The 70,440-nt window shown below is 42.8% G+C and overlaps 9 protein-coding genes across 9 annotated transcripts; 6 read left to right on the top strand and 3 right to left on the bottom strand.

The window, feature by feature from the left end:
- The first annotated feature begins 20,650 nt into the window (after positions 1–20,650).
- On the top strand, positions 20,651–21,837 carry K441DRAFT_669837 (putative aspergillopepsin-2 precursor). Its single transcript, XM_067650187.1, has one exon. The coding sequence runs from the start codon at positions 20,822–20,824 to the stop codon at positions 21,644–21,646; it is 825 nt and encodes a 274-aa protein (XP_067497417.1). The 5' UTR covers positions 20,651–20,821; the 3' UTR covers positions 21,647–21,837.
- K441DRAFT_621982 (chromate ion transporter) lies at positions 21,825–24,136 on the bottom strand (the record flags this gene model as incomplete). Its single annotated transcript, XM_067645988.1, has 5 exons — positions 21,825–22,674; positions 22,733–22,877; positions 23,126–23,419; positions 23,461–23,736; positions 23,909–24,136. The coding sequence occupies 5 exons, from the start codon at positions 24,134–24,136 to the stop codon at positions 22,046–22,048; spliced, it is 1,572 nt and encodes a 523-aa protein (XP_067497416.1). The 3' UTR covers positions 21,825–22,045.
- A 1,780-nt stretch (positions 24,137–25,916) lies between these two features.
- Positions 25,917–26,619, top strand: K441DRAFT_591740 (n-acetyltransferase-like protein; the record flags this gene model as incomplete). The annotated part of the gene is made up of 3 exons (XM_067644848.1): positions 25,917–26,085; positions 26,155–26,413; positions 26,472–26,619. The coding sequence occupies 3 exons, from the start codon at positions 25,917–25,919 to the stop codon at positions 26,617–26,619; spliced, it is 576 nt and encodes a 191-aa protein (XP_067497415.1).
- Positions 26,620–27,370: 751 nt separating this feature from the next.
- On the bottom strand, positions 27,371–31,049 carry K441DRAFT_669833 (uncharacterized protein). Its single transcript, XM_067650186.1, has 6 exons — positions 30,470–31,049; positions 29,956–30,311; positions 29,144–29,895; positions 28,941–29,091; positions 28,455–28,887; positions 27,371–28,388 (listed from the first exon to the last, which is right to left on the bottom strand). The coding sequence occupies exons 1-6, from the start codon at positions 30,590–30,592 to the stop codon at positions 27,774–27,776; spliced, it is 2,430 nt and encodes an 809-aa protein (XP_067497414.1). The 5' UTR covers positions 30,593–31,049; the 3' UTR covers positions 27,371–27,773.
- A 1,155-nt stretch (positions 31,050–32,204) lies between these two features.
- On the bottom strand, positions 32,205–33,219 carry K441DRAFT_690824 (L-cystine transporter-like protein; the record flags this gene model as incomplete). Its single annotated transcript, XM_067652424.1, has 3 exons — positions 32,205–32,543; positions 32,655–33,081; positions 33,146–33,219. The coding sequence occupies 3 exons, from the start codon at positions 33,217–33,219 to the stop codon at positions 32,205–32,207; spliced, it is 840 nt and encodes a 279-aa protein (XP_067497413.1).
- A 372-nt stretch (positions 33,220–33,591) lies between these two features.
- K441DRAFT_647451 (uncharacterized protein) lies at positions 33,592–37,860 on the top strand. The gene is made up of 5 exons (XM_067646858.1): positions 33,592–35,006; positions 35,062–35,345; positions 35,394–35,561; positions 35,614–36,464; positions 36,517–37,860. Exons 1-5 carry the CDS (start codon positions 33,812–33,814, stop codon positions 37,583–37,585), a joined length of 3,567 nt encoding a protein of 1,188 aa, XP_067497412.1. The 5' UTR covers positions 33,592–33,811; the 3' UTR covers positions 37,586–37,860.
- A 398-nt stretch (positions 37,861–38,258) lies between these two features.
- On the top strand, positions 38,259–39,553 carry K441DRAFT_331198 (RNA-binding domain-containing protein). Its single transcript, XM_067641218.1, has 5 exons — positions 38,259–38,332; positions 38,405–38,522; positions 38,577–38,923; positions 38,983–39,345; positions 39,395–39,553. The coding sequence occupies exons 1-5, from the start codon at positions 38,290–38,292 to the stop codon at positions 39,409–39,411; spliced, it is 888 nt and encodes a 295-aa protein (XP_067497411.1). The 5' UTR covers positions 38,259–38,289; the 3' UTR covers positions 39,412–39,553.
- Positions 39,554–41,688: 2,135 nt separating this feature from the next.
- On the top strand, positions 41,689–43,600 carry K441DRAFT_331165 (uncharacterized protein). Its single transcript, XM_067641217.1, has one exon. It carries the CDS (start codon positions 41,895–41,897, stop codon positions 43,152–43,154), a length of 1,260 nt encoding a protein of 419 aa, XP_067497410.1. The 5' UTR covers positions 41,689–41,894; the 3' UTR covers positions 43,155–43,600.
- An 80-nt stretch (positions 43,601–43,680) lies between these two features.
- On the top strand, positions 43,681–46,335 carry K441DRAFT_621962 (uncharacterized protein). Its single transcript, XM_067645987.1, has 3 exons — positions 43,681–43,789; positions 43,846–45,184; positions 45,282–46,335. Exons 2-3 carry the CDS (start codon positions 43,994–43,996, stop codon positions 46,032–46,034), a joined length of 1,944 nt encoding a protein of 647 aa, XP_067497409.1. The 5' UTR covers positions 43,681–43,789; positions 43,846–43,993; the 3' UTR covers positions 46,035–46,335.
- Positions 46,336–70,440: the final 24,105 nt, after the last annotated feature.

Here is a 70,440-nt window from a genome sequence, read left to right as displayed (position 1 = left end):
TAGTAGTTCGGAAAATTAAGAATATTAAAGTAAATATAAATTATAATTATAATTTCGTTTAATAATATCTTTAACTACTTTAAAATTATTCTTTACACTTATACCTATTAACCGTCTTCAATTAAAGCTTTTAAAATGTCTCCTCTTACTCTTTAGGTGTGTGCGTACCCCCCTAATATCCTCCTTAATAAGGAGAGAATACTACAGGCTACGGCCCTCCTTTATTATCGCCAGCTTTGGTTTAGTAGAATTTAGGTTAAGACGTGGTTAGTATTAGAACTTTAACTATTAACTATAAGATATAACTAACTGGTTTTAATAGGCGCCCTTGCCCTTGCCGCCGCCCTCCCCTCCTAATAGTAGCAGTAATAGCAACAGCAACAGTAACAGCAGCACCGCCGCTAGTGCCGCCGCCGCCGCTAACGACAACGATGACGACGACGATGGGGATGAATGGTTTGGCGGTGGGGAGTTAGGAGAGGAGCTGTAAGTATTAATAACTGCATAGTATGTACTTAGCTCACATATATTTATAGACTACTACTACTATTACTATCACTAGCCCCGGCCCCGGCTCCTGCTCCTGCTCCTGCTCCCGCCCCAGCCCTTACTCCCACCCCAGCCCTCCCCCTATTACCAACCCTCCCGCTACCGGCCCTTACTGCCGCCGGGTTTGCCCTCGCCCAGCGCGCCAACCCCGTCCGCCTGCTATAGGATTGGGCCCCCTACGGCAAGGCAACTACCGCGTATGCCCCTACCGCCTAAGGTAAATAGTGGTTGTAGTCGGCGGCAGGGTTGGTGGCTATAGGGCCGAATAAGTAGAGAGACTGGGGTTATATTGGCCGGATAATGGAGACGGAGTTAGGGGTAGAGTTGGTAGGTAGTAAGCAATACACTGCCTGCTAAGCCTTAGGTGAGGAGTATTAGGTGTACTCTAAAAAGGGTGTATAGTAGGTAAGCAGGCCTAGGGACACCTGCGCTTACTGTTAAGTGGCGGCCTATTTCGGTGGGTGCAGCCTCTTAAAGCGTAGGTGTAAGGACCCTAAGGATCCCTTACCCCCACCTTCTGGGCCAAGGTCTTTAGCGGCGTATAAGCCGTCTAGTGGTCCACCACTAGGTCCTGGCGGTAGTGGCATTGCGGTGTAAGGGGGAAAGGGGGGGGAGGGGTTGGCGTTGCTTTTTGGCACTTTGGTGCGCTAAAGTAGCGGCTTTTATAGTATATTCTTTATAGGTAAGCTTTAATCCAATAGTATTAATTTAAGGGGTAAAACCTAGATAATAATACTGTCCGGTGCAGGCCGAACCGTAAGGCATCCTTTATAGGTAAGCTTTAATCCGGCTATGTTAATCCGAGGGGTAATCCTAAATAATGGCATTATCTAGTACAGGCCTAACTGTAAGGCGCTATAGAAGCCCCGGAGTTGCCTAGTAGGTAGTATAGGTAGATAGTGGTTAAATATAGTTACCTTATATGCAAAAGTTCGTATAAAAGTTCGTGTAAAAGTTCGTATATATTAGTTAGCCTAGTTAAACAGAAATATAGGCATCTAATTGGCCTAGGAGTTTGTAGGAGTTTATAGAAGTTTATAGGAGTTTATAGATTAGTTACCTACTCTAATTCCTATAAGGTTAATTATATCAATTATTAAGAGGTTAATTATTAGATTAATAACCCTATTTAACCCCTTCCTAACCTAGTTAGTATAATCTTCTATATTGGTAAATCTATTAAGATTATCTAGGGTATTAGAAGGGTATAACTCCTTAACCGTATCTAATTATTAGACGTGCTGCTAGTTAAACTAATTAACCTTATCCGCTAGCACCTTAATGCCTTCTTATAAGATATTATAAGAATTAAAAAACTTCCTACTAGCTAATTACTTAGCACTCCGCGGTTTAGCTAGATCTAAAGTAAAGAGGGTACGAGCGAGTAAAAATATATCCGGTAGTGTAGCAGTAGTAGTATAAGTCCTAGATATATACTCGCTAAATATAGCCTTTACTCTTTTACGCAACGCCCTAACCTAAGTATTAGATAAATATACTCGGTTAAATGTAATATCTATATTATAGGTTAAGTTCTTATAACACTTTATCTTAATCTTATAGCTACCGTTTAGATGCTTAAGTCTAAGGTTAATTGCTTTATATATAGTTGCCCTACTAAGCCAGTTTATAAGCCTAGAGGATAGTATTACATGCTATAATTTAGGAGTATTTACTAAGGAAAGGTTCCATTAATAGAATAACATTTTGCGGCTATAGTTAAGCTAGGACGCGCCAAAAAAGTAGATAATAAGAGGGTTAATAAAGTGCCTTAGCATGCCTATATTAGCATGTTTAACAGTATACTAAATAGTTAGAAATAGCTTAACCTCCTAAAGTATATAATATATTGTCTAGAATTTAATATCATTATACAGTTGCTTATTAGAGCTATTACTATTCTATATATCTAATATAAAGGCGGCTAGATAGATGTCTTTAATAAGTTCTAAAAATTAATCTAGTGTAAGAGAACCAATAGCGTCGGTAACGTGGTCTATTTGCTTAAAGAAGTTTCTACTAGAGGTAATAAGGTAGCCCTTATGTCGCATTACTGTATAAAATAATGCAACTACGTGTGCCGTAAAGCCCTGCGCAACAATTGGTTCTATTAGGTAATATTTAGCGTTCTCCCAACTATACTAACTACGACCCTATATAGTAGTATTAGCTTATAAGTAATAATAAGCCTCCTTTTTAGAAATAATAGGTGCCCAATACGTACGGATAATAGTATTTAGTAGGTTTATTTGGATATAGAACTACGTAGGTATACCAAGAAGCTAATCCTATTAGTCGTATGGTTGGTAAGCCTAGGTTTACTTGTTTTTAACAGCCCTAATATAGATTGCCGTAAGCTGGTCTTTATAGATAAGCTAGAGTTAATTATAGAAGTTGTTATAGATAGGTCCAGCCTTAGTAGGGTTATCCGGTGCCTATAGACTAAGCTAGTCTAGAAATATACTTTTATGGACGCCGTAAGTACCTTTAATAGTACCCTTATCCTTAAATATAGCCCCAAATTGCTAGAACTTAGTCTGATTTATATTAAGATAATGCATACTTAGTATTTTAGGATAGTAATCACTATCTCTAAATATAGAGTTAATGCCAGCTATATAAAGTCTCTTAATTATATCTAATATAAGGCTTCGCGTAATATTTAACCCAATCCCACCATCTTTACTAGATATACTAGGGGCAGCTAATATATCTTTAAGCCTAAGTGGTATTATTAGATTATATATAGATTAACAAAGACCTAAAAGCGGTAGTCCAGGGCAAAGAATAATAGCCACCGTTATTATTAACCGCATAGTATTTGTATGGCCTATAACCTAGTTACGCTTCTTATCCTTAAAGTTAATGTTATTATAGACAATTACTGCCTACTTATTTAACGCTTAAAGCTTAAGCTGCCTCTAAAGACGTTAGCTAATTAGCCTAGGAGTTTAGATTTAGATACTATACCTCTACCTCCTTAGCGATCTTACCTATTAACTAATTAGCCTAATAATAACCATAACATACCCTAAACCCTAACAGAGTCTTAATTACTCGCCGCTTTATGCTAGAGCCTATTAAATAGACATCTAGTATTAAAGAGAGGAAGCTAGATCGCTTTTTAGCCTAAGAATAATATACTATACTAGTAATAGCAAACAATCGCCTAGATAACATATTAGACTAAGGCGTAGCGTTATAACTGTCTTAGTAGGCGCGCTAATTACTTATAAGTCTTAAAAGAACAGCATGCTATGTTAGGGCAACCTCCTTAATAGTTTTAAAGGCTAGCTTAAAGTCTAGTGTCTCTAAATCTATAGTATAATTAAATTAAGCGAAGTAGGGCTAATAGATAAGATTATTAAGCTTTATAGTAAAAGAATCTGCTAAAGAAGGACGCTAGCAGATACTCCTTATGCGTAGATCGTCCATAGTACGTATTAGTACACACCGTCGCTGTTATAGATAGGCATATCGGCGGTTCTAAATTATAACCTCTCTACCCTTTTCTGCCCCAGCCTAAGTAAGTATAAAGGTTCGAAAACTCTATCAAACGCGGCGTAGTGTATTAGCCACCTACTATAGCTTAAATTACGTAGACTGCCGTTCCCTAGAGCTCTGTCACGGAACCCCACCGCAGGGGCCTCCATAGGAGAGCCCCGTGCTCTCGCGTACACCTCGCGTACAGCTTATGTCAGCTACGCGTAGGTATATCACCTCCTTACGCCCTCGACCCTTACGATCGATCGCGCAACGTCTTGTAGACTCCTCGAATACATACGTCTTATAGCCACTGCCCCGTCCCGTGACATTACGTTGCGCCTTTTTACCACTAATACCCAGCCTACGACCAATTCTACGTCTCTATAATACTATAGGCGCTGCCAAAAGCAGCGTGCCTATAAGTTACCTCACTTTATACTTTTAAGGAACCTATAATAGTAAGACGATATTCCTTACTAGCTACTATATTAAACCCAAAGAACAATTCAATACCTACACTTAACCTACAACGCCAATCAATCCCAGGAGAATTTAATTTATCAGCCCTAGCCTTAACCCCTAAGGAGATAGACACCAATAATATCTTATCTTTTATTAACTATATAACTACAGATAAGCAAGCGGGAGGGCTATTATATATTAAAATTAAAATACGAGACGCCGAGATGTTTATAAAAATGGTAGCATAAGAACCTAATAAATACTACCGCCTTCTATAGAACTACCACCTAAAGCTTATATAAGCCGAGATGCGTACTACCTAAGATCGCAATATCATCTAAGACCTATAAGCTCGCGAGGCGCTCGTTAATAACACGCGTTAAGAAACTAAAGACAACCTCCGCGTGTCTAAACGCGACGTCCAATAGTTAAAGAAGGCTAAGATCGCACTTATTACTACGGTCACTAAAAGAGAAGGCATGATTAAATACCTACAATCTTAGCTTAATAAGCATATTTGTAATAACGCTAGACACCTCTCTACTATATATAACGCCACTTAAGTCTTTACGCCCCCGGCAACTTTACCTACTTAACGCTTAATAGAGGGTTAGTGCTAAACAGCCTTACCTAATAGGAACCCCTACTAAAGTAATAACGAAAGCTATAATAACTAAACCTAAGCTGCCACTATAGGGTCTAATATATATTACCCTAATCCCCTAGTTTTCTAGGGAGACCGTAAAGAATATAGCTACTAAAAGATATAAATCCGCGAGAAACTAACTTAGAGCGCCTACCTTTTTCCTACGGAAAATACTAAGATTGGCTATATCATCGGGCGAATAAAGGGTATACTATTTAATAGACTCTTCGCCTAATAGGAGACTAATAGCCCTTAGAAGTGGTAGTCCTACTAAAAAGTCCTTAACGATCTTAACCTAATATACCGCAACTACAACCTACTAGCCACCAACCGAGCTAAACTACGTGCCCTAAAGATAAGCCCTACTAAATTATTTAATAAGTTCTATATCAAATTCTAGGAATATACTAAAGCTCTTACCTGAGACAATACTAAAAACTAGGAAGATCTCCTTAAAAAAGTTACTTATCGCCTTAGTCACGCAGCCACTAGCCACAACTATAATAATATTTATAATATAGTAGCAGCCATACGGAAGATTAAACGACGACTAAATTAGATCGCTACTATAAACCCCTACCTAAAGACCTCCCTATAGAAGCCCTCCGGACCTACTAAACCACTAACGCCTACTACCCTAAGCAACACTACTAGTCCTAATATTAACCTTTCTATACCAACCTTCCTATAGAAGCTACTAGACAGAGAACGCAAGCTACTCCGAAAGCTAAAGTGTTGCTATAAATATTGTTAAGAAGGCTATTATAGCTATAGCCCAAACTACCTAATGGCTAGGTTTAGCAGCTGCCGCCTAACACCTAACCTAGTACCTTAAATACTAAATACGTTGCTACGTGCCACTACCGTACAAGATAAAGACGTAGTAATAGTAGTAGAGTTAGATACGGAAACGAAAAACGCTAAGTCCTAGCCCTAAGTTGCAGGTTAGGACGCCCTAATAATAAGGGGATCTATATATCGGCCTACTTAATAGATAACTTAATAAAGATAAATAGACGGAAATAGATAGTTTTACCTATAATAGGAACTACTACCAAAAAATAATATAAAAGCCGTTCTATAATTAATTGCGGAGCTACTAATAAATTTATAGATACCTAATTTGTGCGTACTTATAACCTACTTACCTTACCCCTTACTAAAGCCCGCGCCCTATAACTCGCCAACAGTAGTTATACTGTATAGAAGATTACCTATATAGTACAACTCCACCTAGATATAAATAGGCACCAGGAAGAACTCTAGGCCTATATTATACTACTTACTAACTACCCTATTATCCTTAGAATAAACTGGCTTAAATAACATAACCCCGCTATTAACTAGAAAAAGAGAGAAGTAACCTTTAACTCTAAATACTGTAGAGAGACCTGCCTAGGATATAGCCTAGCCACCTCTATCTACTCCCTAGGATACTAACCTAAGGAACCCCTTATTACCCTACCTATAACCAACTACTACTATATAAGTGCCGCGGCCTTCTACCGCATAGTACGTAGGAAAGGCTAAACCGTTACCACAGCCTCCTAATCATAACTATATAAGCTTAATAAAGAATAGGACTATATCCTCTATAGTAACAGGATAGATATAGTCAACCTCTTAAAAAATAATGCCCCCGTAAAACTCTACGGACTTTTACCTTCAGACTTTAAGAAGTTTATAAAGCTTAAAAAAGGACTTACTAACAAGGAACTCCGCAAGCTCCTCCCTAAAAGGTACTATAACTTTATTAATATATGCTTATAAAAGAGCGTAGATATACTCCCCCCATATTAACCTAATAACTATACCATTAATATTAAATAAGGAAAAACGCCACCCTATAAGAGACCCTATTTAATATTAAAAGATAAACTTCTAGTTGTTAAAAAATATATCAACGAGCACCTTAACAAAGGGTTTATTCGCCCCAGCATATTCCTAGCAGCCACCCCTATCCTCCTTACTAAGAAGCTAAAAGGAGGTATTTAATTCTACGTTAACTATAGAGGACTTAACGCTATTATAATTAAGAACTAATACCCCGTACTACTTATATATAAGACTCTTAAGCGGCTTAGCTAAGCCAAAATCTATACCAAGCTTAATATTATCGCCGCCTTTAACCGCCTTTAAATATAAGAAGGTAATAAATAGAAAACCGCATTCGCATTACGCTTTAACCAATTTAAATATACTATTATGCCCTTTAGCGTATATAACGGCCCAAGCAGCTTCTAAAGCTATATTAATAACGCCTTACGGGACTACCTTAACGACTTCTACTCTGCGTACCTAGACGATATACTTATTTATAGTAATAACCCTTCTAAGTATACCAAGCACGTTTAAAAGGTCCTATAGCGCCTTAGGGATATAGGACTTTATATTAATTTAAAAAAGTGCAAATTCTTAGTTATAAAAGTAAAATACCTTAGACTAATTGTTACTACTAAGGGTGTCCGTATAGACCCTAAGAAGGTACGCATAATTACTAAATAGTAAACCCTTAACTATATTAAAGACATATAAGCTTTCCTCAGTTTCGCTAACTTCTATTAAAAATTTATATATAACTTCTTGGGTATTATAGCACTACTTATAGCAATAATATAAATAAAGGGCCTTTCCGCGAAAGGAAGAAAAATATATCTACGTTTTATCTAGACGCCTAAATACAAGAAGGCGTTCTAAGACCTTAAAGATGCTTTTACTAAAGCACCTATTTTAGCTTACTTTATACTAGGACAACAACTCTATCTTAAGACTAACTCCTTAGACCACATTAACGTAGGCGTCCTTTCCTAGATAGGTAATAACGGTCTCCTCTACCTAGTCGCATTCTATTTATCTAAGCTTATACTATAAGAATATAACTATAAGATCTATAATAAGGAACTTCTTATAATTATATAAGCGTTTAAGGAATTCTAACCGGAACTCTCCTTAGTAAAACCTAACTAGCCAACTAAAGTCCTTACAAATTATTATAACCTTAAGTACTTTATAACTATAAAATAGCTAAACTAACGCTAAGCACACTAGAACGAGTTCCTCTCTAGTTTTAACTTCAAAATTATATATAGGCTAGGAGTACAAGGTACTAAGCCTAATAGCCTAACACGCCGCTTATAAGACCTTCCTTAGTCTAAAGATAACCCCTATAACCAGTTCCAATAATAGACAATCCTAAAAGCACGGAATTTAGCCCTAGGTATACTACCTATAATAAAGCTAACTATACCTTAGCTCTATACTATAGAACTAGAATTACCTCCTAAAATTAATAAGCTTATTACTACGGCATATAACACCTCTATTAACCCATTATTATATTAACTTATTACCGCAAAGACCGCTAGCGCCTATACGCTGCTAACTAAACTCTAAAGCTTAGGCTAGATTAATATAGCAGCCTTAGAAGTAAAAGAGAACAGGCTCTATTATAGAGGCCGTCTATTTATCCCCAACTCAGAAAATCTATAACAGCAACTAATCTAAATAGCCTATAACCTCCAATTAAGCGGCCACTTAGGCAAAGGAGGAACCTATAAGCTTCTTAGCCGATACTACTTCTAGCCTAAAATAATAGACTTAGTTAAACGCTTTATAGGCGCCTNCTANNGTTNTAAGCGCGCTAAGGCCTTTAATATAAAGNACNAAGGACTANTATACCCTCTACTAGTACCTATACGACAATAGGCAGATATCGCTATAGATTTTATTATTAACCTACCACCCTGTAAGCAATATAGCCATACCTATAAGAACATCCTTATAATAATATGCCAACTCATAAAAGAGCGCCACTACGTCCTAACTGAAGGCGTAGCCATCAGCAACGTTATTAATACCTTTCTCTACAAAATCTACCAATTACATAGGTTACCTAACTTAATTACGTCTGACTAAGGCATATAGTTCGGCTCTAATATATAGAGACGAATCTGCTAACGCCTTAGCATCTCCGTTAAGATGTTTATATCCTTTTACTATAAAACTACTAGGTAACCGGAAAACGCTAATACTAGCATAAAAGCGTACCTACGACAGGTAGTCGCCTATAGTTAAAATAACTAGGTAGATTACCTCCTACTAGGTAAATTCGCAGTAAATAACTACGTCTTAACTACTATAGGACTTACCCCGTTCTTCGCGAATAAGGGATATTACCCCCAATCCGGCATAGAACCACTAGAACCTATTAATAAGAAACTGCCATATAAAAAACGCCTTAAGATGCTACTTGCCGACTAGTATACAGACCGTATAAAAAATCTACTTAACTACTATAAGGGAGAAATAGCCTAGGCTTAAGTAAAGCAGGCCTACTTTGCCGACGTCAGGAAAACGGGAGGTGGCGCACGAAATTTGGTTTCGCTAAAAGTGATTTTGGGGCCCGGGGCCAGCTTTCCGCCATATTAGCTGACCCCCCAGAGCTATACGCCAGCTTTCTGCCATATTAGCTAACCCCCCAGAGCTATACGCTAGCTTTTAGCCATATTAGCTGACCCCCTAGAGCTATACGCTAGCTTATAGCTATAAAATAAATATTGTTACTATTATTATATTTATTGCTATTAGGGTATTAAAATCCTAAAGGCCTCCTGGTAGGCTTTAAGCAGGCTCTAAGCAGGCTCTGGTAGGACTTTNATTTTCCTAATTATCTAAATTATCCTAAGTACCATTGGGTCCCCACTATATTCCCAATAGCCTCTACACGTGTCTTTGCATACCCCTTATACACCTAAATGCCACCTTATTTTTTTACCCTTTCTTATATCCTCCCTACCTAGGGAGGCACTAGAACGATAGCTAGCAGACTGTGACTAGAACTAGACGACCGTCGCCAGAACCAGACGACAACGACCAGCCAGCGAACACCACGAACAATTCAATTGATCGATCGATCGAATCGAACTAGAGCCTTGATACAGCCTGTTACCGAATTAAATCGGATCAAGGCCTCCTAGGGAGGCACCCTAGATGACCACTGTTTGAACCAACTCCTCCCCTAAATTAAATTAGATACTAACATAGGCAGGTCCTAGGCCTAGTTAGGAAATCGGTACACAACCGGCAGATTATCGGGAACACCGCAATCGACTATTTGGAGCCTCTACGTAAGGTTCCCCCCTACTCCTCAATCAATCGCTCGAAGCCTGAGCGGTAGTCTCCCTAAAAAGACGTAGAGCTCCTATAACAGACACAGGCAGGCAGGCAGGTAGGTAGGTAGGTACGCAGGTACGTAGGTACGCAGGTACGCAGGCAGGTATGTAGGTACGCAGGCAGGTACGTAGGCAGGTACGCAGGTAGCAGGCAGGTACGCAGGCAGGACCTACGCAGGGCAGGTACGCAGGCAGGGTACGCAGGCAAGGTACGCAGGCAGGTACGCAGGCAGGTACGCAGGCAGGTACGCAGGCAGGTACGCAGGCAGGTACGCAGGCAGATACGCAGGGCAGGTACGCAGGCAGGTACGCAGGCAGGTACGCAGGCAGGTACGCAGGCAGGTACGCAGGTAGGTACGTAGGCAGGTAGCAGGTATCGCAGATACGCAGGGCAGGTAGACCGGTAGGAAATAGGCATTGGACCTAGTTAGGAATCAGTATACGGGTAGCGAGGATTATCTAGACTACTATTTACCGATTTAGAGCCTCTGCGAAAGGCTCCCCCCTTTTAACTGCTTTATTTAATTTTAAAAATTTTAATTTTATAAATATTATGGCTATAAGAATATTATAAATATTGTAGTTATAGAAATATTATAAATATTATAACTATTAGATACAAAGTGGCTAAAGTAGCTAAAGTGGTAAAGTGCGCCCTAGGCTAGCGTAAAGAAGTGTAATGACAGGATTAGCGGATCCAGCTAAAATGACCCCGGGCCAGCCCCGGCTAGTCCTAGCTAGCCCTACTACTCTCTCGTTTTCCTAACGACCATTTATAGACACGCCACCACTAAAGATTCGATTAGGTCGACTAGATATGGCTAATAATATAAATCCATACGTCAGAGAGCCTATAAAGCACTTTAATTATAAGAACCTTTAGCTCTCACACCTAATTAAATAAGTCATTAATAGGGGAGCCGTAATACGAACTATGAGCTCCCGCCCTACCTTCAGCCATCCGCGGGATAGACCTGTATTTCACCTATAGCTACTATACCTTTACTAGCCTAACCCCTACCAGGCAGATATAGCCCTAAACCCTACTAGTACTAATCTAAGACAAGAATAAAATAATAAGACTAAAGGAGTGGACCGTTAAACAAATTATTAATCTAAATACTTTAGGTAAAAGGTAGGAGGATAACCGCTCTACTATAGAGCTATATACATAGGATTTATATAGATTAGCCAGAATAGTAACTATAGGAGACTTTAAAAATGCAAAGGATCTAATTAGCAACTTTTACTACGCGAAACCTATAGAAACCGGGCCTAAGTAGAGTTTTGATACCTAATCCTCTTATAGGAGCCTTATAAAGTTAAAACTATTATATAACTCTACGCACGTAGAAGGTTATAATTCCATTAATGATTACCGTTAGATGGCGGTAAAGTGCGATTACGTAACCGGAATACTGTTAAGATATCCAGGAACTTTAACAGCGTTGTAAAGTTATCTAATTAGTTAGATTCTTAGATGCCAAGCCTTATTATAAAAATAGTTTTAAGCCGTTTAGCAATACCCCCCTTTCTTTTTTATAACCTAAGTGATCCCTTTATATAAAAAGTAAACCACAGCGTCGCGGAGCTCCGCTCTATAGGAGGGGGGTAGTATACGGAACCCTACCGCAGGGGCCTCCATAGGAGAGCCCCGTGTTACGGCACTTAAGCAGAACTTGGAAGAACTACGGCACGCGGCAAGTTGCCATAGATTGCCGCATATAGCGGTCACGTGACGCGAAGATCGTATATAGCTTCGAGCGGCGCTCCCCTTCTTCTCCTTCCCTTTCTTTAGCTTTAGATTCTTGTTTATAGACAATCCAATTGTACAGGCTTACGCGACCATTTTGCCGTACTTATGTCTCGATTGACTGAGTCGCTAATATTATCTAAAGCTTACTCTACTCTTTCTTCCTAAGAAGGAACTTAAATATATCTATAAGAACACAGAATAGGACCCCAAGGATATCACTAGGACTATAAGGACAGGACCTAAAAGAAAAGAACAGAACCCTAAGGAAAGGACCTATAAGACACGCACAGACTAGAACCCCTAAAGAAATTACCTGGAATTACCTAATACCCCTACCACTATGCCACGAACTATAGTAGTAGGTAAAGCAGCTGCAGGACCCTTAAATACTTTAGATAAAGAAACAATTAACGTTTTAACCCCCTAGGCGGAGCTTGCGGCTGCCAATGCCGAAATTAAATAATTGCGAGAGCTGCTTAAAGCTAGAGATACCCCTATATCTAATAATGAGTTATTATTAGACAACTAAAGACTTACTATAGTCCTTTAGGCCCTATCCTAGCGCCTTAGTGGATCTACTGAGGCCCATATAGCACCAAAGCGGTTAGTAAAGGTCGCGGACCCCCTACTACTTACAGACGGAACCGACCCTATATTTAATAATTAGAAGCTCCAATTACGGGATAAGCTTAAAGTTAATGTAGACTACTTCCCTAACGCCCGAGCCAGAATGGCCTACGTCTTTGGCCGTACTAGCGGAGACGCCTAGACGCATTTACGCCCGCGATATACTAAAGACTTAGCAAACCCCTTTATCTCTAAAGAAGAAATGATTAAATACTTATCTTCTATTTATAAGGACCCTTTTAAAGTATAAAACGCCTACCTTAGCTATAAAAGCCTAAATATGAAAACAATAAAGACCTTTTTAGCCTTCTAAACCCGCTTTCTATACCTAGCCGGACAGGCCTAGATCCCCTAAGAAGACCTACTGCTAGACCTCTTTAACAAGCTTACCCTAGACCTATAGCGGGCCGTATTACTAGCTTATACTATAGCATAGACGTTAAAGGAACTTATAGACTATTACCTAGCTATTAACCAAGGCCTCCGTTAAATTAAGGCACGCGCTAACTGGCTAAAAACTAGAAACCTTGTAAACCAGGCCACAAGTACTGCGAGTACGGCTTATAGTGCCCTGGCATAATCGGCAACTCCTACAGCTAACCTAGTAGCTAGCCGCGCAGCTACCCCTACTGCGGGCCCGGTATACACCCGGCCTATATATAGCGACCCCTATATATAGGCCCTCAGCGATTAAGGAGCTTGCTTCTCGTGCGGTTAAATAGGCCACCCTATAAGGAACTGCCTAATAAAGGCAAGGATAAATAAGGTCCTATTAATTCAGGAGGATAGTACAGAGCCGGAAAAAGAGAAACCCTAGAAGAAGACTCCTCTTTAGGGTTAAAAGGGATCGATATATTACATATTAATCTAGGTCGACTAGTTAGTAGAAAAAGCTACACTATCCCTTATACTTTATTTTGTAATAGATATCAAGTTTTAACCTCTACTTTAGCTAACTTAGGAGTAAATGCCTTTACCTTAATTAACATAAAGTGCGCTGCAAAACTGGCTAACTTTTTAAATGTACCCCTTAAAGAACTACCTAAACTAATCCCTATTCGCGGTTATAACGGACGGATAGGGCTACCTATTATAACTATCTTGCGGATTTACCTCTGTGTTAACGGACGAAGGCAATATAATATCCCCTTTCTTATTACGGACTTAGGAAGCCATAATATAATCTTAGGAAGAAAATAGCTAGCCTATTTAGGCTTACAGCTTAAAGTATGGAGTAGACGGCTTATCTAGCCCAAAACTCTACCCCTAACCCCTTCCTTTATAAAAGAAATTAGTATTATAATAGAAAACCTTATACGGCCCTAGATTAATACCATTTACTAGGCTAATACTATGCGCAAAGACCAGGCCTTTAAGAAGGACGTATAGCTTAACCCGCAACGGATCTGTATACTACGCCGCCCCTAGACTACCTATATCATGCCACCCGCACTAAAGACCTAGGAAGTTAGTAGTAACCTAGCTAAGTTCCCTATAGAGAACCCTATAAAGCTATAAAGGAAAGCTAGGGATATTAGACGCTATACTAAACTAATAAATAGGAAGGATAACTTACGGAAAATGGAACGTAAGCTAAGGAAGACCATAAACCCTATACCGCAAACCACAGCCTAATAGACGCTAAAGAAACCTACGGACCTCCTACCAGTTAATATCTGCTATATTAGCGCTATAGGATTCTACTAGAACCTAGTTTAGCCTAATACCGTTACCTTTACAACTAGCCTATACGAAATTAACTAAATAATTAAGGAAAAGGAAAGTAAGCTTAGCGGATAGGAAAGTGGGCTTACGGATAAAGAACTAGTAGAGCAAAAACTGCCTAATTAACACCGGAAATTCAAGGACGTATTCTCTAAGGCAGCGTCTAATATACTTCTACCCCACCAACCATATAACTATAAGATTGAGATTAAGCAAGATAAGGGAAGCACCCTTAGCTTTAGCCCTCTCTACCCATAGTCTATTGCCAAATTATAGGCCATAAAATAGTACCTTATCAATAACCTAAATAAGGGCTTTATTAAGCCTAGCTAAGCCCCTTTTAACTTACCTATTCTCTTTATTAAAAAGCTAAATAGAGGACTGCGCTTTTATATTAACTACTATAAGCTAAATAATATAACCCGCAAGGACCGCTACCCGCTGCCCTTACTTAATAAAACTCTTACCCGAATAAGTAGAGCTAAGGTTTTTACAAAGCTTAATATCCACTAGGCCTTTTACTAAATTAGGATAGACCCCGGGTCTAAGAATCTTATTATATTCCGGACCTATTACGGGACGTATAAATATAAGGTACTTCCTTTTAGACTAACTAACGGACCAGCTACGTACCAGCGGTATATAAACGATGTACTCTTTAACTACCTTAACAACTTCTATACGGCCTATTTAGATAATATTATAATCTATTTAGAGAATAAACTGGAATATAAGGAGCACGTCCATAAAGTCCTATAACGGCTCCGCGAAGCTGGCCTCTAGGCCAATATTAAGAAGTCAGAATTCAGTATTAAGCGTATAAAGTACCTAGGTTTTATTATTAGCACGGACGGAATTAAGGCCAACCTAAAAAAAACAACCGTAATTAACTAGTAGACGCCCCCTCGGACCGTAAAGGGGGTATAATTGTTTTTAGGTTTCTATAACTTCTACCGACGCTTTATTAAGAACTACAGCAGAATTACCCGGCCTCTTAACCGCCTTACTAGGAAAGACTAGCCCTTTTACTTTAACGCCATATATATGCAGGCCTTTAATAAGCTTAAAAAACGGCTAGTATCGGCCCCCCTATTTACCTACTTTAACCTAAAACGGCCCTTAATGCTAAAAACTGATGCCTTAGACGGCGTAATAGCCGGTGTTTTTTCCTAGAAGTAACCGGACGGAGAATAGCACCCTATTGTATACTATTTAAAGACTATAATAGATGCTAAACTAAACTACCACATCCATAATAAAGAAATGCTGGCTATTATCTCTAGCTTTTAGCACTGGCGTATATAGCTAGAGGGGACCCCTAAACCTATTAAAGTAGTATTAGATTATAAGGCCCTAGAATACTTTATAACAACTAAGGCCTTTACGGCCCGGTAGGCATACTAGGCGGACGTCCTATCTTAGTTTAACTTCTTAATTATATATAGACTAGGCGCTGCGAACTGTACAAATACTTTTACTAGGCGCGAATAAGACCTAGGTAACTATACGGCTACGAAGATCTTATTATAAACCTAGACGCTACTATAACTAGAGTACCTTAACCCCTAAATATAGGCAGAACTAAGTACAGACCCCTTAGGCGCCGAGATATATCCTATTAACCCTTTAGGACTTAACTTAATCGACGAATTGCTATAGATAAACTATACGGCCCCTTCTCTACAGGAGTACCGTAAAAAGGCAAAGAACGTTACCAGCCCATAGTCCCTTAAAAATGGATTACTTAAGCATTAGGAACGGCTAGTAGTGGCAAAGGAACAGAACTTACGGACTTAGCTTATTACTAAAGCATATACCTAGGTCTCTACGGCCTACCCTAAAAAGAATAAGACCCGCAGGATTATTAGCGACCGCTACTACTAGCCTAGAATGGTTATAGATATTAACCGCTATATACGGAACTATAACGACTGCCGTAGGTCTATAATCCCACAAGATAAAACCCTAGGACTATTAAAACCCCTCCTAATACCTAACCGCCTTTAGTAACATATCTCTATAGACTTTTATAAGCTACCTCTAGACCGTGACGGATATAATATAGTTATAATCCTAGTTAACCGCTTCGGCAAGCGCCCGTTCTTAATTCCCTATCACAAAAATATTAATGCTAAAGAGGCAGCCCAACTATATATTCACTACGTTTACCAAATTTATGGACTACCAGACACTATTATATCTAACCGCGGGCCGTAGTTTATATTAGCCTTTTGGAATAAGTTCACCTGGATCCTAGGCATTAAGCTAAAGCTTTCTATAGTATATTACCCCTAGACAGACGGTTAAACGGAGATTGTAAACCAATACTTGGACCAAAGACTCCGGCCTTTTATTAACTACTTCTAGAATAACTAGGCCGAACTATTGCCCTTAATAGACTACGCCTAAGCGACCCTACCCTATAACTCTACTAGATTTGCCCCTATTTAACTAGAAATAGGTTACCTACCCTATATAAGCTTTAACTGGGAAAGACCAGAAGGGCCCTAGACTATACGCGAAAAACTATCTTATAAGGAAGCCCAGCAGTACGCTAAGCGCTTAGAAGAAGCCTAAAAAGTAGCCTATATAAACCTAAAAAAGGCCTAAAAATCAATAGAATAGTAGGTAAATAAGTATAGGCGCGAGCCTAACTTTACTATAGGCGATATAGTCTAGGTTATAATAAAGAACTAGAAGACAGAACGGCCTAGCCATAAGCTAGACTATAAGATAGCAGGACCGTATAAGATTCTTAATAAAGTAGGCAACTTATATAAGGTTAAGCTCCTAGACTTAATTAAAGTCCACCCTATTTTCTCACCAGATAAGCTATAGAAAGCTATAAATAACCCACTGCCTAGATAAAAGAATAAACCTCCCCTACCAATTTAAGTTAACGACGATAATAAATAGGAAATTAAAGAAATACTAGCCTATAAACTTATAAAGGGAACGTTAAAGTATTGGGTTAGTTAGAAAGGATATAACCTAAACCCCACTTAGTACCCTGCATAGAACTTTATAGGTAGCCCCTATAAGCTTTAGGAGTTCCACAGCTATTACCCTAACAAACCCAAACTGCTAAAGTACCTAGATGAGTGGATAGAGTGCTAGTATAATAAAGATAATAAGCTACTAGAAGAACATAAGGACAAAAACGCCCTAGAAATTTCTTAGTCACGTAAGGTGTTAAGATATCTAGGAACTTTAACCGGTAGTCGAAGTTGTCTAATTGGTTAGATTCTCTTACTAAGACTTTTAGCGGCAAAGCCTAAGGGCAGGCTTTTTTGGAGGGGGGGGTAATATTACGGCACTGGCAGAACTTGGCAGAACTACGCACCGGCAAGTTGCCATAGATTGCCGCATATTGCGGTCACGTGACGCGAAGATCGTATATAGCTTCGAGCGGCGCTCCCCTTCTTCTCCTTCCCTTTCTTTAGCTTTAGATTCTTGTTTATAGACAATCCAATCGTACAGGCTTGCGCGACCATTTTGCCGTACTTATGTCTCGATTGACTGAGTCGCTAACACCCCGTGCTCTCGCATATACCTCACGTACAGCTTATATCAGCTACGCGTAGGTATATCACCTCCTTACGCCCTCAACCCTTACGATCAATCGCGCAACGTCTTATAGACTCCTCGAATACATACGTCTTATAGCCACTACCCCGTCCCATAATAAGCTCATATTATATTAACCGCGGGTAAAAGAGGAAGGTTTGTTAAAGGAAGGCTAAAGAGCCTTAATAGCGTCGCTATTAAGCTTATTATTGAGGTAGTCTATATCGTTGTTAAAATACTCATTAGGGTATCCATTAAGGTATCTATTAGGGGGTAGAAGAGGGCTAAAAGGGGCGCTAAATAAGGGACTTTACAAATTATCGGATAGGGGCATATATATTAGGCCAGCAGTGTCTATTATTTCTTAATTAGATAAAGAAAGTAAATGGCTTTTAATTAAAACCGATTATAAGTATTTTAGAGTTAATTTAGGGTATAAGATACAGCATTATAATAGAAGAGTTATCGCCTAATAAGAAACAATAAGTTTACATACAAAGGGCTCCCATAAGCTCTCAGACCCTTGGGGAGAAATTCCTCTTAGTATAATTTAATTGGTCTAGGAGTTTGCAGGAGTCTATAGGACTAGGGTAAAGTAATCCGATTGGCCTAGGAGTTCGCAGGACTTCACAAGCGTGACGCTAGCCCTTAGCGCCACGCCGTGGCGCAATTTCTCCCCGGGGGTCTGATTTATGAGATAACCTGCGCACTACGTACTCCATTTACTGCGTGGCCAGTACACTAGGTGGGCAGAGGTGCTGCAAAGCCTTTGGTAGTAGAGCTTTTACGGAGCTTCGTGCAGAGCTTTTGTAGAGCTTTGGTAGAGCTTCGTGCAGAGCTCCATGCACTTCCCCCTGAGGAAGCTCTCGCAAAGCTTCAGGCCTCTATACAGCTGCAGAGCTTATAATCGCTACTCCTCTGCCCAATACAGCCCGCAAGAGGCTGCAAAGTAGATATATTAGACGCATGTAAAGTCCTCTATAATTCTACATATTAATATTCATAATATTAATAAGACAACTTATTAAGATGCAATACTAAGATATTTTAACGTTCATAATATTTTGATGTTCGTCACGTGTATTCTGCCATAACTTACCGCGCGCAGTTTTGGTTTTAACCAATGAGAAACTGGCTTGGCAACCAATGAGAAGCTGGCTTGGCGGAAGTTTGAATTCCAGGACCCCCAACCCGAATATATAGACCACTCGTACCTCGGGTCAATGAACTCTATCTACTAGGGATTCCCTCGCAACAGCGCGCACAGTATCTGTTTTCAAAGGGGTCCTTCTTTTCCAGAACTCGTGATACTGCGTTCTGGCTACCTCCGTCGATTCATCGTGACGGGTAGTCGTGATTGAGCATGTCGCTTAGGCCAGCCGGCGCATATCGAGCCATTCCAGGATAGTCTCTAGTCATTGGCAGGTCATTTGGTTAGCTTTTGATCCCAAATTGCGAATGCTACCAACCTGCCTAATCTGGTCTAGTCTCATGGATTTTCCATAGCCACAAACTCCAAGCCTCTATCACCAACTCTCCGATAACGTAAGAATGCCACCGCTGATCTCCCGTCCGGTGGTTTCCAGACCATCCAGGATTCTGATGCTACCTTCTTTACAAAGCCCCACCGTTTAATTTAAATGTCTTGATCAATAGTGCGTTGCTTGTCATATCATGCGTACCGCTAATCATGCGGCGTCGAGGTTGATGGGGGCCTATGAAGCGGGTGCTGGCCAAAGCCAGGACATGTTCTTGCTTTCAGCGTGTTCAGCGCCCCAAAGCTTAAGGGAATGAAGCTTTACTCCACCAGTAGACCAAGCAGCCCGCCACCATCTTATCAATTGCCATTTCTTATGTTTCCCCACGATACAGTTACGAACAGGTTTCTCGGGATGGTGGTGAGAGTGACTAAAGAGAGACTGTGCTATTCGCTCTCTAAGAATTTCCGTCCTTGTTCCATCGAGGCAGGTGAATCTGATCACTCTCGGTGTCTTAGTGTTGCGGTGATGGTAGCTTGCGTAGACTCCGTTCCTTCCGTTCCTTCCGCTTCTTCTTTGATATTTCTTTCCTTTCCATGAATCCCTGCGCCTCCTGTTCGGTGAGAGCCTAAGGAAGAACGCGCTCAGTTAATGCCGGTATTCAGGATGGTTGGAAAATGCGGCAAGCTCCTTCAGATGCAGGCAAAAAGAGTAAACCAATAAATAACATAGGGTAACCAAAATTGCTTATATTACAGTACCTCCATATCCACCTTACCCCTGAGCTTGAGCTTGGCAAACGGTCAACATAGGCTTTTGGGGGTGCTTGCCCGGGATTCCTTGGTCGCACGGGTGCGCCGTCGGTTCTTATTTTGCATCGCATGCTGCTATGGCATTTCGAGCATCGTGATAGATCGCCAGACTCGGAGCACTCGTACTGAGGAGGAAGGTTATGCTGATCTCCTTCCTAGACGGACTTTTAGAAACAACCACACTGCATCCACAAGTCCCGGGAGCAGTTATTCAGGGGCTCTGCCCGGTATTTCGCACCACGAAGATTTAATTTTCCACGTGTTTGCCACATTACCAGCACCAAGTAATATATGCCAAAGCGGACATTATGATAGAAAGGGAAGGACGACCCAGGGCAGTCCTGAAGTCAGGATGTCAGCACGCATTCTCTAGAGATTCTGTTGAGAGAAGAAATCTATAAGTTGAGCACAAACTCACAGTAAAGGACTGTGTAGCTTCAGACTCTAGCTTAAAAAACTCCCAAGAACTCTTCTCATAAATTGAGCCGCATTTGCTGTTGATAATCGAGTTCCTTATAAACTTCACATTAAATCTGCCTATCATGAGGCTTTCTTTTCTTCTTAACAATGCACTCTTCGTGACTGCCATCTTTGCTCGGCCTTCAACTCTCGCTGAGCGCCAAGCCCGCCGTCGAGCTGCCAGGTTTCGCGGGTCTCAACCTCTGATCGCCCTTGACACCAAGGAAAAGGAGCATATCGCTGACGGGAACAATACTGTGCACGTCGAATACAGCTCCAACTGGTCCGGCGCCGCCCTCACTTCCCCGCCATCAGGCCAGACCTTCAACGGTGTCTCCGGCCGCTTCACTGTCCCCAAGCCAACAAAAGGCACCGGGTCTGCGAGTTCGTGGTCCGCATCCGTATGGGCAGGTATCGACGGATATACATGTGACGATGGGATCTTGCAAGCCGGAGCCGATTTCACAATCTCCAGCAGCGGGGCCGTATCGTATGACGCCTGGTATGAGTGGTACCCGGACTACGCGCACGATTTCAGCAACTTTGCCGTGTCGGCTGGCGACATTATCGCCGTCTCCATTGTGGCAAGCTCATCCTCAAAGGGCACTGTAACTCTGACCAACGAGTCCACCGGCAAGTCGGTCTCGAAGACGTTGAGTGCACCCAACTCGTCTGCCACACTCGGGGGCCAGAGCGCGGAATGGATCGTCGAGGACTTCCAGGAGAACAACTCGCTGGTTCCCATGGCTGGTTTCAGTACGGTTACTTTCACGAACTGCGTCGCGACTACTAGTAGCGAGTCGCTTGACTTAAGCGGCGCTACTGTTATTGACATCAGGCAGAACGACCGGGTTCTGACGGATGTTACCATTGAAAGCTCTTCTTCTGTGGAGATCCAATACGTTTAAACTCAATAAGGGGAGGCGAATGACTCGTGACTGTGTTTTCTTATGCACTGGCGCAAATGCGCCGGAGGGCTGTGAAGGATGGCTGTGGGTTTAAGTTGAATTTGTGGCATGCGGTTGTTCTAATATGCTAGCTTGCGATGTAGATGACTTGCACAGGGTTTAGCGAGGTGATTTAAGTAGCAGATTGAGCAATTTAACTCAGTAGTTGTATGCACTATTAATGTCGATGCAGTGATCCTATCTAGAAGGCCAATCCTGAAAGCGGAGATCATAGTCATGAAAGGGTAAATTTTGATCGATTCATTTAACTGGCCACAGCCTGCCAGGGTCGTTGTTGAGTAGCGGTTGAAACTGCAAACCCATTTAATATGGTCTAGTGATCAACCGCCAGGAATGGGGCTATCTCCCCACGGCTCCATACCAACAAAGCCCAAGCACGGCTCCCATTATAATAGCAGCAGCAGGTGGCACGTTGAACCATGCGCTCTCTGCATATGTGAGCGCTGCAACAACAACCCACCATGGCTCTAGAGCAAGGCTTTGGCCCTGTGCAGCGATCGGGGTTAAATAGCCAATTTCCCATAGCCGGTAGACGGCAGTGAATACCAGGCCAACTGCAGTTGCATTGATACCTCTGAGCAGACTGGTTATGGATGACTTCGTTCGGAGCACTCGCCAGATGCTCTGTACACCGATGGCAAGAGTTATTCCCGGAACAAATATACCAGCGTATCCGAGGAACGCTCCAAGGATAGTGGGATACGGCGAATGATTCAATGCGAGGGCGCCCAGGAAGACACCAAAGTTGAAATTGGGGCCTGGGAAGGCCTGAATTATTGCAAGGCCGATCAGGAAATCACGGGGAGAAACCCAGCCAGGTCGAACAACGTATTCTCGGAGAAGCGGAATGACGACGGGCCCGCCACCAAAAATGATGGTGCCCGCAAGGTACATGTTCGCGAAGAGATCAAGCTCCAGTGGTGGAGATTTAAGAACACCGCGCGCAACGAGTACAGCTATAAATGTTGCTACAGGGGGTCAGCGCTGATCTTCGGATTGGCAGTAAGGGCGATGAATAGGTTTTACTTAGAAACATTACGATGATACTAATCCCCCATTTCACAGGAATTGCGTATGTTAAAGTGTCTGCAGCTGGGAATGTTTCCTGGTGCGTTTGCCCGCTCTCCGATTCTACTTCCGTATTGCCTTGTTTTGCAGGTTGGCCAGAGACCTCAGCCAAGATACGATCTTTTGAGGAGGAAGTGACGATGGTACTGGAGGAGTCCTCCACATGCGTTTCCTGCTTACATAAGCAGACTCCCTTTCCCGTTCGGTATCCGCGGCAACCACTTCGGTATCCGTAGTAGTCACCCCGAACCCCGTAGATATAGGCCTATATTAAGGCCTATATTCCTTATAGTTAGATTCAATAGCTTCATTCATTCTTTTATCCTCAGATCCAGTTCATCAGGAAGGAACAGCGCGTCTCTGAATTGTATCTGAACTTGCCGGTTGATGTAGATTTTCTAACGCGATACTCACTGACAGAGTACTCTCCTCCACAATTCTTTGTGGATTATCCTTCCGTCTACGAAGCCTCGCGCGCAGCTTTCCAACCTGCTGCTGAAGCCAAATGTCCCATACCACTGTGGTAAGTCCGCCAATAAGCATGAGGATAGGGAAGTACCAGAGCGCATTATAGCACAATCCCGCACAAGCACCAAGAATAACGAGAATCCTAGTAATCTTGTCCTTGATAGACTTCTCGTCCAACTAAATATACATGAGACAAAAACCGTGACATTTTCTTTCACGGGGGGAATACTTGCCTGAACAGCAGCAAGTGCAATAATGCCTACAGTGGACGCGTTTAACCCGGAAAGAAGGGCATAAACAATTCCAGGGAGAATTTCGTGCGTCCTTTGGACGCCAAGGGACAAGCCGTACATCCCAATTGCTCCAGGAAGACTCCATACCAGGAAAACAAAAAGAGCAGGCACAAATCCGGCGTGAATCAGCGCAATACAAAAGGCCATTTTGGTGCTGGCCGGTCCTGGGAGAGCTTGACATATTGCGAAGAGTTCTTGATACTAGAGATCATCATAATCAGTTATTTTGCCACGATAATATAAATACTTGTTTTCCTAAGGTATTAATTTATTCGTTATGGTGCTCGCGTATTCGCCAATTATGGTTAACTCTTCTAAATAGACGTTCTGAATGCTTGTGCTCTGAAAGAAAAATTGGAAAGAGCGTACATACCGTCTGTTCATCGATCCACGGTGCCTTCCCTCCACGGCCCTCCACAAACCGCTGATGAAGGATCTGGAAATTGACCGGTAGCCCACCAAACGCTGTGAAACCCAAGTCCCATGTTCGGGCGAAGACGTCACCAACTCTCCATGGGAGCTTCGTAGTATTGGCCTGGTAGGCGTTGCGTTGGTCCCGCGTGCGCTCTCGCACAGCGTGAAAGAGGTCAAGTAAGGGCATATTTGGCTGCAATGGGCGTGTCCCTTCGTGTGGTAGAAGCCACTTTTCGTATTGGGCGCTTTTGCTTGAGTTAGCATGCTACAGGCACCCTAGCTACATAGCGCGATTTTATTAGCAAGCCCAACCAAAACACCTCAACATTGCGATGCCGACGAAATGATGCCAAGGCCACCACTGAAACACCGAATATATAATTTTTGAGGAAGTTGAGTAAAAAAGTCGTGATACATAACGTCACGGTTGTACGTTTCTGCCCTTCCGCCATCAACCGGCTGCTAATTATAGGAAAAATCTTCCATTAGAGTCCTCCCCCGAATTGTTATACGTGTATCCCTTGGCCGTTGATATTAAAGTATCTGGATTAGCGAAAGACACTAATGAAATCTAGTCGTGAACTTAAGCGACCTTAGCGTAGGATTCAACAGGTTAAGGGATACTTGCTTTTAGAGGCTTTAGGGCTTGTTTACTAACTTTTTTTCACCTGTTCGCGCCCACCTGTTCGTCGCTTAAAAACGCCACCTGGAACGAACAGGTGGTTATTTCCAGGTCGATCAAATATCCAACAGGTAGGAGCTGCTCGTTTACCTCACCTGTTCAATTTCCACCTGTTGGGCCGTCTTGGCAGCTAAATTAATGTTCCACCTGGCCTGTTCGACGTCCTTGCGCTTGCCGCGATTACATAGCCAGAAGTAGTATAGATTGCGCGATTTTGCCCACCTGGGCCGTCGAANAGGTGGAATTCCACCTGCNCCCTCTGGGGTCCTGTATGTCCACCTGGGCGGCCTGTTCAATCAACCCGACCTCGATCGTGATGTTTTTTCAAAGAATTGTACGCATTACGTGATTCACACCAACCTCAACTATGAAGCCTTATAGTTATATCCAAAGCAGTGTACGCAGGCCTCTATGCGCTGCTGGCGCTGTTCCACGTAGGCTCATCGTTGCCGCCCATAAAAAAGGTGTGTATATCAAGAACGGGTTGATTATATCTATGATGCTCTACTCTGGTAAACGAACGGCTCTTACCTGTTCGATCTACACCCCTGCACGAGCGCTTGCTAGTAGCGCTTAAAATCCACCTGTTGGGCCTTAATTTGATCCACCTAGCGGCGTCGAACAGGTGAGCGCGAACAGGTGAAAAAAAGTTAGTAAGCAAGCCCTTAGAGGCGACGTTTTTTGGGCGGCATAAGGACAATATTTTACTAAGAATTTGGTTAAATAGACGGCGATAATATTAAAGCTTTTTGATTAACTATGCCGCCATATATTCTATATACGGCTTCATAGCCACGTCGCTGCTGCCCACCGCAATATTCGAGCGTCAAAGGCGTAGATGAGGCGCCCACACTACCGCCGAGCAATCGCACTGACTAGAGATTTCAACACCAAGCTATACATTATAGAGCCTCTAGATTGGCTTAGGAGGCGCATATACGAAAAGTGCAAGAAATCTTGCCACACAATGGGATGCATGTGAAGGATTAGCTTCACATTTCAAGAAGCTGAGGATGGGAAGATGAGGGAACACCGGGATGGCATCGCCACCAATTAGTGCCCACGTGTGCTATGCTGCCATCGTAATATTTAGTTGCCAACATTGGGTAATGAGCGAGTGGCATTGCAAGTGAGAATAAAAAGCTTGATTGATTTTGCTGACCTGGTCGGTTACAGGGGTTTCGGCCTCGGCTGGTCTTGGCATGGTGTTGAAGTCACTCTAGTTTCCTCGGGTTGGATTCAAGACTCCTAACTTAGCCTTTCCGCAATCCTCTGGACTGCCAGGATGGCGTCCATTCGGCCCATGGCAGCCATGGATCTCTTGAAGATCAGCTCTACTAACCTCGATCATCTCACCGAGACGTACAATGTAGGGTTCTACTTGGAATACTTAACAAAATGGCCCGACCTATGTCGTGTGATTGAAGGCCATGATGGGAAGATCGAGGGATACAGTAAGCACCAGCATTCCCCTGTACCCGCTGTATCTGGAGGTTAGACACTGATATGTGGTTGCGGCGAAGTCCTAGGAAAAGTCGAGGCGTCCCCATATCCAGCACCGGTCCGCCCATACAACCCGGATACAAACCCCGATCCGGACTACCTTCCCTGGCATGGGCATATCACAGCATTGACAGTAGCTCCATCGGCAAGGAGACTAGGCCATGCTACTAGGCTGACAGAGAGTTTGGAGCAACAGGCGGATGCGAATAATGCTTGGTTTGTGGATTTATTTGTGAGGGCTGAGAACAAGATCGCTCAGGAGCTATATAAGAAGATGGGGTGGGTAGAAAACAATGGTATTCTATTATTTATATATCTCCATATTAATAGAACACAGGTACTCTGTATACAGGCGCGTGGTGAACTACTATAACGACGGCGCAGACGCCTTCGATATGCGCAAGCCGCTGAGTCGCGATAAAGACCGAAAGCATGTTCGCGAGAACGGAGAAAAAATTCATGTGAACCCGAAAAATGTGTGGTAGCTTTCATAAAATAGAGGAAAAGCATCTTCAAACCCGCTGTACACCAGCATGGCAGCTTGCGATCTGGGAATCCCTGGCATAGATGTCGGACCTTACGGTACGCTCGCGAAATACCCAGCGTCCGGTCCCCATTTTTCTAGGGCCAAGGAAAATTAATTTTCCTGGACCAAAGATTTACCATTTTAGTAAATTGTAAGCATTTCCGTACGCTAGACTTACGGCCCTTAACTGCTAACACAGGAACTCAGTATGGTACCCTGAAGCGGTTCGAACTATGAATTCATGTGCGATTGTACTTCAAGTGCGACATCTTTTTGGGTATGCTGCCTATGTAAACCTTAAAATTAGATACTGTCCAGCTTTCCTGCCCGTTTTCCGACCATCAAAACAGGGTTGAATAAATTTTACCCCCTAAGTACCCGATTTTAATTTTGGTAAGATCTAAACAAGTGGAAGCAATGCTGACCGATAATACCCTTCAATATCTGCCGTAGATTTTTCTGCCATCTTTCCCTACAGCTACTGCCTCCAGAGCACTGAAGTACAGGAATTCGCTTATCTCTACGACCACAACGTCAAACTTAAATAAGGTCATGTTGTAGTGCGGGATGAGGATATTCTGCTAGGCCCGAACGGTTAGAAGGCTGGTAGTAAGGACCGAGAGGCTAAGGGGGTGAGATGCGAGATATGGGAGGAAGAAACGACAGCTTAATTCCAAGCTCGCCCACTATACCGCAAGACTAGTGTACCATAAATAGATTTTCATAACACCACAATATCTCCGTTGCCGGGTTCTTAATCTACGTATACAAACAACCGTCTGTCCAAATCTACAACCAAGAAAACCCAAGAAAATCCAAGAGGACCCAAACCCCAGATATTCGATCTCATATTACACCCACGGTGACGCAAAGAGTACATAGCAAACCCTCATTCCAGCCTTGTTTCTTACATGTATGCTCCGTTACCCAGTGATATATCAACGCCCTTGTGCGTGCCCTGCATGAGCCCGAGTGAGAAAACTATCCGATGTTACGCCGTACATTCCAACATCTGTCACACCTCGCAGCAATCGTTCGTTCCGCGAACTAAGTTCATCCAGCCCACCCCAACGTTTCCTTCTCAGCATTCCGCACCTTCCCTCTCTCACTCATCTAGCCCAACGCAAACGAATTGATACTCGGTTCGCCCCCGGTCCCAAACGCCGGACTCGCCGCGCGCTGCTGGCTCATCGCGCTCTCCGGCCTCCCAAAGCCCCACGGCGAGTACGGCTGCCTCTCCCGCGTCATCACGAAGCCACCCCGACTGACACTCCTGCTCAGTGTCTCGCCGTCCATAGCATCGTCCCACCCGACACTGCTCGCACGTACCGAGCTGCCCGCCCGGCTCGGGCTGCCAATATCGCGCGCCACAGGCGGCGCGGTGCGGAACCGGCGCGGCGTGCCGCCGTCGCGCTCGCCGTCGACTAGCACGACCATCCACACGCCGACGGCGCCCGTGTGCCCCAGCAGCGGCGTGCAGTGGATCCAGCGCGAGCGGCCCTCTTCGCTGGTGTCGATGTCCGGGAGCCGGGCTGCGGGCGATGCTAGCCAACGGATCTTGGCTGTCACGCCGTGGGAGCCGTCGGCTAGGGCAGCGGCGAGCGAGTCGCGTATGCGTGTGGTGCCGCCGATGCGTGAGAGGAAGCGGGATTGGAGGATCCCTGGAACGCGGAGGGAGGGGGAAGTGAAGAGGATGCGGTGGGAAGGGGCTGGGCGCATGAGGAGATACTGGGATAGTGTTAGTCAAAGTTGCGCAGAGCTTAGAAGAGAGTAGAGGGAAAGAGTAGGCCTTACGTTCTTGTAAACGCCGGAGAGACGGTTGTCGGCTTTGGCGTTGAGGATAAGTGGCCTGTCGACGTCGCCCATGCTGGGGTCTTTGAGCGGGAGGCGGGGCCAATAGTTCATGATGGATTCGTCGTCATCGTCGACCTGCTCGCGATGCATGCGCCCGCCATGCTTGCGGACCGTGTCGAGTTCCGCCATGTTAAACATCTCGCTGAGCTCTTGGAACTCGTCTTTGGGCTCTTCGGGCTCGTTCGCGTCCGCACTGTTGGCCGCTTCGGATTCTTGCTTGTTGAGCATGCGTTGGAGAGCGTCGAGGTCGGTGCAGTCCTTCACAAGGCCGGTAATGTCGACTTGTGCGCCGATATAGTAGCGGAGATTGCCCCTGCTGTCGAGTAGAGGAGCAATCATGAGCAGATTCATAAATGGGGAGCCATCGCGCCGACTGTATAATGTCAATTTCTCTGGACGTAGAAGGAATCTAGAGCGGAGGCTTACTAGTTCAGCAGAACTTCACTTGTCTCTTTGCCTGCTTCAACCGTAGCGCGGAGCCGTGCTACGCTAGTCGTATTTGTTTTAGGTCCCTGAAGGAACCGGCAATTTCGTCCAATTGCGTAACTCACTCCATATTGCGTGGTACGGTGGAATTCTGCAATTCGCTATTAGGGTAGTCCCTAGAACGGGTCGGAGGATCGGGTTACCTTCTGAAGCAAAAACGATGGGATTGTCGGGCCTTGACGGGTCTGATAGACAGAAAACTTCAGCTAACCCCTCCGATGCCTCCCGTAGCAATGGAGGCAATGTCCCAGTAATTCTCTTTTGAATACTTATGCTGACCACCTGGATGAAGACGTGTGTGATGTATGCAGGGAGGTCTTCGCGAACCAGCACGTCGAATGCTTGATTAGCTTTGTCTTCAAGTACTGAGTTCACCGTAGGCCGAGCAGGATGTTGAGTGAAATCGTAGCCCTCGAGTGGCTCTAGAGCCTCTGCTACAGCGTTCGCATAGTTAATGGCGCGCATTGCTTTCAATGCATCAAGATAGTAGATAAGGAGTGGAAGAGACTGAGGTCGCGCAGCACTGAGAAAGGAAGTAAATTTTAGAAGTGAAGCAGCATCTGCGAATATGGCTTCCAGGTGTCCCCGTGAAAATAGTTGTTCTGATCTTTTTTCTAAATCAAAGCCCTTTCCAGGCTGAGCCTCGTTTGGCGCAATGAGGTCAAAGGATTTTGGATCATCTTCAAGCAGAGGCTCAAGGCGATTGACTTCATCTGGTGGTCCCTTGGCTTGCAATGGAGGTAGAGAGTTGCTGGCGATTGACGAGGCTGCGGTTTCGTATGATATCACTGAATCAGCTGAGCTCCTTTCGCGTGACCCTGGAGTTGTAGGCATTGATGAGCTAGGTTCGCGACTTGTCGATCTGAGTCGTCGTTGCTTGACCCTTGTTTTGCTACTGTAGTTGCGAAGGAAAAATAAGTACGACAATGAAAGAATAGGATAAAATAGAGTTTACCTGGTGCGAGTAGGGATGTGAATTCCTCGTCGTGTGAAGTCCGGGGGTGCTGGTGATATCTCTTCATCTGATGAGACAACTGGGTGACTTCCTAGTGGGAGCGGTTTTGGGATGGATTTTATCGGCGTATGAGGTTCGGGTTCTAGAGCCTTTCGAGTTTTTGGAGAATGGAGATCCTGAAAGTCCTGATCGAACGGCTCTCCGGTTGCGTCAAAATCTCCAGCTCCATCTGCGTGACCACTCGGAGAAGGATCGGCTTCTGGGGTAGCAGTAGGCGCAGACGCGGGGCTCGCGTCGGCCATATCTCCCATATTGGTAAGTTTAACAACGTCCTTAGGGGAGGATATTGTCGGATACTGGGTAGAAGAGAAGAAACCGTGAGCAGAGCGCCTTTTGAAGATATTCCGAGATTGCTTGGGAGCCATGGTTGTCGGAAGCAGAGTTGAAATTTCGGTCATGGGCATTGACTAGACTTAAAAGGCATGGATGAAACGGTGACGGGCTGGGGACGTACCAGGTAATAGTCGTATGGCGTTGCGCTACGTGCTAAGCTGCCGTTGTCTTCCTCGCCTGAACCCCCCATTGAACCCACCATCTGCAGCAGCAGCGTGTCTCCCGCTGCACTGTGGTTGTGCATTAAGGCTAGATGTCAACAGGATTGGACCGTCGACCGAAGGGGTTCTGTTAGCCAGTGGTGGCGGGCCTTCTATTCGACGATAGCAGTCCAATGGACCCGCGCAAAATGGTGGCGTGCTGCGGATCTGTGCAGCTGAGCGAACTACTTAATGGCGACTGGGAAAACTCCGACCCAATGGATTGCGCGATATGTAAGAACCCACGGGGCGACCCGACCTCCGGATAGATTCTCGTTCGCCAGTGGTCAGAAGAAGCTGAAGCTCCTTCGGCTGTCTGCCGACGTTGTCGAGAACGCGGGAAGAGAAGTGTAGAGGTAGCTTCCACAGGGCTGGGACTGCGCATCAACTGCATGTGTGAGTGGCTGATTTTCTGAAAGCGTCACGAAACGTTACGTCGACATGTGGATTGAAGTTGAGCACGACGAGGCAGAGATGGAGGGGGAATGGAGTGATGTTATCCTATAACCCCCAATCTCCTGTCCCAGCCACCAGTTTCTGTTTCAGGAGCCTTGTCGGAAAACGTGGAGACACGTCCGTGTCATCCTAGTGGTGATCATGGAAAATATGGGAATTCGACGAACAGCCAAGCCTTTGATGCCTTTTACGGATATCCGAACAAAGACATCACCCCACGCGACACCACACGATAATTGTCAGGGCTGTGCTAGGCGCAGTGCATCACCGTGAGCTGTGCCGTCTGTCGTCTTTTTCTCAAATGGAACCCTATCTGCCACCTCCTCATACGATTTGCCGTCACCTTGCGACGACGGGTCATGTTGGTCGTGCAACGAGTATTCTTCATGGAGGCCATTTTCGTGCAATGTAAGCCCTCTATGTTATTAAAGTTTAAGCGTTGTACAGGAAGGAAACGTAGCTTGATATTGGTGACCTATCACAAGCCGGTATTTGATCACTTATTGACTTCAGGGCTCTTCCTGCAGTCTCGATGAACAGGTATTTTCGCATGCCATTTTCACATGACCCTTCTCTCATGTCGATATCCCCGCATGAAAAAAGCTTAATCTATTCTTACAGACGGCAAAGGAATGAAACATTGAAAATTTAAGTGGTATCAGCCCGCCGGAACTCCTTAATACGCAAATTCGGCCGTACACTAAAGTGTGTCTTTGAGGAAGAAAATCCACATTCCATCTTGTTCTGGTATTGGCGTCACATAACTAACTTGTGTGCTTGCACACGCGGTTTGTGTAATGGGAAGACTGTGAAGTTGACAACGACCCGCCAATGCTGAAGGAAGTTGATATCCACTTTGAAGATTCACTTCCAAAATAACCTTATCACACATATCTTCCGTTTAATAAACGAGATAGACTCCAGATAACTTGGCATTTCAATCCATGTCAACATGCCAAAAATCCGTGCAGAGAAGGCCTAAAATGGCCAATCTTATATTCCGTCTTCGACCATAGAGCCTTGTTGAATGACGAAGGCATTAAAATATTACAGTTCCGTGGTGACGAAAACTTTAATATCTCCTGCAAAATATCTGGGTTTGGAGTCGGAACAACAAATGGTAGCGAGCGGAGGTTGAGGATGTCTTATCTTGCGCCAAGTCTTCAGATGGCCCTCCCGAGCGAAATAGAATGTGGTTGTTTAGGCTAACAAACCCTGTTGCTCTTGCCAGTCATCATCGTCAATCGACTTTCGTGGTGTACGATACAAAATATAATGTTGGGTCATGAAAATGATGTCGAAAATAATGCTAACATTGCCCAGACCAAGTTTCACCGGGTTCCCCGTAAGGCCAGACCAATCTGCCTGCAGAGAAGAGTCGATGATCAGTTGCGTGATAGAAAGAACCCCACCAGCAAAGTCGAGGAGAGTTTGTCCGATACTCCATCCCATGGTCGACTTGCGCACGTAGTTGACATGGACTTGTGGCATGTATTTCACTACGGTTACAATAAGCTTGACATAGCTTATTGCGTAAATCTGAGGAGGGTTAGCCGAGAACCCTAAGGCATTTCCGCGGACGCAAAGACATTGTGTGCAGACGCTCATTAAGCTGAAATTGTTCTAGGTGGAGTTTTGGAATCAACCTACCACTTCAATCCATGCCCATCCGCTTGGGTCGTAACCACCGTCTTTACCTCGTAATCGAACGATAGCAATTACCACCATTATACCAAATATACTGCCCCAAACAATTCCTAGTATTGCGCGGCTTACTCTCTGCTTTGTACCAACCGTAAACCCCCAAATTGCTGGCCAAAACTGGCTGTAGGTGATGATGCATAGGATTGCTCCGTGTGCTGCAAACAAGAAATCGTTGAACCGAACTGTTGGCTCAGGTGACGCAGGATGCCTGAATGCGTACTGCGAACGTATCGTGGGAGAGTACATAAATGCACCAGTCGAGATTGTGTATGCGACGAAGCCAAGCACGTTGCTTATAGGAAAGTCTATCGCTAATCCTTGAGTTGACCGCCGATGCCAATTCAGAATAGGCTGAGGATAGAAGGACAAAGACCTAGTCTATAAGATTAGTCTGGGTGAACAGACAGCTCATGGTTTGGAGGTGGCGCGGTACGTGCCAACAAAGGAAATACGTCCATCCTAAGATGCGGGAAACAGCTTTGGCGAAAATCACGGCCTTGGGTTCAGACATGATCGTAAAAATACAGAGAAATTCTACAGGAGTATATCGTTCTATTCAGCTGGTGCGACAGCGGCAGAATAGGCAGAGGATGTGGGAAAGGAAAGCAAAGATAAGCCGTGAGCGTCGACGAAAGATAACGTATGCTTGTATCTCTGCAAACACATGATCAAAAAGTCAAGGAGATAGTTCGTAAAAGAGAGACAAGAATGAGGTTTACGTGGTATGAATCAAAAGTGCCTCCTTCGGACGGACGCGGGTGACAGCCAGGAACGCGAGGCTCCTGGCGAAATGCTTAATCATGGAAGGCCCTGTTTTGCCAAGTTCCACTAAACCGTATTGGATTCCCCAAACTGAACTGCACCTCTGAACTCCCATCGTTGAAGCGCGTCACGCTGCCATCCCCTCAACATCCATCTAGCTGCTCGTGCATCTACTGTTGGCTTTCTCTTCCTACTGATGCGCCCCAGCGATTCCTTGTCTCCGACGCGCTTGCGCATGCGGTAGCCCTGGGGCGAACAGGACACCATCAGCCGGTGAATGACCTCCGGCGTTCTACTTTACCCGAACATTCACACAGCACACGATATTCACATTGCCTACGATGGCGCCAATGCCAGGGACGCCGAAGAAGCGCGTTCGCAACGCCGGGAGACCGCGCGCGCGCAACAACACTGCTCCGGATACTGCCCCTCCTTTAAAGAAGCGCAAATACATTCCCGGTGGACCAGGAGGAGGTGGCCGATACGTGGACACTGAGACAGGACAAGAGACACCAGTTGGAGGGACTGGTCCGGGTGGCTACGCTTATACTGGACCCCGTGGCCGTGTTGGAAGGATGAATGCTGAGAAGGGCATTGTCCCCCCCACAACTTCACCTACTGCATCCTATACGCGACCCCGTCGTGAAAGACCACCTGCAGGGCCTCGATCGAGCTCTGCTGCCGCTGCCGCCGCCGCAGTCGCACAGAGTGATGGATACAAGCCTCGTGAAGAGCGAGGTTGGGAGGAATTTCATCAAGATTTGGATATCGATGCCGAGTTTATGGTGTTTAGTGCAGATGAAGTAGATGGAATAAGCCCTCCGGAAACCAAACCAACCACTCCAAACAACGGGCTGGGGATGTTGGGACAATATGCCATTGAGAAAGGGGCACCCATCATGCTAGACGAAGCATTCCGTGCTCCACAGGACGCCTCGTCCTTTCAGGTGGAAGGTTCGTCCGGTGCTATAATGGACGGTGATACTGTCAATGTAGGAGGCATCAACGGCAAATATATTACCCCACTAAAACGGCGCGTTGGAAGGCCACCACGTCGACTAGACTCTATGCTGAATGGACTTGGTTCTCCTCCGGCACCCAGGATTGTTCCTATACCAACGCATAACCCAAAAGAGAAGCTCAACTTGCAAAAGCCTTCATATCGTCAGGTTGACCCATTTGCATCGTATGAGCAAGACCAGTCAGTGCAGGTCAATTACGTGGATCGAACCATGGCGAATCTAGGATATCAGGAAAGCGATATCTTTGTGCGACCTGAAAGAACTCTGATCCGCGTTGCTGAGGGTTCGATTGAAGAAGATCTCGATCTGGCAATGGCCATGAAGACTGACGGCGACATGTCGACGGGAGCAGTGGCTGTTGGAAGAGTTGAGTACGATATGGACGAGCAGGACGATCGTTGGCTGGATGCATTCAATGCACAAAGGAGAGAGGAGCAAGTTGAAGCTATTAAACCGGCAATTTTCGAGATCACGATGACTCAAATCGAGAAGGAATGGCATGCACTTGAGAAACGTAGGTTTACTTCCATTGCGTGATTCACCGCTTCGACTGACATTTGCTTAACCAGGGATTCCGAAACCAAATCCAAAACCCCCACAGACACATCGTCCACGGTCAAGTTCGGCAGCTGCGGTGAACGGCGAAGCCGCCGTCCATGGGGAGGAACAGGATACAAAATGTGCAATATGTGACGATGGAGATTGCGAGAACACCAATGCGATAGTTTTTTGCGACGGCTGTGATTTGGCTGTTCATCAGGAATGCTACGGCGTTCCTTTTATACCGGAAGGCCAATGGCTTTGCCGAAGGTGCCAATTAGTCGGCCGAGGAACTCCTGCAAGTGATATACCAGTAAGTATCATCTTCTTGCCCCTTCAGATTTGAGCTCATAAAATGTAGAACTGCATATTTTGCCCAAACTCGGAAGGTGCATTCAAACAGACAACTGCGATGCGATGGGCCCATCTTCTTTGCGCAATATGGATTCCTGAAGTGTCTTTGGGTAACACGACCTTCATGGAGCCCGTTCAGGACGTGGAGAAGGTCCCAAAGACTAGATGGAGACTAGTAAGTTGTATGACAATGACCTGGTATGTTCAAATACTAAAACATCCTGAAGACCTGCTACATCTGCAAACAAAAAATGGGTGCATGCATACAATGCGGCAACAAAGCATGCTACGAGGCATTCCACGTTACGTGCGCGAGAAGAGGGAGACTCTTCTTGAAAATGAAATCGTCTCATGGCACACCGGGTAACCTAGATGCAAGCGTTCTCAAAGCTTTCTGTGACAAGCATTGTCCGTCTGAATGGAGAAGAGAAAACGATGTTGAGCGAGCAACAGCTGATGCTAAAATCTTTTATCGCCACACTATGCGTAACAAACGCTGGGGCGATAGTCAGTCCTCTGCGCTAGCCAGCGGTCCGTCTCAGCCAGTTCCTTCTGTTGAAGGGACGGAGGACACTGCTCAAGCCGATGATGGCTTTGGGGGCAACAAGCGCAAGCGAGGCCAACCTCCAAAGAATGTATGGCGACTCCCGTCCGGTGCTCCTGTGGTCCCTCAAGCAGTCTATCACAATGTGGAATTCGCTCTTATCAGATTTGGCATTCGCAAGCGGAAAGAGTATGTCGCCGAAGCATGCAAATACTGGACTCTGAAACGTGAGGCCAGGAGAGGTGCTGCCTTGCTGAAGCGATTACAACTACAAATGGAATCATTCTCATCCATGGAAATAACGCGGCGTAACTTCGCCGGTATGGGCGCTGCTGGTCGACCAAGACTGCAGCGCCGCATTGATTTTGCCGAACGGCTCGAGGATGACATGGAACAAATTCGAGTCCTTTGCGATAAGATCAAAGAGAGAGAGTTTAGCAAGCTGAAAGACGTGGAGTTTCTTAAAACCATCGTTGACACTGTCTATTTTCCTATCCCACCATTACTTTGGCCTATTCTTGAGAAAGCGCAGAAGTAAGTAACTATCTTTTCCCGTCTTAATATGCTAGTACTGATTGCGGAATAGCCTGGATCCCAAGAATGTATTCTTTGATGGCTTTAAGTCCATCCAAACGAAGCTGGAGGAGCGATTCTACACTTCTGTGTCTACATTCTCCGCAGATTTGGCCTCGGTCTTTAGTTCAGTTATTGGATTTGCCACTATCACCGACGCCAGGGAAGCCCATCACCAGCTGAATGGCGTGTCCCACAGCTCTCTTACACCAGAACAAAAGGACAAGAAGAAGCTTGCTAAACGAATCATCAAAGCCATCCAGGGTCCCTTGGAAGATGCCACACGCAAGGAATCTGAGCTTGGAGGTAAACCTTTTGAGAAGGAGCTGCCGAATCTTGAAGCTCTATTAGACCAAAGCCTTCGACGGCAGGCAGCTAGGATAGCCCCTACTGGCGGAGAAACGATTGAAGGAAGCATAGAGGTTATCTCGAAACATAATTCCTCCGACCACACTGAAGGAGCTAGAGCAGACCAAGAGACTACCATGACTGATGCCATTGACTACAAGCTAACTGTCAACGGTTTCGTGAATGGAAATAATTCCCTCCATCGCGCCCATACTCCTGACACAAATGGGACTACCAAAGTCAATGGTATCAATCACGAGGAGGTTACATATGATACCGTCATAAGATTGCAAACTTCTCCTAGGGAAGATACGAATTTAGGTTCGAGCACTGATGCGCAATTTGAAAACATCACTACTAGCGCTGGGGGTGAAGTCGCTCCCGCGCTCTCAAATTCCGGAAGTACGAATCCTTCTAACTCAAATCCTGAACCACTCACACCTCCAAGATCAGAAAAGGACCTACTTGCGCCGCTTGCTTATGGCGGTATACCATGGTATGTTGAACCATTCGATCCCGTTGGCACTACCATCCACGATGAGCGTTGGACTGGTCGGGAAGTCCTTCGCGACATGAGCGAAGAGCTCAGCGAGCTTGATGACGATGAACTCAATGGCCTTGCTGATCCGGATGATATGTTGCCGACGGACGGCATGTTGCCGGAGACAGGTGTTTCAGCTTCAGTCCAGAAATCAGCACGCAAAGTGAAGAAGCGATGGAAGGGCTTCAAATGAAACAATCGTAGTCATTCAGGTGCACGATGATAGGTGCTAGGGTTGTCTTGTAATTCTTGTGCTACTATCGTTTCCCATGTAAAATAGTATTCCTTATCGAGGTGCATTAGGTGTTTGCTGGCGTTTTCGGGTTGGAGGAAAGCATGGGTTGAGGGTTAATTGGCTGTTTCATGGGACATACCTTTTCAGCGGCACTTGGTGGCTTCTAGCAGCATGTAGATTATGCTATTGATTTGTTTGGCTGGGTCTCAGAGGATGAAATGATTAGACGCCTCACTCGCAGTGCATCGGTCTCTGAGCCTCATCAAAAGCCAGGAGCGGTCTCCCTTGCCTCAGCTCGCGTATTTTGATTTACGAAAACGGAATCTGTCGTCTTCGCCGTCTTTTCCTCTTCCCGCCCGACCTGCGCCTTTGCTTCTTCCACCTCACCACCTGACCCCTAAGCACACTGATTCTGCACCTTTTCTCTCTCTATTTGATAGCGACTCGCTAGTTGACTTTTCCTGTCGCGGCCATCGGACGCTGTCGCTTGCGCTCGACGTGTGCCTCATCAAACTTTCCTAAGCCAAACAAGCCTCACCTTGAGCAACCAACAAGCCAACATGAAGCCTCACCTTGAGCAACCAACAAGCCAACATGAAGCCTCACCTTGAGCAACCAACAAGCCAACATGAAGCCTCACCTTGAGCAACCAACAAGCCAACATGGCAACCATGGAGTACGAGAATGAACAACGTGGTTATGACGGTCAGTCTATCCCCTTTGACGCGATCCCGTCTTTGGTAGCTTCAATCGGTCGTGCTAACGTCGGACGCGTAGATGAGCCTCGTGGTTATGATCGCGAAAGGAGTCGCTCACCTCGCGCTGACCGTCGCGGCGATGACGACGCAAGAGCTCGCAGCGCTTCTCCCAGTGATCGCGACCGCATGGACAGCCGGTACGTCAGATTCAATGCAATATTCTAAACTTATACGCGCTAACATCGATGAAGCGGTCCACCTCCAGAGCCTCGCTCCCAACAAGAGGATGATAACGCTCGCAACCCAGGCTCCAATCTTTTTGTTACTGGCATACATCCCAGTCTCTCTGAAGACGAGGTCACTCGTCTTTTCGAGAAATATGGTGATGTTGAGAAGTGCAACATCATGCGCGACCCTCACACCCGAGAATCTCGTGGATTCGGTTTCGTCAAGATGGTGACCTCTGAGCAGGCTGACGCTGCCAAGGAAGGTTTGCAGGGTGAAGTTCATCAGGGTAGGACGCTCAGCATCGAAAAGGCTCGTCGTGCTCGTCCCAGAACGCCTACTCCGGGCAAGTATTTCGGCCCTCCTAAGCGCGGTTCGTACCTTTACTCCCCTTCTACATCTACTTGATTCAGCTGACGCCACCCTTCCTAGAAGACTTCCGAGGCGGCCGAGGCGGCGGTCGTTATAACAGTGATCGTTACGACGATCGCCGTGGTGGAGGATACGGTCGTCGCGATGACTATGGCGGAGGCTATCGAAGCTCCCGCTATGATCGATTCGATGACCGCGGCTCTGGACGCCGCGACCGTGACGACTACGGCGCTCGTGGTGTTGATCGCTATGCATCATCCCGAGATGATCGCTACAGCAGCCGTGGCGAGGAGCGACGTGGAGGATATTATGATCGCGCTGGACCTGGTCCAACCGGAGGCGCTGGTGGAGCAGGCTACGCCGACGCTCCTCACAAGGATGGTCGTGACACCTATGGCGGTAGCAGGTCTTATGATGACCGTGGTGACGAACGATACTCTCGTAGATGAAGTGCTCTGACTAACCGAACCAGATTCGAAGCGTGTCTGAGAAACTATGGTAAGCCGGGATATGGAGAGCCTTAAGCCTCTCGCCTGGATTTTCAACACCATTCTTCTCGACGACGTGCTTCGCGGCAATTTCCCTTCTTTATGTATCACATCGCTTCTTGTCTTCTAATCTGCGACTATCGGTTTCGGCTCTATCAGCACAACTTCTCGGCACTGTCTATTCGACAAAAAGTTTTCAGCTTTCAATCTGCGTTTACGGCACGGCGGAATTAGGATGGTATGCTTCGGTAAAGCATTTTACATCCGTCACTCGCCTTTAGCTAATGATCTCGGTCTTCGGCAATCTCGGTGGATTTCCTTGGGAGAAACGGTTCAGCGCACTGCGTTCAAGATGCTTGACGCGACGGCTTATCCTGGGGACTGATTTCGTCTACGTCTGGTCGACACAAATTGTACTACTATGCGTTTCTCCCCGACATCTTCCATGGACGTCACAAAGATTATCAGCCCTCACCAACTCTCAGCACCTTCAGCACTGTCTTTGTAAAATCAGATTTTCACCATTGGCGCTCTTTTGGATTTCGCCTTATATCAGCAGGTTCAGAGAGAGCCCAAACAATCTCAACAGCTCCAGCCACATCATTGCACAACATTGAAGGAGCTTGCAGTAAATACGAGTCGTCGGCTCTGCACTATTCAGCCTTCGATCAAACAACGATCAGTAAGACCGGCGCCCCGTTGAATTCCACCCTCAAACAACGCCTTTGCGGTAAGATAATCCAGTGATGACGAATACCAAGTGACTTTTGGGTGCGGCCACTCAATCTGTAAATCAACACATCCGTATCAACCTGAACAAACTTGTGACGATCTGAACGCATACTCGCCATGAACCCACTTGTAATATGTATCCGCGATCAAGAATCACCAAATCGTTTGCCCTCCAGGTGTTTTTGATGACTAGCGCCCAGTTCTTGGCTGTGGCTTGCGGTGAGTTGCCCTATAACCCTCTTTCGTGGCTTCCCTTCCATGCTTTCTTAACATGTCAGTCTTCATTCTAGTCGATTTTCTGTATGTTTCAGTGTTCTTAACCTGCCTTATGTTCGTGCAATCACCATTTTGGTAGGTTTGTGCGCGTAGTTCGGCGTTACACAGTTGATTTCCGTCAACTGCACGTACCCGATATTAAGTCGCAGCTGCCGTTCGCCATAGAAGTTGCGTCTCCTATTCTACTAGATGGAGCTACGATATCGAACGGACACCGCCTTAGAGAATCTTAATACAGCCTTGAGCATGGGTGACAGGCACAGAAACTACATGACCAGAGCACTCAGTCATATTTAGATTGGGGTTTCCGGTGTAGGGCTCGCCGTCAAGACACTAAGAGACTTCTGTATCGTGATAGGATTTGGGACTGGATTCGCTTACATTGTATCTTCACTGTTGAATTCTGGAAGCGCTTCATACCCCTTGCTTCGCTGTCGGGTGTTTCGCGGTTGCAGCATTATCTCCTGGCTTGCGCAGTGCAGGGATGGTGGACTTTCAGCCTTGCGTGAGTCTGTGGCTTACCTGCGAATGCTGTCATCTGGCCTTTTCACGGAGTTTCGTGGTTGTTGTGCTGAGCATAGTGCAAGCATTATTTATAAATAGACACGAAGCGAAAATTTTCCATAGCAAAACTATGCCCATTTTAATAGTACGAATACGAAGACGTCTGAATTTGATCGCCGCGCAACCTGGAAAATGGCCGCGAAAAATCCCCAATGGCGCTGCGCCCGCGCCCAGACAAAAACAACCGACAAGCACAGTCAAGGCCCAGGCGAGCCATTTTCGCTGCGAGGTAATTGGACTATTCAGGCTGGACCCTGGCACCGGCGCCGGCTAGGACTATTAGACGGATTTCGTGGATTTCCTTGCGCAATTTAGGAGGCCAGCTGGTAGTTTGGTGAGAGGGGCCTTTTATGAACGAATTTATGCGATCGACCAGCCGCAAGGCTTAATCGACGGCTTCCTGATCGAGCGACGTAACCAACGTTACAAGAATTCCGAAATCCGTCTATTACGACTGTCAGCCCCTCTGCGAAAGGGAAAGAGACCGTTCCTTTTCGCATCTGCTCGTCAGCTGCATCCACCTACTACTGCGTCGTGTACGAGTTCACTTTGTGCCCTTCGTTTGTTTCCTTCAGTTAAATATTCCATATACCCTTTTTTCTTGCTACGTACAGCCTTTTGCCACTGCTGTGTTGCAAAATCCGGTAGCATCAATTCTTACAGCCCATGTCAAATGTCTAATCGTTGAAAGACAGGTAATTATGTCCACTATGGTGCAACAAGCAACCCATGTACCAGACTGCTGTGATCATGGAGTCATGAAACACGAACCACGTACAAGTCCTGCATTTCACTAACATTCTGTTTCCTCCAGGAACTCATTTACTATACTCATGCCCGGATCCTTCGTATCCTGAATCGCTTTTGCGCGGTGCAGTTCGTCGGCTTTTCTCCACTGTCCACATTTTTCCTATGATGGCATTACAGAAGAGATTCCTACCCCTGCTAGCCATCGCCTCGGCCGTGTTCTTCTTCTTCCTATACCACAGTACAAGCGTGCGGGAGACATGGAGAGGCTTACCACAAGCTGTTGGGATGGGCGAGGCTCTGTCAGATCAGCAAAAACCAACCACGGAGAACCCCGATGGAGAGGGAACACCAAAATCTGAGGAAGAAACAAATTACGCGAACTGGAATCCCAGGCCAGTTTTTAAAGAAGGCGATCAGAAACCCTCCGACTATAATTTCACTTCCATTCTGGTTGTTCCTCGGACAAAGGAGGAAGATGTTAATTGGATTAAGGAGGAGCTCCCGGACCAGCAGACGGCTATTTATGTTGCGGATGACCCCTCCGCCCCACTCCATCCACCAAAGAACAAAGGCCACGAGGTTATGATCTACTTGTCATGGATTATCGAGAACTACGATGACCTTCCTGACGTTGCTATTTTCATGCACGCGCATCGATGGAGTTGGCACAACGACGATATACTGGATAATGACGCTGCCATGATGATCCGCAGACTCAGCCTCAATAGAGTGTGGAGAGATGGATACATGAACATGCGATGCAGCTGGGACCCCGGGTGTCCCGACTGGATGCACCCGGGCGAAGTCGAGGAGGATATGTTTAAGCAAGAACAGTCACTGCTAGCCAAGTCGTGGAGCGAGCTATTCCCTCTTGATGAAGTTCCAAGTGTGCTAGCTCAGCCTTGCTGCGCGCAATTCGCTCTCTCCTCGGAGCGCATTCAGGCAAGGCCCTTGTCTAGCTATGTCTGGTACCGCGACTGGCTCCTCCATACGCCATTGAGTGACTACATATCTGGACGGATTTGGGAATATGTCTGGCAATTCGTTTTCACTGGGAACAACATCTTCTGTCCAAAGGTACACACGTGCTTCTGCGACGGCTTTGGTGTCTGCTTCGGAGGCGAGGACCAATTTAACGAATTCATCAGCGTACGGCAGCAGATGCGGGATAAGGAAGGCGAGCTTAGGGAGTGGGAGGACAAGGGCAAAGCAATTGAGGAAGCGAAAGAAGAAGGGAGATTCGAGGAGGCTCAGCAACTGGATGTACCGGAACCAGGGAAAGACAAAGAGTTGAAAGAGCAGATCGAGACTCTCAGGGACGATGTGAATAAGAGGAAGGGGGCGGCGTTTGAGAGAGGCATGAATCCAGCAAACAGGGCAATGGAAGCAGGCCGTCAGTGGCATGAGGGAGACGGATATTAAAAGGCTAAACCAAAGCCCTCAGATATCTTTAAGAACAAGTCTCTCATTGATCCTAAAATCGACCTTTCGACTGCAGATATGAATTTTTGCATTGTTCGCCAAAGCTAAAATTACCACACTCGCAGTGGGTAGCGTTGTACTATGTACAGGACTAGGAATTTAAGGTATTCCTAACGGGTATTATACTGGATATTTAGGGTCATGCTCGATCTTCTTATATGTTCTACTATTCTTCCACGGCGTTAGGATCTCGTGGCTGGCGTCACGGTTGTAGAATGGAGGGCTGGAGGGAAATTAGCATAGCAATCATGGATATGATTGGTACTTGCAGCATTTGAGCACATGTCATTAAAGGCATAGAGACATCCATCAAGCCATTGAATTCACCTAGGTTCTGCTCTCTGTTATGACCAGAATATACGTGTGTACAGTAAAACTGCAAGACCCGCACGAACGGGTGACCCATGCAAGCCGGCCAACACTCTCTTCCTGGCGTGTCCATCAAACACGCAAAACTGCGCCAACAAACGACGCAAACCGCCGACCATCACGACCTTACGAATTTAAAGTGGTGTCGCGTCACTTGACATCTGGAAGTAATTGATCAAGCAATCAAGCAGTCTCAGGTACCAAATGTCTGTCCGATTTTCGCCGGAAATGACACCAAAAGCTGACTACTTTTCCTAACCAGCATCCTCCATTCCTCCGTCCATATCTTCTTTTCCTCCGCACATGAAATAGATGAGCCCTTGCAACCCTCCAAACAATCGTGATTTTGTGCTCTTGAACAATTCTAGAAGAGAGAATCGGTGCATGGAAAGCTCTTACGCCCTTCTACCATGACCACCAACGCGCCCTACTACCAACTACGCGGTCATAGCTACCAGAATGGTCTTAACGGCCACTCCTACGGGCCGCCTGAAAATGAGGAATATGAATTATCGACCTCAGTCGCTCCTACCGCGCCTATGTACCCCGATTCCACCCAAACCCACAATTCTATGGACGCCTATGACAACCAGAATTCACACAACCTAGCAGACCCGCATCTCGAAGGGACCCACCAACTCGCAGAGCTATTAGAAGCTGCAAATTCCGCTGCAGGGCAAGCGCAAGTTGCGCCAGAGCTTGGAACAAACGGCAGTGGTGGTACGGGCTCTAGAAGGACAACGCGTAGTAGCGGACAAGGTCTTGGAGTAGCATATACGCAACCACAGAGTAAAGGGAAGCGGAAACGGGCATCTAGTCCTCAGCAAGAAGAGACGGATGGCGGCGAGAATGGCCCTTCACGGAACAAGCGCGTGAAGCATTCCTCTGCGAAATCTCCTCAAGATCATGATCTCCCTGAACCTAATCAACACAGCCAGGACGCTCCGACCGAGAGTCCTGAATTTGCCCATTCTAGCCCCAATGCCTTCTCAGGCTCCATTACGGATGCACGCGCCACAGGCGTGCATTCTGCTGCGGCTTTGTTCAGGAGACCGTCTGGGAACACTGCGAAGAAATATACGCGCCCTCCGATGTCCAAGCTTTTTATGTCACTGCAACTATCACCCGAGAACTTTTTGCACCTGCAAGCACAGGCCAAGACTTATATGCTAGACCCTGCGCACCCGGAACGCCAGAACTGTGTAGGAAATCGCGGGAAGGGAGATACGGATATGGTCAAACTACGCCTCTTCAACTGCGTACGGGACTTCTTAAGCGATGGAGTCGGCGAACGTTTCTTTGGAGAGAATGTGGAGAAGCCAGGGGAGAGAGATGCAGTGGAGGCAGCAAGGGCGCTAGGAGAGGGGGAGGATGTTGCTACTGAAGGGAGGAAGTGGATTTGGCCAAGAGATGGGAATAAAATCGTTAGCCTTGTGACACCACTGCTCAGGAGGATGGTCACAAATGAGAGGCAGAGGATGTATGCGATCGAGACACGGAAAGGAGGCGCAAAGAAAACGGAGGGGAGCGCAGAAACTGGTCAGGGCGGAGATTTTGGAGAATCGGGGAATTTTGAAGGACATGGGGAAATGGCCCGGCTTGTATGTGTGACTACTTCTCGTTTCCTATCGCAATCGCTTTCAGTTTCCAGCTATGATTGCGATTTCCGTATCCACCTTCCGACTAACCATTTGACAGCAAACACCTCTAGACCCAGCTTTAACACCTTCTCTGCCCCTATCTCTTAGTTCTCAATCTCACCCACCGTCGATTGTTACGCCTGGTCACCAGCATCAGCAATCGAACTCGCACACTCTAAACCTCTATCACAATCCCACAAACATTGCATCTTCCAATTCAACGCCTACGAACCCACCCAATCAAGACCCGTCACTATATTCGAATGTTTTGAGCATAATTGTCACGAAAAATAACGCCAAACTGCTTCCTCGTCTAGAAATCCCTTCAGCATCGAACTCGCCCTACCATGACCTCTCCTACGAAGGACTTAAGGACACAGTGCGCGGCCTACTGGAACGACTTGTCGGCGCGCAATCTCAATCTCTTCCCAACTCTGCTTCGATAAAAACAGACAGCACCGACCCAGCCCTCCTCCGCGGCCTCGCTGTAGCAGCCGCAGGCCTAGATACTTCCGACTCGAATGCCCCGACCCAAAGCAATAGCGACGGCACGCTCGATTCACAATCAAAACCGCAACATGTACAAGCCACCTCAGCTACCGAAGACGCCAAACCAGCATTGGAAAATGCAACTACACAGGTCCAACCCTTCTCGGCGCCGCTCCAGCTGCCCCAAGTTGACATCCGCGCCTTGACTGGTAGTGGGCTCGTGCTGGTACGAGACAAGGACGAGTGGGACGCAATACGGCAGCAGGTGGGGCGCGCTGTATGGATAGAGGGGCGGCTAATGGTTGTTGTTGAAGTGATTTAGTGGTGTTATGTACTGTTTTTGTCATGGGTATTACGGCGCATTTAACATTTCTTACTGTATTCATCACGAAGATACGAAAGCGCTTGGAATTTCTGCAAGAGTTACCATGTGCGTTTTATTGTACGCCACGGCGGCGTTTAGTTTTGCCTTTGGGATCGCATGTGGAATGGTGTTACAGGTGGTTAGGTTGACTTTTACGGATAGTTAGATAGAATTGTGAGGTAGGGTCAATGTTTGCAGAATAGAATAAAAGGCGCTTGACCTGAGTAGTACGTTGCCTGTAAGAAGAGGCCATAGTCGGAGAATATTTGTCGAACGAACTTGTGTGTGGATTGAGACTGTAAATATGGTGTAGGTGCAACAGAAACAGGTGGTGAGTCATGGTGTGGTAGGCAACTGAAACAGGGTAAGCAAAAACTGATCTTGGTCGACAATATTCAATATGACACCTACATTCACGTAAATAGCGATCAAGCTCGCGCGATCTCCTAAACATTCTCCCTTCGAGAACACTGCTTTACACCCGTATCTCCTCAACCTCGTGCTTTTACTAGACAAGCTAGTCGTATATCACTACAGTCCGCCGGGAAAGTGTGCTCCGTGATTAGCATCTTCCCATGTCATCTTCTCGTTAGTAAAAACAGGGTCTATCTATCTAGTAGTTACTGATAAGCGCAGCAGTCCCTCAGAAAATCTACATTTCGTGACAACATGGCGCAGATGTCTATAGATATGCTGATGATTGTAGCACTATCTTTAAAGTAGGTACCCGAGTGCGCAAGAACGAAGAGGTTGCCATAAAACTCGTGGCCAAATATACTGATTTGCCGCTCCCTAAAGTCTTTCCCGAAGAATCAGCGTACTTTACTTTGGTCGGCATCTTGGTAATGTCGCACATATCAGGCTTACCGCTTGATGCTTCTTGGGATGGACTGGATGAATATACGAAAGAGCGCGTTTGCATTGATATCTAGAACCTTATTACGAAGATACGAACAATCCTAAAACCGCTAGAATTTAGTTATCTTTTCTAACTCTCGGCCGATGGAACGCCCACTACCTTTAACCCCTCCTTAATGACCTTAGGAATTCCCAAATTTTAACTCCTCCAGACGTCCTCCTTAAAGACGCTACAATGAAAGCGCGCATATGTTAGCGATTCCCTGACATGTGCCACGTCTTTAATATTACGGCTGATGGCTTAATAATCTTTACACTTATACCTCTTAAAGATGATACTGCCGTTCGAGCCCGCATCTACTAGCGCTATCTCTACTATAATGGCCGACTGTATGCAGAGGACTTGCCTACTATGCTTCTACGCTCTAATCTATCTGTTTTTACGCATGCTGATATAGCTCCAAGAAATATTATAGTCGACCAAACCCATCGTATTACGGGTATCTTAGACTGGGAAGCGGCTGGATGGTATCCTAACTACTGGGAGTATATCAACATTTGGAAGCCCTCGAGAGATCATGACTGGCAGACCTGGATGGATCGTACTGCCCCACGGAAATGGGATCGTTCAGGTATCAACGCGGCGAGGCGGGTCTTATTCTAGGTCTTGGGGCTGAAAATCCAGTTGAATAGCTTTCTTTAACAGATACGGTCTCTCCCATTCAAGGATACAATCATGGTTTTCGCAATCATAGTCTATGGAGTTTCTTAAATCATGATTCTATCCATAAAAGCTATTATAAATCCAAAACTGGAAGCTTACAGCTTAGAGTCCGGGAGCACTTAAGACTTGCTGCCGACCAAATAAGATAGGAATAATTTTAAAAATAGAAAGGAGCTAGTGAATATGCTATGGATAGATATGGGCGCACGCCAGGCATATTACATCCTCGACGATATCCGGAGACCCAGTCGATATCGGTCTTGCTGTGATGTCTTTATGTGTCCAAATTATCGCCTGGGGGCGATCTTCCACCTCGGAGGCAGATGAGCTCGATAAGGAAGTCTTAGAGATATAAGCATAAGGAGAGGTGCAGGTGAACATATCGGGGGCGTGTTGGTAACGGGAGAGATAATAATGAAGGTCATCGAGAAGGTGAAACTACGTCTGACATTATCGGCCTGGCGTTGATCACTGCTATATCAGAGTTAGATTAGGGGTGCTTGCGACTCACCCATCTCTTGTATATATTGGGGCCCTAAAGCTTCATTTCAGTGTCCTTATTCTTGATCGTCTGTTCGACAGTTATGAGCCCGGGCGTCTACTGCATTATCTTTGATTTAAAGCCTTAATATCTCTATCAATGTGTCTAACACTCAGCCTGGCTGCAAGCTTCAGCCTTACAGCTGACTCACTGTGTCGGCTGGATCGCTCGCTGTCCGCTGACCGTTGGATAACGTACGCTGATTATCAGGCTGTCCTAATTAGGTAAGTTTTATTATTATCCTTTATATTATACTACGTACAATACTGCGCATAGAGCCTCTAGGCTATAGCGCTATAGTTCTACATATGTAAACCCTTTTTAGGCAGCTTAATTTATACTTGTAAGGGTGCGAAGAGACTTCGGGGCAGATTCGAAGGAATAATATAAAGGGGTTTATACAAAATCCACCTGCAAAGTTTCGTTTATTTCAATATCCACCTCCTACCGATTAAGGCTTAATAGCTTTATATAGCCCAATGCCGATCTAGCCTGGGTTACCAAGTGGGTATAGACCCGGTGGGTTGGGTAATTTAGTGGGTCAACCATAGTAAATACCCAAAGACCCAGTCACGTGGGAAAAAAAGGGGGAAGGTATTATGGTAGATATTATAGTAGATATAAAGCTTCGATAGAGCTCTATGTAGAGCTTCGGTAGAGCTCCGTGCAGAGCTTCGGTAGGGCTCCGTGTAGAGCTTCGGTAGAGCTCCACACGGAGCTTTAGTTGAGCTCTATGCGGAGTCTTGGCAGAGCTCCGTGCAGAGCTTTGAGAGAGCTTCATAGGGAGCCTCTGGTAGAGCTTCATGCAGAGCTTCCGGCAGAACCTTTGGCAGAGCTCCTTGCAGAACCTCTAGTAAAACTTTGGCAGTCTTGCGGTCGATACCCCCGATACCCGGTATCAGGATACCCGAGTATCGGCCGATACTATCGCCGATACCCCGATACGTATCCGATACTGCAGTATTTTGCGCCACTATTATGGGATACCCCCGTGACACCTTATACATATCCACCTATTTCCACTAACCTAGCAATTAAAGACCAATTATAATATTGCAATATCCGCAATATTCGCAATATTTATAATATCCGCTCGCAATATCCGCAATATCCGAAATATCCGCGACTTCTGCCCCGTGCACTTATTATACTCGCTCCGTAACAGCCACTACGGGAGCTAATTTTAGGCTCTTAAGGATTCTTTAGCAAGCTAAGGAGGTAAAAAAGTAGATTTCTACTTTGTATGATATAGAATCTAAAGTGGAATACTTAGAATCTCCTCAGCTATCTAATTCTTTGAGCATTCTACTGCCTTAAGTATTTTTATACTAGTCTTTGTACGATCCTATAAAACTTAACGTTAAGCACCTGAAAATACCCTTTCTGGCTTATTACTTATTCTAGGTATTAAGAGAACCTTAATTGCTAGTTGTAAGAGCTGTGGAAAGCGGATACGCTGAGCTGGAAGATACTACCAGTTAATAGCCTTTGTATAACTCTTTGGAAGTAATATTGCTTTCTTACAAATATATGCCTTAAACTTATTAACTTTATCTGCTTCTGTAGCCTCTTAAAGCATATTATAATAAGCATTTTTAAACTTAGAGAGCTCTTCTTTAGGAATATCTTTTCTTCCTCTTTAGGCGTCGTACGATGGCTTAGGATCTGGTAGTGGTGCCTTATAAAGAAATCTCTCCTAAAGCTTTTATACAATATAGAGTTGCTGTTTTTCTTTAAGAGTAAAATTACCCTGTTAATTCCTTATAAATGTTGTACGAGCCTTAGGGTTTAGAACTCGTGCAGCTAGATAGTATAGAGACTTAGTAAGCTCCTTTTGATACTTCTTAAGCTTTGCTAAGGCTCGTATGACCCCTAAAAGGATAAACTTATCCTTAAATTTATTCTAAGATTATTAGTAAAAGAGAAGAATAGGGTATTGTACAATATACCTATAATTTCTGAATAGTATGTTTAAGAATAGCAATTAATTCTAGAACTCTTTTAAGTATTAGACGACTCCCTTTAATAAAAAGGGTTGCATTATGGAAGGCTTTAAGGAAGTTATATATTGTACAAAGCTATATCCAATCCTCTATTAATAAGAGATCTTCTTTAGAAATATTTTTTTGATATTCCTTAATATAGAGGCTTAATCTAGTCCTAATTTTAGGATTAAGAGCCACTAATATTATCTTCTACTAGCTATTCTATCTTGTATAATTATTAAGAGGAATTATACGTCTAGCTTTACTTATAAACTATATTGTATAATTTATAGAGGAACGAATATAAATAATAAGGTTATAAAGCTTTTCTAATGGGCCTAAAATCGCTTATATATTTCGACCTCGTTTAGCTAATTAAGTTGCCTTTGTTAATTAATTTACTTATCGTATAATACTTTCTGGCTTAACTTCTTACGTCTTCCTTTTCCCCTTTCCTCTTTTTTGTGGTGTCTTTATAGGAGCTAGCTATTGTACGATATCTTTATTTTCTTTATTCTCTTCCTCCTTGTTATTATCGTCTTCTTCTTTATCTCTTTCCCACTCTACTTTATTTTCTTAGTTATATAACTCTATAAGCTTTTAATCCTTCTTTAAGGGAAAAAGGAAAGCTTAAACAATTAGATTAATAACGTGTCCCTAGCAACAAATCCTTTAGTATAACGCGTTCTAGGAAATCTTATGCGTAAGGATGAGCTATTTAGATATCGTATGACATAGAATATTATTTAATCCCGTATTATTGCTAACGAGTGCTCCAATCTTTGTTTAAATACCGTATAACTTAAGAACAGGTTAAAGTGCTTCCCATTAATTCTTACCACTTTAACTCTATACCGTACGAAGGCCAATTAAGATATTATAATAGTAATTATTAATATCAAGAAAGCTAGCATAGATGCTAAGAAGAAGAGCATAATTGGGACACGTCTAGATATTAACTGCAAGATAAATAGGTGTCTTTGCAGATTAAAGTACTCGTCGTACGATATCCTAATTGTCGATATAATAACGTTAAATCTATTCTGTAATTGTTGAGTGATATGTTAGGATAATAGTAGGTTAATTAGCTTCTCGATTAAGTGCTTTAATAAAAGCATGAAAAAGGGAGCCGTTGTACGACAATTAGATTAACCAGCGTTTGTTTAATTAAGTCTTTCTCTACTATATGATAAAGAACTTCACCCTTAAGCCCCTTAATTCCCCCCTTTTCCAAAAGGCTTTTGTACAATTGTTGCACTAAATCCTTTGTATGATCTCGTAATGTTATACGAGACTTATTCTTAGCTGTTGTCCAGTTGATATCGTGCTCCCTTTTAAGGTGTAGTTTAAGGCCACGCGTTGAAGGATAATACCCTTTAGGATCTAAAGGCTTGCAGTATTTATAGAAATAGTAACCCTTCTTTATACGACGTTTATCGTCATCTGTAAGACGAGCATGTTTATGGATTAAAGAAGTAAGTTTAGGTATTGTATAAGATACTAAGGCTAATGCAGTATTAGTATTACCACTAAAGAGAACAGTATTAGTATTTCTATTAAGAGAATTAAGAGTTTTAGAGTTATTAGATAAAAGAATAGAATTCTAATTAGCCATTATAGCTTCGTATAAGTAAAATTTTGGATATTTATATAAATGCCAAGACTTTGTATGAGTATCGGCAATACATATCGGATACTAGGCCGTATCGGGATACGGAGGTATCGGCGATACGTATCGGGGGTATCGGGTATCGACCGCAAGACTGAACTTTAGCAGCTAGGGAAATTAATTATAGAGCCTAGCTTTAAGCTAGAATTATTATAGATTAGCGTTAGGCTATATAAAGCTATTAACCCTCAATCGGCAGGAGGTGGATTCTGTTTATAGGAGGTAGATATTAAAATAAACGAAACTTTACAGGTGGATTTTATATAAATCCCTAATATAAATTCTATCTATATTAAGGAATATAGCTCTTGCAAAGAACAAGACGTTACGTAAAGAAGAGAAGGGAATAACGCGAGGATCTTATAATTAAATAGTCGAGGGTCTTAAGCAAATAATACTACTAGGCTTAGGTAGGGACCTAAAGAGGCTATAGCTTACTATAGGGTTTATAGCGGCGCGATTTATAGCGTTAGTGGGTATTATATTTATCTAGGTATTTATAGAGATCCTTAATAAGGCTATTCTAAGCATACTTCCGCGCGATTACCTTATATATATGGTTAAATCTATAGTAGCCGCCTATAGGGTCGTTATAATTCCGCTTAAAGATCTTCTATTATAGTAGTATATAATTTAGTACCTAGACCTTATTATTTTACCTTAGAAGTTCTTTTTACTAGTAAAAACTTACCTTAAGGTTAACTAATTATATATAGAGCGTATAAAGGTATTCCTTTTTTATACTCTATAAATAAAATTAACTAGTAACTTAGGGAGGTATTCTATAAACGCTATTTCGGCTAAAGTAGCTACTACTACATCTTACTATGGTATAAAACTCTACGTAAAACTAGTGTTAGTAAAGTAATATATAATATATAGGTAACTTGCTAGGTTATAATACAGTAAACTTATTAATGGGCTAGGTATATAGGTAAGAATAAGTTAACAATGTAATAATAACTAGTAGAGTAGTTGCCTAATAGATTAACTCTAATTATATTCTAAGATTTACTATAAAAAGAGAACTATCTAGGTAGAGATTAAGGTCCTTTAAATATATAATACTACGCCTAAGAAATGTACTAAGTACGTTAGTACGTTAGAATGTTAGTATGTCACGTTCCTATATTCCTACATTCCTACGTTCCCAACTTATAATATAACTAGCTACGTAACTTAGCTACCCTTTATCCTATAGCTTAATTAGTTTTAGCGCCTTCTATACTATCTTAACTAACCCGTTTATATCTCTCCTTAGTAGTGCTACTACTGCTAATATAAGGTTCGTAACACTAAGGTTAAACGCTATTAGGCCGGTTAAAGAGGTCTTAGTAAGAATAATAGGACACTCTAATCCGCTAGCGCTATATTTATAAGTGTCGCTTATATACTATATATATACTACTTACTAATTTAGTATAGCAGTACTAGGGCCGTCTATAAGGCCTATAACCCGTAACTTTTACTATAATATAGGTAGTATAGTATTAAAGACTATTATCCTACTACTATTTTTAAAGCCTTTAGTATAATATAGGTGCTAAGATAGTATATTAGCGGGATTTACTTTACCTAGCTTATATTTAATCTTAAAATTAAACTTAGCTAGTTTTTTTTAGCGTATTAGGCCTAGTAATAGATAAGCTCTTAATAGTTATAAAGTACCTAAGATTATTATAATTGTAGAGTACGCGCATTATATATATAGCGTATTTAAGGTAGTTATAACGGCTCGAACTATCAAACAAATGTCTCCACAGAGACTTGAATAAATGCTTGCAAGAAGAAGCGAACGAATGCTGTATTATAAAGATATTAAGCTAAGGAGCAAGAGAAGGTGGTAAGGCCACGTCCATATACACATGCCAAGTCCTAAGCGAACCCCTAACTAGGTGACGCGCCCCAGCGCCGTCACAGTAGTAGGGCTATATCTTAAAGCATTATACTATAGTAAGTAGTTCCTTATTATACGTATTATATTATACTTTTAGGCTAGTAAGCTTCTAACTATAATAAGTAATTAGATACTAGTAGAGTTAGTTTCTCTACCTAAAAGGCTATAGAAGTATACTAATATAAGTATAGTTAAAAGTGTTAGTAATTACTATTAGGGGTAGATTTAAGTTAAGGTGGCGGGGTAATAGAGCTTATATAAACGTAGCGCGTAGTTTATAAAACGCCTACTAAGCGTTATTAGGCTAGGACTAAAATTAATACTATTTAGTAAGCCCTTTTAACTTACGCTTCTACTTATTTTTCTTCCTATCTAATATTAGGTCGCGATGCGCCTATATAAGATATAAGTATAGGGGGTATTTAGTATCTAAGTAGTTCTAAATAAATCGCTTATAAAAGTTAGCGAAGTTAAAAAAGACCTAAATATCCCTATAGGACTTATGCTTAGGCTATTTCTTAATAGCTTTTATATGGGTAAAGTCTATTATAATACCATTAGGGATAATAGTAAAGTTTAGAAACTTAACGTTCTTAATATAAAAGATATATTTTAATAGTTTAGCGTATAGGCCCTAAGCATAGAGCTATTATAGCACCTATATACTAAAAATATAAAAACTCCTTATTTAAAAGAAATAATTATAAATAGCCTTATATATAATATAAGGCTCTATAACTATAGACTACGCCTAAAATAACACTATTATTATATATAATAGGGATATGCCTAATCTATATATATAGTATAGATATACTATAGCTACTATATAGGCCCCTATAATATAAAACACTATATAAATTAAGACTAAATAAAATATATAAACTACTACTAAAGTATATATAAGGCGTAAGAAAAAGAAGACTATATTAGGATATAAAGGAGAAGATACCCTATAGGAAGACCTCTATAGATAGCTATAGTAGGCTTAAAACTAGGATAATTAAGAGTTAGACTTAATATAGTAAATATAATATATATAGCTAGCCTATAAGGGATATATAGCTAACTAGTAAAATAAGGGAAAAACTTAAGATAATAATAGATTTAGATATAAAAGGACTAAAAAAAATATAAAATATAGAAATAGAAAGCTCTATATAAAATAAGTAATAGCTAAAGAGTAGATATAGGATATAGAAATTTAAAATATATTAAAGAAAGTAGAAATAAAAAAAGTAAAGAAAGAAGAAGAAGTAGTAAAGGACCCTTACTAGAGGTCCGCTACTTAACTATTATATAGTATAGCTATAGAAATATAAACTACTATCTTATAAGGCCCCTACTAGATAATCTAGACTTAGGGAAATAGTATATCCTTACTATATAGGAGGTATATTATAATAGTTATATAAAATCAATATATTTACCCCTAAGGATTCTAGCTTCTATATAAACTAAAAGTAGCTATATATATACTTTATAATTAATAAGGCTATTAGTATAGGCTTATAGGGGTACTATAAGTAGAGAATATTATATTAGTAAAATTTGTTTTAGTGTCGCTGTATTAGGAAATAGAGGCTTTCTTTCTAGGCAAAGTGTTGGACGGACAAGTCACTTATAAGAACTCTGTCGATTAAAGCTGGCTCTAGAAGCTCTCTATATACATAGCGTTGGGGCAAAAGACTGACGACGACACTAATGACGACACTGACGACGATTTGGAACTATTACTCAATCGCCACCAGGTCGACATTGCCACTTAGTCGGTAATAGGTAATGAATAGGTAATAGAAAATAGATAGTAAGATATACGATGGCAAGAAACAGGGTGTAAGTCATAAGGTAGTACTTAATAGTGACCTTAACGTTCAACATATCCCCCCAGCTGCTCAGTCTTAACTGAGCAGCTAAGTAGAAAATAAAAAAAAGTCACGATACCAATTTGGTGTTAAGTTAAAGAAATCCCCTATAGAGTTACCTTGTTAAAATATCATCCAAATTAAATTAAATTAGATCCTTAATATTAACGAGATTTAATTATTAAACGAACGCCTCGTGCTTTTAACGCGGTAGGGCCTTCGTTAAGCCGTCTGCGACTATAGCAGCGGTAGGTGTCCAATTGATTCTAATTCGGCTATTACGTACTTCTTGGCGTAGCTAGTGGTGGTGTATATTGACGTATTAAAGCTTTATAGATAGCTCTTGTCCGTCCTTTATAAGCAGTCAAATTATCTATAGATTATTGTAGTAGATCGTTTGCTTCTCATCTAAGGATAGCTTAATTTCCTTAAAGAAGCGACTCTACCAAATTAACTTAGTTCCTGCATGGGACAGAGCCATAAGCTCTACCTTCGTGCTTAACTTTGTTATAAGCGTCTACTTAGTAGAGCGCTAATTAATTGCTCCTCTAAATAGGATGAACAAATATCCTTCCGTGCTGCGTCTACTTATTAAATCGTCTCCGAACGCCGCGTCGCTTGACCCCGTAAAGGCTTAACTTCCTACATTCTGTCCTAAGTATTCAATCGCGAGAGTCCTTGTTTAATAGAGGTACGCGACCGCTTAACAAGCTGCGGCGTTATGCAGAGGTGAGGGGTTTCGTAGGAACTCTGATAGCTTGCTCGAAGCTCTAGCTACATCGGGCCTCGTGATGCAGGTGGCGTATAGTAGAGATCTAACCATCCTTTGGTATATATAGGTGTCCTATTTTAAAGCTTCTTTTAGATTAAGTAGGAGCTCGTTGGTACCTATAGGTGTACTAACTAAGCGTATATTAGTAAGGTGAAATGAATTAGCAATCTTCTTAATGTAGGAGTCTTGATAGAGCTATAGCTTTCTTTAACTTCTATCTCTTACAATTCGAATTCCTAGGAACTAGGATAGGTTACCTAGATCTTTTATCTTATACTTCCTTATTAGTGCTTCTTTAAAGCTCTAGAGCTCTAATCGATTTTCTTTAGTAGAGGCGATATAGATATCGTCCACGTAAAAGAAGACAATTAGTGATTTATTGTAGTAGAGGCACGGCTCCCCACTAACGGGTCTTAGCCCTAATTTAATGAGTTTATTACTAAAGTTGTTGTGCTAAAGACGTAGCAATCGTCGAAGCCTATCATCAGGAAAATTTTTTTTAGGCGCGTTGTTGCAGCCGAAAATTGGGGTCTGCAAAACCTGCGTAAGTCGCGATTTTAGCGATTTGCGGTAACTTGCGGCAATTTGCTACAAATACACAGGCTACTCNTGCAAATTGCTGCAAATTGCTACAAACACACAGGCTACTTGTGCAAATTGCTGCAAATTGCTAAAATCGCGACTTACGCAGGTTTTGCAGACCCTAATTTTTGGCTGTAACAACGCGCCTAAAAAAAAACCTAATACTATAACCATAAAGCTCTGCATAAAGCTCTGCACGAAGCTCTACACGAGGCTCTGCACGAAGCTCTACACGAAGCTCTACACGAAGCTCTGCGTATAGAGGCTCTGTACGAGGCTCTGCACGAAGCTCTACACGAGACTCTGCACGAAGCTCTACATGAAGCTCTGTACGAAGCTCTACACAAAGCTTTGCACGAGGCTCTACACGAGGCTCTACACGAGCTCTACGTATAGAGGCTCTGTACGAGGCTCTGCACGAAGCTCTACACGAGACTCTGCACGAAGCTCTACATAAAGCTCTGCACGAAGCTCTACACAAAGCTTTGCACGAGGCTCTACACGAGGCTCTATACGAAGCTCTGCGTATAGAGGCTCTGCACAAAGCTCTACACGAAGCTCTACACGAAGCTCTACACAAAGCTCTATACGAAGCTCTACACGAAGCTCTGCGCAAAGCTCTACATAAAGCTCTGCGCAAAGCTCTACATAAAGCTCTGCGCAAAGCTCTACACAAAGCTCTGCGCAAAGCTCTACATAAAGCTCTACGTAAAGCTCTACACGAAGCTCTGCGTAAAGCTCTATACGAAGCTCTACACGAAGCTCTACGTACAGAGGCTCTGCACGAGGCTCTGCACGAAGCTCTGCGTACGGAGGCTCTGCACAAAGCTCTGCATAACACATTACTATCGGGTCCCCGCTATATTCCCGATAGCCTCTACACATACACCTAGGTAGCCACCTTATTTTTTACCCTTCCTTCCTTACATCCTCCCTACCTAGGGAGGCACCAGAACGGCAGCCAGCTGAGGACCGTCGCCAGAACCAGACGACCGTCGTCAGAGCCAGACGACCGTCGCCGGAGCCAGACGACCGTCGCCAGAACCAGACGACCGTCGACCGTCGCCAGAGCCAGACGACCGTCGTCAGAGCCAGACGACCGTCGCCAGAACCAGACAACCACCGTTCGAATGTACANCCAGCGAACGGCCGTAGAGAACGATTCGAATTAATACGATCAATCGAATTAGGCGGAGCCTTCAATCGGGCCGACCTTTCCCCCAAATTACAGACAGGTAGGCATAGACAGTAGCACAGATAGGCACAGACGGTAGGCACAGACGGTAGGTATAGACAGGTAGCACAGATAGGTAGGTACAGACAGGTAGGCACAGACAGTAGGCACAGACAGGTAGGCACAGATAGTAGGCATAGACAGTAGGCATAGGCAGGTAGGTATAGGTAGGTATAGATAGACAGACAGACAGATAGGTAGGCAGGCAGATATGTAGACAGATAAACAGATAGACAGACAGACAGATAGGCAGGCAGGTAGGCAGGCAGGCAGGCACTAGGCCTAGTTAGGGAATCAGTACACGGCTGGTGGATTATCGGGAACACCGCTAATTGACGATTTGGAGCTTTTGCGAAAGGCTTCCCCCTCCTAAGTAGATAGCTCTGTATTTTATATAGTTATAATATATATATATATTAAAAGTATATTATAGCAATCTGTGGTAATATATAATAATTTTAGTTACGATTTATATTAGTTGTTACAATTTGTATCCCTTAACACGTCAGGGTCCTTAGAGTAGGTGGTCCGTGCGGGAACACCGTTTTCAAATCAACGCGTGCGCTTCTTCTAAGGACTTATTTTGGCTGCAGTATATGTTAAAATACTGTTTCGTAGGAAGGACGACTGCTGGAGGGCCTCATATGGAGCGACTTAACTCCAAAGATTTAAGCTTATATATGCAATTTTGTATGAAATATTACGAATATCACCAGCCTTCATATTCCTGAGTACGGGCAGCCGAATTCATATGTGATCTGGATTGGCTACTCCTTATCGATAACCTGAGGACCCGAATTGACGGTGTTAGGGATAGTTCGTACAGTTCGTATAGTTCGTACAGTTGTATAATCGTATTTTGTATAGTGTACATTGTACAGTTTCTAGCTATATTATACAGTTCGTACAGTTTGTACAGTTTGCGCGCTATATAATTATAAGGTAGCAAAATGCTAGCATTAGTTTAGTAGTTAAGTATTTTGCTGCGATTTGCTAGTAGACGCTGCAAACTTATTGCGAAATGCGCGGTTTGTACGAATCGCTAACGACCATATACGACCGCCGCGATCGTACAGTTTGCGGCAATTTGCGGCAAACCGCAACAACCTGCCACAAAAAAAAATTCCTGATGATAGAGAGCTCTACGTAGTAGTAGACATTTGCCCTTAATAGCAAATCTATCTAGACACTTAATGTAGACTGTCTCGTTAATTAGGCTGTTTATAAACGCGTTAACAGCGTCACCTTGCCAAACATCTAAATTAAATGCTGCGATGATTGCTGTGAGAGCTCTAAAGACTCTAGCTGCTAGAGTTGCTGTATAGGTGTCTTTATAGATTAACTCTTATAGGTTACCTCTGATATAAAGTTAGGCTTTAAATTTTGTTAAGTATCCGTTCGTGTCTATTTTGTAGGTAAATACCCAGGTAATAGGTACCGTTTTAATTAATAGTGTCTTATCTACGACCTTAAACGTTCTATAACTGTCTAGGTCTGTATACTCCTTTATAGCGGCTGCTAGGAACTCTGCTTTATACTAGTAAGTTAGCAGCTTCTTCCAATTCTTAGGTGGAGGTGGAAGCTCGTTACGATGTATTTTCCTTTAATATTTAAGCCCTGTATAAAAGGCTGCTTAAAACGGTTAGAAGGTGTCTACCTTTTTAAGGTGAGTTAAATAGGCTTTATTTCGCTTTATTAGCTTCTTTAATCTTCTTTCTTGTATAATATTATCCTTAGAGACCTTAACTAAGTCTTTCTTCTTTAACTCCTTTAGGTTAATTTTAACGTACTTAAAACCGGGGCGTTAACGGGTAGATAGAGCGGAGGATCTTAAGGTATTTAAGGAGCTTAAAATAGTAGGAATCGATTAAGGTTCTGGCGTTAATTTTGGTGTAGGAAGGCCAGGTGGAGGATCGTTCTTTAAGATGTCTACTATAATTAAGTCATTAGCTTAAGTCTCTGGCTGCTTACGATCGATGATTTATCTTAGATTTCCACTAGAATCCACCTGTAGATTTTAATTAGTGTCTACACAAATTTTATTAAAAATCTTATTATCCTTATCCTTATTTAAGTCCTCTTAAAGCGTTCTATTAGGGTTAATTACATTAATTACCTCTAGTATTTAATTGGCCTTTTCTTAAAGCAAATTTATAAGATTTAGCTGGCTATTATTATAAACGAGCCGCTTATTAAACGTAACGTCTCTTATTTAAATGACCTTCTTTTTACTTAGTATATATATTTAAACTGGGTGGGTGTCCCAGTAGGTAGCCCGAGATGCGAATGTGGCTGGCCAAGACAGACACCAAAACACGTAATACTGCTATGCCCCCTACGCACCAATCGAGAAACAATGCTCTCAGCAGCTGGCACAGAGAACTATAATACACTGCTCTCAACATAAAAAGGCCTCAAGGCGGTCACCTAGTGGCTTATTAGTCAAAATGTGCTAAATCAGTTCCGGGTTGTAAGGGAAATGGTAATAGAAGGCAAGGGGGCGAGCAGCAGGTGCCCCCTAGTAACTCTACAGTAGTAGAGTAATAGTTTGTGATACTAGCGCGTCCGTAGGCTTGTTACGGCAGTAGTGGTTCCCAAGGAGGTTAAATAGTAAGGTAGTAGAGCACCATAGGCAACTCGCAGGCGCTAAGTAGGCGAGTCCCAAAAGGCGGGGAGATGGATCACGGGGTTTTCTTATTTTTCTTAAATAGAGTTTTCTCCCCACATGTAAATAAGGAGTAGTCCGCGTGGGTCCAATAGGGATCTAAATCGGACGTTAAGCAATGAATTATTATTATATATATTTAAAAGATGTTTATTAAATTATACCCTACTAGATACCTAATATAGGCTCTAGGAGTAAGTTTTTAAGTGCGTAGAATATTGTATTTAAGTAGGTAGGCTCTATAGCCGTAGGCACGTAGGTAAGCTATATTCGGCTTAGTTAGTAATAGGCCTATTACTAATTAAAGCTTTTTAAAAGGCGTCTTCTAGTTAAGCCGTCGGCTTAGTGTCCTATTTATTATATATACTACTACTTTAAAGACTTCGGGCTAGAGTTCTTCTAGTAGTTATACTTTAATTCGCATATATTAAGACTTTATTATAATTACCCCCCCAAAACGGTTTGTAGGACCGTTTTATTCTAGTATACTTAAAGCTAAGTACTCTACTATAATACCCTTTTCGGCTATTTAGTTATCGAATTTATTTCTAAGCAATAACTCGTTGTTAATATAAATTATAGCGACTTTAAAGCCGTAGCGTTGCTTAACTACATTACTGTCGGAATATTTACGTGTGGTACTAGGCTACGACAAGCGAAGCGAAGCAAAGCGAAGGGGCCTTAGGCCCCTTTCCCTCGCACAGCTTTAATTAATTAATTAACTATCATCGTATTAACCAGCAAAGACTGTTTAACTATGATTCCGGCCTATTGCAATAGGTATCCCTAGTGATACCAACACTAATTAGTAGTTATTAATTATTAACCATAAAATAGCAAGGAATCTGTCTAGAAGAGGCTAAACTATAAATGTTAGGATTATATCCCTACCCCTTTATAGGAACGCGCTAGAGGAAACCGGCGAAGTAACTTTAAAGGCTCCTAGAGGAAGCTAGTATATACCTTTAGTAAGTGTTAAAGAAGCTACGCAAGATTTCCAAGGACTTATACAGAATTAGCAAGCTAAGAACCTCTCCCTCCATTTAACCCTCCGAGTCGCGTCTATTACGTAGAACAACAACATTTATAAGGACTTAAGTAGAATTGGTAAGCTAAGAACCTCTCCCTCTACTAACGCTCTAAGTCTCTGTTAAGAACGTTATTATAATAACCTTAATCTTACCTTTAACCTACCTATAAACCTAACCTCTATAAACCCGACTTTTAATTACGTTAACCCCTTTTAAACCAGTTAATTCCTAAATTAATATGTCGTTGCGAGATAAATATACCTATAACGAGGAGAAATGGGGAAACTTATTCGATCTTATAAACGAAAACGACCTTAATACAGAAATAGTAAATGGATATATTATGTACTATATCCAGTACTACTAAGATAAGAAGTTTAAGGACCGAATCCTATAGGAATACTTTTAAGAAGATTTTAAAGGATAGATAAAGGATATCTTCAATCTTAGTTATAAGAATTTAGTCTAAATACTATGAGATTATTTACGATTATATAGATGCTATATAGGTAGAGATAGGAGAACCCTTCCTACAAACTTACAAATTGCTGTTAAGAAAGAAGAGTATCACAAATAAATTAAAGAAGAAATCAATTAGCAACTCAGAGAAGGCGGCGAATTTTATTTATAGTGGAATCCTGCAAATTATAAATCGCAAGCACTAAAATTAGTGGCAGCATTAATACCCTAGACCACCCCAGCGATACCTTAAGCTACTTCTCCTATACCGGCAGCAGCAGAAGAGCAGCATTAACGAGATACCCTATAAGATTAACATACCTACCCTCCTCTACCGCCATTACAGCCAAATATACCTATACTATAGAACCTACCTCCGTTAGAGAACCTACCTACATTAACAAACTTGTCTAGATTGCCACCACCACTATAACTACCCGCAATTGTGATATAGACATTGCCTGCTATATCTATACTACTAACCCCACTTATACCACTAAATGATTAAGCATTACGAAATCTCCTAGCACTACCACGTAATGAATAAGCTTAACCACCTTATTAGTACTACCTTAAATGGAATATACAGAGCCGATAATAACCCTAGACTACCTTAACCAAACTACTTACAGACTTAATGAAGTTTTATACTAACGATGCTAAGAAGTATAGAGGAGAAGTATATAATATTCTTAATGCCAAGTTATAAGTATTCTATAATCGCTGTATTATAGTTAGAGTGCTAGAGAAATAATATTACATAGCATTTCTAATTATGCTTAAGGATCGGGTAAGCGATTTTTACTATAATAAAATCACGGGAAGATTATATGACTTCATTACAATGGTACGAATGGTAAAGACATATTTTAAGACTAAGGAAAACCGTTAACTGTATATGTCGGAATAGAGAGAGACTACATATCAGCGAATTATTAACGCTAACTTAGAAAAATCACAACTTAAGTGTCTGCAAATGCTCTTTAACAAACTTTAAAAGATCTAACGTGGATTATTAAAAGAATACTAAAGAGAATACAGTCTTTAGGATTAAGTTATTAGTGCCTATAGAGGTATTAACGAATGTAGTCTTGTATTATATAACCCGGCCACTATATTTAAGGGCGTGTATGCTTAGTTACAATTAGTAGTAGGCACAGTAGTACGTACCCAAGAGACACGACAATACTATATGCAGACTGTTCCTTAGAAGCAAGACAATTAAAACAACACTAAGCAGTACGACTAGAATTGGACCGACCGTACGTATAAAGGACCCCGAAGAGGCTCCTGGCGTAAATTACGCCTACGCAGAGGATACTAAAGTAGAGGAAACTACCGTGGCGGATATTGTAACTACCACCCACCCCGTTATAAGTGATGCTACGTCTGTAATAAACCTGGATACTGGTTAAGCAAGCATATAGTAGAAGATAGATAACAAGTATACACTAAGTATTAATAATATGCCTAATACGCAGGAGAGCAGGAAGTTATATTAGCCTAATATTACAGCTTCCTTGCCACATAGGAAGGAGTAGAAGATCTTCCAGATAATAACGTAGGAGAAGTAGACCATATAATAATAAGTATGGAGATTAAGGAGGAATATAATACGTATTTTATGGAGTTTAGAGAAGTTAACGGTACCTAGACTATAGCTATTTTAAACAACCAGTCTACCTAGCACGCGGTTACTGGCGAAGATATCTTTAAGGCACCACCACTACAGTTGCTAAAGACCTCAGTATTCACGTTTAAGGACCAATATTTGTTAGAGGTCTTCTAGGGCATTATGCTAGACAGCGAAGCTGTAGGTGTATTAACTGCTAGCTAATCTTAATTTTAGGCATTGCAAAAGCTTAACATTAGTGTCTAACTTAACACTACCACAGCTAGAGCTTATAAGATTAGATTTGGTAAAGGCACTATATTGTTCTAAGGCACTATCTAAGTTCCTACCCCGCTAGGCATTATTACCTTTTATATTGTCCTAGCAAATATACCGTTCTTATTTTGTATCTAAGATATAGATAAAATAGGTGTTAAGCTGGATAATCTTTAAAATATTCTAATCTAAGGTAATAAGATCGTCCCAGTTATACGAAAATGGGGCTATTTATAGATGTTGCTCCACTAACTAGAATATAGTATTGCCTAGAGTCACCTAACTAAAGCTAAATTACGTTAATTACATAAACGCTTTGGTCATCTATTAGTTTAATAACTAACTAAAGTTCTTTAACAAGCTGGATATAAAGTAAATTCTAAGGCTATTAAATACCTTATAAAATACTATCACCATTGCCAGATATATGCGAAATCGCCTGGTAGATTTAAGTTTACCTTAAGGGATGACTACGAATTTAATTATAAAGTTATTATTAATGTTATATACTTAAATGGTAAGCCAGTTCTGTAAGTAGTGGATTCTTCAATATTATTCTAAGCTGCTAAGTTCTTAAGGGACATGTCTGTAAAGAATGCTTGGGATATACTATAAATGTACTAGATTGACACTTACTAAGGACTACCGGATTACTTAGTTCACGACGCAGGAAGGAACTTCTTATTAACTAAATTTAGATAATACGCTAAGTCAATAGCAATTGAGATTAAGGAAGTTTCTATAGAAGCCTATAACAGTATAGGAAAGGTTAAGAGATATTATACTCTATTGCGATAAGCTTACGAAATTATCCGAGAAGAGCTTACGGATAAATAGGTTAACAAAGAAATAAGTTTATAGATGGCTGTAAAGGCCATTAACGATTCAGCTGGACCAGATGGAATTGTTCCCACTCTTTTAGTCTTTAGGGCATATCCACAAATAACTAAAATAGATGCTCTATCGCCATCCGTTACTAAAAGAGCTAAAGCAATCCGTGCAGCTACTAAGAAAGTTTGTCGTCTTTAAGCAGAGCGCTAGGTTAAAGATGCGCTTGCTATAAAAAATAGCCTAAATACTATGTCTACGCTGAGTTTACTAATTCTCTTAGAAGTACGTATATGGCGTAAAAAGGACAGTTAGAACGGACCGTATAAACTATTAGCAATTAACGGCAAAATATATACAATTAATATGCCGTATAGACCAACCAACTTCTAATTAACTATTGTTAAACCATACTACATAAAAGAGGAGATACTAGATGTTCCAGAACAGGAGGACTAAGTCAACCGATCCAATAAGGAAAAAGAACTAAATAAGGAAACCGAACTAGTTAACCTAGAACTAATTATATAACATAGTTAAGGATAACCAAAGGGATTACGTAACAAAGACGTATCTAATAAAGAAATTGTTACCCGTCGAAGCACCTACTACCATTTTGCTAATAAAGACAACTTCAACTAAGCCTTCCTTACTACTATTAAGGAGATTAATACCTAAATAACCCTAATGGCTTTTATAACAAGCAAGGAGCAAGCTAATATAGCACTTACATTAAAGCTATAGAAAGAGGGTAAAATCACTACTCCTAGAGCACTATTTAAAGCTTTAATAAAACAGGAAGTTAATGGCTTAACTGGACAAGGAGTCTTTAATTTTATTTAATGGGATCCTATCAAGCATGCTGGTGTTAGGATTTTTAACTTAAGAATCGTTTATAAAGTTAAGGGTAAAGCTACGGATACCCTATATAAAAAATCCAGACTCGTTATCTAAGCGTATAACGACGATAGAAAGGAAGTAATTCTTACGCAATCCCCAACTATCTAAAGAGCAAGCCAACGAGTTATTGTGGCACTAGCGCCATCTTTATTTCAACTTCTAGATAAGAAGATCCAGATATAGCTATATAATGTCACCTAAGCCTATACCCAATTAACGACCTTTATTTAACAACTGATTCTTGCAAATCTTCCAAAGGAAATTATCTATATGTATCCACCAAATACCATTATAGTTGTTCTGAAGCCATTATATGGGATTCCTAAAGCTAGAACCTATTGGTGGGCTATATACTACAAGCATTACAAGGAGAAGCTATCTATAACTACATCCACCTATGACCCCTACTTCCTTATTACAACTAAGGAGGTATTCGGTCTTGTAGGAATGCAAACTAATAACACACTTATCTTAGCATCAGAAGAATTCTCGGTCTTAGAGGATAATAAGCTTAGTAAAGCTAAATTCCTTATAAAGCCTAAGGAAGCCCTAGCACCGGAAACCCCATTAATCTTTAATAGATGTATACTGATATAATATAAGGATACCATCTAGTTGCGTTAAAAGGAATAGGTAAAGAAGCTTAAGCCTATAAATGCTAAGTCTCCTAACTTTTAGAATAACTATAGAGAGCAACGGGCTTGTAGAGCTTATATTGCAACTATTTATTAACTAGAGGCCGCATTTAACCTTTTAGTCGCTGCTTAATACTAGAATCCAACCGAAGCTAATATTACCGCTTTAAACAAGAGACTTATATGGTAGATGAAGCATATAGATTAAGGCATTAACTATATTACCCTTAACTTATCTACAGCAAAGCTCTTTGTCTTTATTAATGGATTATTTATAAACAATAAAGATTTTAGTTCCTAGATTGGATATAAAATTATTATTATAAATAAGATTAAGACAATAGAGGAGGAATTCTAGATTAAGGGAAACTTAATCTATTATAGCTTAACTAAGAGTAAGCGAGTAACTAGAAGCGTCCTAGCATTAGAGATTTACAGCATAGTAGGAGGAGTAGATATGGCGATTATTATTAATACTACTCTTAAGATAATTACAGATCAACTTAGTCTTTCCTAAATTCCAACTATTGTCTATACCGACTCTTACTTACTCTGGGAATGCCTTATTAAGCTCGGAACTACTAAGGAGAAGCGTCTAATAATTGATATTATAGCCCTTCGCTAATTATATGAGCGAAGAAAACTACTAGAGATCCGCTAGATTAACGGCCAAGATAACCCAGCAGATGCTATAACTAAGTCCAACCCTAACAAGGCATTGGAAAAGTTCTTAGATACTAACTACCTTAAGGTATAAATAGAAGGATGGGTAAAGAGAGGAGGAAAGCCTACCCAGTCCTAGGCAATTTGCGGTAATATGCGGTAATATACGGTAATGTGCGGTAGTCTATGGCAATCTGCCTAATACTGCCCAGTACTATCTAGTACAATTTGTATATATTCTGGTCTTAGGCCACAAAAGAAAGAACTGCCTATGTCGGAATATTTACGTGTGGTACTAGGCCATAATAAGCGAAGCGAAGGGGCCTTAGGCCCCTTTCCCTTGCATAGCTTCGATTAATCAATCAACTATCATCGTATCAACTAGTAAAGACTGTTTGACTACGATTCCGGCCTATTGCAATAGGTATCCCTGGTAATACCAACAATTACAATACTTAATAATTACTTAGGTGGTTAATAACTTCTGCGCGAATGTCTTAACCTTATTTATTTGTGTTAGATTGTTAAGAAAATGTATTGCGTATTTATGTCCGTTATAGGCTTTAATTTCCTAAATTAAATCTACGTGTATACGGTAGAAGGGCCTTATCGCCTTATCCGTAGGTTTCCTTCTTAATATAATCTTGTAAGCTTTACTAACTACATAGGTCTTATATTTAATTGTTATAGGGCCTTATAGAATCGCCCTAGTCACTTTCCTAGGCAATTATTTGATAGTAGCACTTCCTATATATCCAAGTCAACTGTGCTAAAGTCGTCCGTTTACCTTTTAATTTGGTAAAGATTCCGTTAATTTAGCTATAAAGGACGCGTCCTCTGTCCTTAGCTTTAATTTGTTATATTTAAGGGTTATCTAACCGTAGTAATATCCGTAATATGCGAATTTCTTACTACCGCGACGGTAGAGGTAGTTGCCCTTATTATACCAAAAGATACCCTTCTTATTAAGTCTATAATTATAAACTAGATTTATATAAAATCCTAGTATATATATAGCGTTAATAAGATAAATCTTTTGCTTTCCTAATGGGGTAATAACTGTGACTTTAGCTGTTCTAAAGCCTTTAATAGTTTTTATACCGGATCCTATATATAACTAATTACTAGCCAGTTGGATATTACCTATAAAATTTACTTAGTTATTAATAATATATAGGGTCGTTATAGGGTTAAGAATTATACTATTACGGAGAGCGTAATTAGATGCGATATAAGCTCTAGCTTAATTAACTACGAAGCTTCATCGGGAAAATATGGTACCCTTTCAATGGCCTCAATGGCTGGTGGTTGACGCAATTGGCGCGCAGTTGAGGTCATTGTGTTTTTTTGACACGCAGCCTGCGCGCAGCCTGCGCGCAACCTGCCAGCAATCTGCGCATTTGGCAACCATAATTATATTTACCTCTTTTATACTAATAGCATATTTTAAATAAATAAAAGCTACTTTAAAGCTATTTATAAGGCTAGCAAAATAAATATTATTATTTTAGATAATTTAATATAATATAGCGATGGTTCTCTTCTACCTATCTACCTATTAACTTACCTACCTGCCTATATTGCCTACCTATCTATATTGCCTACCTGTCTACATCGCCTACCTATCTGCATCTACTTGCCTATCTATATCTACTTACCTATTTATATCTGCTTACCTATCTATATTTACCTACCTATCTGCATTGCCTACCCGTCTATATCGCCTACCTATCTATATCTACTTGCCTATCTGCATCTGCTTACCTATCTATATCTACTTACNTATCTGCATCTGCTTACCTATCTGTATCTGCTTACCTGTTTGTATCTACCTACCTATCTACATTTGCTTGCCTATCTATATCTACTTACCTATCTGTATCTACCTACTTATCTGCATCTACCTACCCGTTAGTATCTCCCTGTTTGTGCCTACCTGTCTATACTACCTTAATTCAATCAATCGATCGAATCGTTTATAGTGTTCGCTGGCTAGTCGTTGTCGTCTGGCTCTGACAACAGTCGTCTAGTTCTGGCGATAGTCGTCTAACTCTAGAGACGGTCGTCTGGTTCTGGCGACGGTCGTCTGGTTCTAGCGACGGTCGTCTGGCTCTGGCGACAGTTGTCTAGTTTTAGCAACAGTCGTCTGACTCTGGAGACGGTCGTCTGGTTCTGGTAACGGTCGTCTGGTTCTGGTAACGGTCGTCTGGTTCTGGTAACGGTTGTCTAGTTCTGGCGACGGTCGTCTAGTTCTAGCGACAGTTGTCTGGCTCTGGCGATAGTCGTCTGATTCTAGCGACGGTCGTCTGGTTCTGGCGACGGCCATCTAGTTCTGGCGACGGTCGTCTGGTTCTGGCGACGGTCGTCTGGTTCTGGCGACGGTCGTCTGTTCTAGCGACGGTCGTCTGGTTCTAGCGACGGTCGTCTAGTTCTTAGCGACAGTTGTCTGGCTCTGGCGATAGTCGTCTGGCTCTAACGACGGTCGTCTGGTTCTGGCGACGGTCGTCTAGCTCTGGCGACGGTCGTCTGGTTCGTCTGGTTCTGGTAACGGTCGTCTGGTTCTGGCGACGGTCGTCTGATTCTAGCGATAGTCATCTAGTTCTAGCAACGGTCCTCTGCTGGCTGCCGTTCTAGTGCCTCCCTAGGTAGGGAGGATGTAACGAAGGAAGGAAGGAAGGGTAAAAAATAAGGCGGCTACATAGGCAGAGACACGTGTAGACGCTATCGGGAATATAGCGGGGACCCGATGCAGAGCTTCGTGCAGAGCTTCGTGCAGAGCTTCGTGCAGAGCCTCTATGCGCAGAGCTTCGTGCAGAGCCTCTATGCGCAGAGCTTCGTGCAGAGCCTCTGTACGCAGAGCTTCGTGTAGAGCTTCGTGTAGAGCCTCGTGCAGAGCCTTGTGCAGAGCCTCTAAGTAATAAGACTATATAAGATTNTATAAGATTATATTAGATAATATATAATAGTTAAATATATAGNATANAACTTTACCTTAATTNNATNTTAAGAAATATACAGTTACCTTTTAAAGTTGCTAAGTAGGTTAACTGCGTATTATTTAACTTTTAAATATATTAAGTTAGTTAATTGCGTGTTAATTGCGTATTAAGTTGGTTAAATTGCGTGTTAAGTTAGTTAATTGCGTATTAAGTTAGTCGAATTGCGTGT

The sequence above is a fragment of the Cenococcum geophilum genome (assembly GCF_001692895.1).
Source record: "Cenococcum geophilum 1.58 unplaced genomic scaffold K441scaffold_77, whole genome shotgun sequence".
NCBI classification, from domain to species: Eukaryota; Fungi; Ascomycota; class Dothideomycetes; order Gloniales; family Gloniaceae; genus Cenococcum; species Cenococcum geophilum.
Note: the sequence above shows the minus strand (reverse complement) of the source record. Positions and strands in the feature narration are given on the sequence as shown.

Excerpts from the sequence above, each read along its gene's own strand:
- K441DRAFT_647451 (XM_067646858.1), top strand. The coding sequence starts at position 33,812 with ATGGCGCCAATGCCAGGGACGCCGAAGAAGCGCGTTCGCAACGCCGGG. Across the intron at positions 35,007-35,061 it reads ATGGCATGCACTTGAGAAAC|GGATTCCGAAACCAAATCCA; the intron begins GTAGGTTTACTT and ends TTGCTTAACCAG. Across the intron at positions 36,465-36,516 it reads ATTCTTGAGAAAGCGCAGAA|CCTGGATCCCAAGAATGTAT; the intron begins GTAAGTAACTAT and ends ATTGCGGAATAG.
- K441DRAFT_669837 (XM_067650187.1), top strand. The coding sequence starts at position 20,822 with ATGAGGCTTTCTTTTCTTCTTAACAATGCACTCTTCGTGACTGCCATC.
- K441DRAFT_669833 (XM_067650186.1), bottom strand. The coding sequence starts at position 30,592 with ATGCACAACCACAGTGCAGCGGGAGACACGCTGCTGCTGCAGATGGTG. Across the intron at positions 29,092-29,143 it reads CATCGTTTTTGCTTCAGAAG|AATTCCACCGTACCACGCAA; the intron begins GTAACCCGATCC and ends AGCGAATTGCAG. Across the intron at positions 28,389-28,454 it reads TCTCCGGCGTTTACAAGAAC|TATCTCCTCATGCGCCCAGC; the intron begins GTAAGGCCTACT and ends ACACTATCCCAG.
- K441DRAFT_621962 (XM_067645987.1), top strand. The coding sequence starts at position 43,994 with ATGACCACCAACGCGCCCTACTACCAACTACGCGGTCATAGCTACCAG. Across the intron at positions 45,185-45,281 it reads ATGGGGAAATGGCCCGGCTT|CAAACACCTCTAGACCCAGC; the intron begins GTATGTGTGACT and ends ACCATTTGACAG.
- K441DRAFT_331198 (XM_067641218.1), top strand. The coding sequence starts at position 38,290 with ATGGCAACCATGGAGTACGAGAATGAACAACGTGGTTATGACG. Across the intron at positions 38,333-38,404 it reads TGAACAACGTGGTTATGACG|ATGAGCCTCGTGGTTATGAT; the intron begins GTCAGTCTATCC and ends TCGGACGCGTAG. Across the intron at positions 38,924-38,982 it reads TTTCGGCCCTCCTAAGCGCG|AAGACTTCCGAGGCGGCCGA; the intron begins GTTCGTACCTTT and ends CACCCTTCCTAG.
- K441DRAFT_331165 (XM_067641217.1), top strand. The coding sequence starts at position 41,895 with ATGATGGCATTACAGAAGAGATTCCTACCCCTGCTAGCCATCGCCTCG.